The sequence below is a fragment of the Macadamia integrifolia genome, chromosome 7 (genome assembly GCF_013358625.1).
Source record: "Macadamia integrifolia cultivar HAES 741 chromosome 7, SCU_Mint_v3, whole genome shotgun sequence".
Taxonomy (NCBI): Eukaryota; Viridiplantae; Streptophyta; class Magnoliopsida; order Proteales; family Proteaceae; genus Macadamia; species Macadamia integrifolia.
The window spans coordinates 32066739-32137875 of NC_056563.1; the positions used below are offsets into that span (position 1 = coordinate 32066739).

A 71137-nucleotide genomic window follows, 5' to 3' on the forward strand; every position below is an offset into this window, starting at 1 on the left:
GGACATTTGTTCCTTGGTAGCTATTGCTACCTATACATTGTAGTGGGTGAGGCCTCCTAATTGTAAAACAAGAGCAACCCAGTGCACAAGGCTACCACTACTACAAGTTCTGGGCAGGGGCAAGTGTACGCACACTTACCCCCTGGTTCGCAGATAAGGTTGTTTCCAAGTTTTGAACTTGTGACCAACATGTTACAATAGTGCAACTTACCCGTTGTGCCTCCTAATTGTATGGTGGGTAAATCGGGGTTGAAACCCTTGTCTATGTTTGTCACAAACTGAAGGAGGTGTTGTAGGACATAAACTGTAGTTGCAATTAAACCGAGTGTTAATGCTAAGCCCAGTTAGATATTACTCCATGGAGTAGGCACATTGCCAAAGTAGGTTACATCTTGTGTAGTGGGTGCATGTTGTATATTGCATATTGTATTTGGAGTGCATCATTTGCAAGATGGGTGTGCACATCGGGTGGACCTTGCCACAATATTGTATGCCCGTTTGAGGTTGAGAGGCCACATGTGTCGCACATCAGCTTAGCTAAAGGTCAACATACAGTGAGATTGAGTAACTAAATACCAGTAATGTCTAAAATTGTGTCTGTGAGGCTTGAGTGTCAATGACATCAATGAGTTGGAGCAGTGTTTTGGGCTCATTGTTTCAACCCCCTCCCCCTCAATCACCATCTTAGTCCAACATTATATAAGCCCAAACATTAGGGATTTTGATCCTATATGGGGATTAAGTAGTTAGTTTCTATTTTGGTACTTAAAAGTACCTTTTGTTTCTAATTTTATTTCCTTGATGTATAAGGGCACTAGTACTACATGGGCCTATTTTTCGTAGTTTCCTTTAGTACTTTACATTTTGGAGGTAGTAAAATCCTCTTTATATTAAAGGAGCCATAGATCCTCACCCACAATTTGATTAGTTAAATGAGAATTGGCTTTGTGCCTTATTGGTGTGAGAAATAGAGTCGCATGGTGTGAGTCCATTGCAACGCAATGTAATGCCACTAGGGTTAGTGAGACCTAACCTAAGCCATAGGTGAAAGGACTTTTTCGTATCCCTCTTTCTTCCTTCTTTCTCTCTTCTACTTCTTTTTGGTTTCTATTTTCAATACCACTACAAGTGCCTAATGTATGAAGCATCAATTACTCCATACATCAATGTTTTTGCCGCTGTATAACGACTTGAAGAGGTACTCCCATTGATCCAATACCAATAATAGAAACTTGAGAGTGGAGGCTTTATCCTTACCTGCAGCACTATTCTGTTGGGGTTTTCCTGCAGCAAAATTCAGTCATTCCAAATTATAGTTTTAGACGACAGATACATTCCATATTTTTGTAACTCCCTCACTGGGGTCTTCCTTGATGCAGATCCGAGTTCCAAATCTGGAATCGGATCGCTTATGGGCTCATTCAGATATCAAAAGTTCAATTGCAACAAACAATGGAATTCAACTCAATTAAGGAACACTCAAATCACGTACAGTGGGAGAGGGGTAATCTTGGAATGGTGGGGGTAAAGGCATTAACTAATTAAAATAAGGAGAAGAACATGAGTCATCTTCAACCTTGGGAAGGGTTTACAGGCGATGGAACCAGCGGAAGAGAAGATGAGTTCGAGCAACAATACCCCCTCATGCAAGATCGATTCAGGTAAGCCTATCAGTTGCTGTAGGTTTAATATTCAGTAACCAGTTGTTATTTCTGGTTTGGGCTTGTTGATGCAGGCAAGCCTATCGGCTGGGCCAAGGTAGGGCTGTATTTAGCCCAAATATTGGATTTATTTAAGTCCATGGAACCAGCAGGTATCGAACAACCGACCTCCTAGCTCTTCGATACCTGGTTACAATTGCTTATCCTAAAAGCTCAATCTGTTAAGGGACTACAAAAATGTATATAAACACACAACAATGCCCCCCTGGCACGTGGAGGTCCACAGATCACTTCCAGCATAAAGTGATAATTTGATTCATAGGAAGATATTGCAATATCTGCTTCGAATTTGCTATGTTTACATCCCTACTAGGAACAAATTATTCGTTGTATAATACCACAGAAGATATAGAAGGATGTAGATTTGGTGTTTCAAGTCAAGGGAAGAACACTTGGAGATCATCAATCTCAGGATTCTCGAAAAAAGAGAAAAAAAAATTGAAAGAAGACGAATAAGAAAGCAAAAGAAAAGATAGTGTTACCTGTCACCATAGAATGTGCTTTTGTATTTGCCAAGCAGGAGCTGCAATCACCAAAACACCTGCATCTCCATTTTTCTATAATTAATTACAAGGTACAAGAAAAGATATCCCAACCCTTTTTTTCTTTCGTTTTATTTGTCCGTTTGCAATTTTAGAAAGCAACCCAATAGTTGATTCCTTTACGCTGTAATTGGATACCCAGAATCAATCCAAATGACAGTCAAAAACTGCCAGGCAAGGAAAGGTTCCCAGGAAACAAATTGAGTAAACAACTAATAAGATATATCATTTACCTATTAGATTACACTATTACTTCAATTTCAAGCAATGAGTCTCTTTTCGGGAAAAAAAAATAAAAAATAATCACAATGTTTTTCTTTGGTACTTAATTACAACTATGTCAATGCTTGATTACTACAACTGCCAAAGTCATTCATTCAATAGTCGCATCTGATAAACATACACCTTATCTACACTCTTGTAGGCCTTGAAAGAAGCTTGATTAAGCTGCAACAATAAGGTGTCCATGGATGTCTACTAACAGTGCATTTTTTTTTTCTTTTTTATCATTATCATTTTTAGTTTTTTTTTTTTTTTTCGGGTTAAGGGGGAGTGGTTGGGAAATGGTGAACATTCCAGTGTTATATGCCATTGTGTGACAATATAAGCTGTTACCCCCTTGGTTATGTGGTCAAATAAATCATAATTACCAATTCTTTGATCTCTGTTGTCGTCTCTATTATCTGAAAAGTTACATACTTAAATCAGATAAACATAGAACTCCCAATATAAACTCTTGTACACCTTCGCGACAGCAGCGTAGGTGAAGTAAAACACTAAGCACCCATAGGTATCTACTGACTAGTAGCAATATGGACGAGTGGAAAATGTGTCAGGCCTCCATTGAAATTTAGGTCCACACATATAAGAATAGTACACGAAGGGTGTTCGCTTTCACAGCCACCTAAGTGGAAGTTTGAACAGGTAAGACGATTGTAGTTCAGAAAACAAGCGCAGCAAAATCCAAACAAGTGACCTAAAGAAACTCCGCGAGCTCGCCGAGAAGCTGTTTATTTCAGGTTGTCATAGTTTAAACCTACATTGTTCAGAGCTCGAATGCTACCCTAAAACCAAGTAGAACAATCTAGGGCTACATAGCCAAGAACACGAAATCGAAACTTACAAATGCAACAAAAAAGAACAATGACATCATCGTTCGAAAGAAACCCTCAAAAATCCAAACAACAAAAGTCACTCCAAACGGATTGAGTTTTAATCTGTGATCTCCGCCCGAACTCGCGCGAGCAACAGCCAAGAAAAATAAGGGGTGGGGGGAGATCAGAAAGAAAGAAAGAACATCGATTCAGAAGCTCACCTCCGCATTCTGAAGAATCCATCAACATCTAAAGCAGTTCGAATCAAGGAAGAAAAAGATGAAGATAACTCAGATCAGTTCAGACAAGAAGAATCGAATCGGATGAGTTAGAGGAAAACTCCGGAACTGAAATAAAAAATGAATCGGAATGAATAGATTTCCCGCCTTTTAGATCGAAAAACCAGACCAATAGAGCATTTTCTGCTCTTACCTTACCACGGCAAATTATGCATTTATGGTTACTGTTGAAGAAAAAGAATACTACCATTATATATTCTGCTGCTACTATTGTGTTTGTCGATCACACCACCGCCTTTCTGCTCCAGACAATCTTTTACCGTCGAGGCAGCTTTCCCTCCAAGTCTCTGCCGACGTGGCGCAATTTTGTGCGATCGAAATACGAAATCTTGAGGATGGATAAGATGTGTCATCAAAAGCGAAGCACTTTATAGTTAACGTACGGTGATGGTGATATTCGAGTTATCGATACTGATGCGGGGCCGTCCACTTTGCAGGACAAAACTGGCGAAAACGGTTGTACCGCATACAAGTCACGCGTTCCTCGCCAACATGTCTGAACCTTGGATGCCATGGAGTCGGTAAAGGGCCTCTGGGCTGGGCCAGTGGGCTTGACTCTTGTCTGAATTAGTTCAAAATGGGCTCAACAAATGGTGGGCTGAGATGGAAGGGGCAGGTTGCACAACTTGCTCCTACGGCAATTATTATTATTAATTCAATTCTTTTTTATAAGACGATGACTGTTTTGTTGATACATTGATATGTTTTATGATCATCATATGGGATTAAGTGTTTTGCTATCATACTTTGTTTATTTCGATCAAGAGGCTGCCTTTTGATGAATTTGTATTTTAAAAGTTAGGGTAAACATCACTTCCCTCTCCTAAACTAAGTCGAAATATCAACTTGATCCATCACCTTTCTGAAAATATCACTCCCCTCCCGTATAAGAAAAAAATTATATCTAATAGTCCCAACCGTTAGATTTGGCTATTAAGTCAACTTCAATTTTTTTATAATCCCTAAAATACCCCCTTCCCTCTTTCTCCCTTTCCCCCTTTATCTAAAAAATGTTCCAAAACCATATGAGCTTTAACTGCCGGCATCACCACCCCTCCTCAATCCTCATCTATCGACATCTATGACATCTATGTGTAAGAAAGTATAAATTCCATAATTCCAATTCACAGATCACAAATAAAAAAAAAATCCACTGGTAAAACAGATGATGAATCCAATCAAGTAGTGTACATAAATTAATTAAAAGAACTTCAATATTTCAATCGTCTAAGAAAAAAGAAAGCAAAAAATTGTTTGATCAAGTCTTATATTATATACAACACCATCGTTATCACTTTTAAAGAAAACCCTAAAATGCAAAAACCGTCGACGATGGAGAAATCACAGTGACAACGCAAACACTACCAATCGAAGCGATTCGGAAAGTCTGAAGTGAGTCAAGATGTGATCGCCGAGTGGTACATGTTACCGTAGAAGGTTTCGGTCTCCATGGTCATCAATCGTAGCTGTCTCGCCTTTTCCTCTATGAATCAACCTGGAGTGAATCGTGATTCAAAGCGCACCTCTATTCTCTCGGTCTTAGACTAAGATTCCCCAGGAAGATCGTTGCTTTTGCCATTGTTGTTGTTGTTGTTGTTGCTATTGCTTTTGCCATCAATGTAGTCAAGTTTGGAGCCCCAGGCGAGGAGAGGGGTCCACCAGTTGGCGGAAGAGGCTTTCATGCTATTGTTTCCATTTTTTCCCTAACCAGAAGAAGTTGATGCTCGGATTCTAGTTGGTCGAAAATAAAGGAGAGTGGTTGCGATTGGAATACCCGATGAACTCTGCCCAAATGCTGATTTGTTGTAGCTTTGACGAATACTTACTGTCGATAGGTGAGGACTGAGGAGGGGTGGTGATGCCGGTAGTTAAAGCTCCTTAGGGTTCGGATAATTTTTCAGAAAAAGGGAAAAAGAGGGAAATGGGGTATTTTGGGGATTATATAAAAAAATAACTTGACTTAACAACTAATCTAACGGTTGGGACTGTTAGATAACATCTTTTTCTTGTCGGGGAGGGGAGTTCATGAAGGTGGTGGTCAAGTCAATATTTCGCCTTAGTTCAGGTGAGGGGAGTGATGTTTACCCTACAAGTTATTATTTTGGTTCTTGAATGATTTATATGTCCGTTGCTTATTAATATAATGCATGTATTTTTGTTTCCAGGATTTTAAATAGAAACTATATAAAACATGTATTAAACACATATCGTATTATTACCATATTCATCTTTTTATATTATATTTATGTGTATTATTAAATCCCATGATCGTTTAATACCCACACATTTACTCATTTATGTCATACTCGAACTAACTATGGGCTGGACCCATCCCCTTTACCCCTAAAATCTCAAGTTTCATTCATTTATAAAAAGAGTTAAAGTTTGACACACGGTAGGTCATATAATTGACATATAACTAAATACTTGATAAGTGAATAATTATTTAATATTCAGTTCATGATGGTAAGTCAAATAGTTGACATGTGATTAAATATGGTAATTCATATAGTTGACATATGATTTAATACCTGACAAGTGGATGATTTATTCAACATTCATTTCGAGGAAACCAGCCACTCACATGGGTCAAAACCCAGCCTGAATTTTACTTCGGGCCTCAAATTCTCAGCTGGGTGAGCAAAAATATGAGCTGGATTTGATATGTTTGGCCATCCCAGCTAGTTGGATAGATACAATCAAGTAAACCTAGTAATTCAGCCCAAACCCATAAGAAACCTAATAATTCAGCCCAAGCCTACAAACCAACTCCCTTGATGCTCTAGAGCATCTCATTCCCATATATGCGTGGCCAATAAGCTATTAGATAAATAAAATTTATTTGCCTACCGCCCTATTTTCATGGGATTCCACATGCCAAAATATCAGCACTGTTTGGTAATGTTTCGTTTCTGTCATTTCTGTATTTTATTGTTCTTAGAAACGGAGAAACAACCTAAAAAGCATTTGATAAAGTTGTTTCGTTTCACCCGTTTCTAGAAACATAAATCAAAATTTATGCATATTTATAATTTTAGAAATGACTTTGACGAAACAAATCAGATTTGTTTCATCGTCTTTATAAACAAATTTGAGAGAGAAAAAAAGCTGCTGTGCCCGATAAATCTCTCAATTATTTAAACTTAAAAAGAAGCAACATAACCCTCTCTCCCTTTTGGGCATCCAATGATACTATTGGTTTTTTTAGTGGCATTATGTTTGAAAAAAACGTTTTGGGAAACAGATTTATCAAACATAAAAAAAATCCTTTTTTTTTTTTTTTTTAAATATGAAAAGTCATTTTTGTTGTTTCTAGATACAGAAACAACAAAAAAGTTATAAAACCATTCACTCGAAACTCATCTGCATCCATTTATACTTTTCGTAAGCAGGCCTGGGCTTTTTCCAGCTGTTCAATGGCCCCTTCAAGTAGTAATCAAGAAAATGAAACCAAAAATAGAAAATTGCAATGATATCAGTGTGTAGATTCCTATGAATGTCCTCTTACATCTCACCCACGGGCCCATGACAAATTATGACTCCAGCAGATGACTAAGTTGGATTTCAAATCCAGTATTTTAAACTTTTTTCATTATACGCCAATATCGTTGTTGCCCAATTATAGCCCAAGAGATGCCTAGGGGGCTTGCTTGGACTGGGCTTTCGTCTAAGAAGTATGGTCAAGAAGTATATCTATGTCATACATTTGAAATCTCAACGAAACGAAGACAAATTTTACATTGAAAGGAACGAATGGCTCTCTACTTTATGGTTAGAAATTATAAGTAAGGGGGACGAGAAAACTTATTTGTCTGGAGCACGACGGCAAACATAAACACCATACACAGCATCACAAACCCGAAATACCTTATGAAAATATCGTCATGTCATCTGACGTTGTCCTTTAAATCAGTCATCCTCTAGGATATAATCTCGAAAGATTATGATTGAGCTTCTAAGATAAAAACAATCATATGTCATTTGCTAATAGTTGTACACTCTTCTATTCGGCGTTTCAAATACTATAGAATTGTACTCAATTAAAATACAATAAGACAATAAATAAAGAGAGGCGGAGAGAAAATAGAAGTTGAATTTAAAACAAAAATAATTGAAATAAACTGGTTGAATTTCTTATCTTAGAAAAAGAGACACTACCAAAGGTTATCTCAAAAAACATGCCTCCCAAACACCATGTCTTTTTTCCACCAGACCATTCAGATATATTTTTCAATAATCATACCTATTAGTCAATTATGTGTCTATATATAAGGGACATAATTAATCTCCACCACGCTCTTAAAAATAAAAAGTGAAACAATATTTTTTTGTCTATGCCCTCGAACAACTGTGTCCGTCTCTCTCCTCCCCGTGTAATGAGCTCCTTAATTACCCACTTTAATTATACAAGGTTTTGTGAGTGGGTGTTTCCTATCGACATAATATACGCTCTCGAATAGGAAACACTCTCCTAAACAAAATAAAGAGTTTTCCACAAATTCAATGTCGAGAAATCTCCCACGGGGCAACAATGGGAATTTAGAGAATAGTATCATCCATATAAGACCCACATGGTCAAAATTATGAGAGAAAAAAAAAAAAAAAAAAAAAAAAAACACATGTGGGAGGATGATAATACATTGTTGTTGTGGAAAACTTTTTTTTTTTCTGATAAAATAATATTTTAAACTATCAATTTTAAAATCATTTAATATTTCAATAAAACAATATTTTTAAAATTCATCAACTTTAAAACCACTTAAAATTCCAATAATAGTGAAATGACCACCATCCATGTGCAAAGAGATATTAAGCAGACTTTATGTCAAAATCATAAGCTTTCTTAGACAAAAGGATTTTCTTCTTGCTCTTGAGCATTAATTATAACCACATAAGCCTAGACAAACTAAGTCCTAGAGTTGATTAGGATATTTTATGTACACTAAAAATTGTAAACAAACAAAACAATATTGAAAATCGAGGGTACCATATGCTCTTTCTAATTGACTACCTCTATCATCAACTAAAAAGAGGCTCTTAATTATGTCCATTGTAGGTCATTATCCACGTCCATCCTATATTAAGACTCTTAATTAATATTTGGTTTCTCCCTATTTATCGTATGAAGCAAGAAAGCATTTAAAGAAAATTTTAAATTCCACATCTATTTGCTTCACCCATTATTAGAAATATCTTCAATCTTTTTCTCTCCGTGTGTCTGTGATAGACAGAAAAGATATTAGTTAAAGAGATGGACAAATTAAAAGTAATCAAGGAGAGAACGTGTGAACGAAAATGTTAATACTGATACTGATATTGATATGAATAATTAAGCTATTTTGTCATATATCCTATCTAGTTGCCCAATGAGACTTTAACCACATAAGAGTGGAAAGAAAGAGAGAGAGTGCCTTATAATGCACGGTGAAGACTAGAGGAAAGAAAGAGTGCTTTATAGCACAAGGTGAAAATTAGATAATCGAACCATGACCTTTTGGGAGCCTGCACTCAATTGGCATGGCGCAGCCAATTGTGGGAGTGGCTGTCTTCATGTACAGCACATTTACGGATGCACTTAAACATGCATGATTGAGAGTCCTACATAAAACATGATTCTTATGAGACTTTTGAATTTATGATAGCATGATCAATGGAAGATGAAAAATCTTGTGTGTGTCATGAGTACGAAGAGTCTAATAGGACACGTGATTCTTATAAGAGCAGTGCTAGTTGTAGGTACAATGGGCCTCACTCTATAGGAGAGTGAGGTCCATTATTGTACCCACACTAGTATGAGTGACTGACGAACCAGATGAAATTGCCATCATTTCAGTTGCACAAATGCTTCCTAAAAGGTTGGTGCACAAAGAAAGACTCAAAATCCTCACCAAGTATTAACTCTCCATATGCGCTCCAATGTTCATGGTATCTGTGCTAATGTCATCAATTGTCGTTGATATGTTTCTTTTCGTAAATAAGGAGGAAAGTAGATAATAGTCAAGAGACTCGAATTTGCACACTATAACTCACCAATTGCGTTAAGTAGTTGTTGTTTATCATCAATAATATAATTTATAAAAGAAAAATTACATTATCGATGATAAACAACTGCCTATGTTACATTAAAAAGAAAAATTACATTATAAAGACTGATAAGTCAATTTTGTCCTCTTGAATGATGCAACTAAGATTATTGTTATGGCAGTACTCAAATGGATTGGTCATATTGTTTGGATTGGATGATTCTCACACCCCTCCACCCCCCCCAAAAAAAAAAGGTTTGATATGATTTTTTACTATGGTTGAGTTAGGTAGTCATTTAGTTTCAGAAACAATGTTTTGTGATAAAAATAAAAACTTCAGTTTATGTGTCAAAATTGCTGTTTTAAAACAAAAAATGGTGTTTGAATCTGTTTCAGGAACGATTACTTTATTTGTTCACTTTTTTTTTGAACGAAACCGAAATGATGGAACAAAGTTTCGTCGTTTCATAATTTTACATTTCTGGTTGTCAAAGCAAATGTAATTTTTTTTAAAACAAAAAATGGTGTTTGTGATAAACATTTTTTTTTTTTTTTTTTTTAATTACTACCAAAGCAACCTATATTGCTGTCCCTGGTTTTTATGCCATTGACACCTGGTAATCTGGTAGTGGTATGATCCGATCAATTCCAATAACTAATTTAAGGTCCTAACATTATGATGAATTTTTTTTTTATTAGTCACCTTTGCAAGGAAAAAAGAAAAGTTAAAAAGTTTCTTGTCTCCTGACAGAACATATGGTATAGTAAAACCGTATACGTGAAGAGAAATTACTTTCCATGTATGGAAAAAAGATTCAAAATCATCAAGAAACATGTTGGGCCAGGGTATGAGATATGGAAAAACATTGAACCTCAACCAATTAAGTTAGATCATCGACCTTTGTGATGAAAATGATGTAGCCAAGAAAGAGAGAGAGAGAGAGAGAGAGAGAGAGAGAGAGAGAGAGAGACGTGCAGGAGTAGGGATTAGGGAAGGAGCTTAAGGGGACAAAAGGAGAAAGTGAAAGGAAGAGAATGGTGACAAAGGTTGGTGATGAGAAATTTCTACCATAATCGTGTTTCTTGTCTTAAAAATTTCTCTCTTTCCGAGTGGTTTCCATTGGTTGCTAAGTCACTCAAGTCCACGAGATGAATTGGCATTTGGGACACGTGAAAGTAATTGACGGTAAAAGTGCAGGGAAAGCCAAATTGGAAAATGCGAAGCATCCAATATTCCCATTCTCTTATTATTAGTCTTTAAGGAGTCAAAAGGTCAAACCAAATCAAGTCGCTTTCTCGCGTGCTTTTTCAACAAAATTCCAAAAGGAGACCCAGTCTCGGTATGACTATCGTGCGCACCATGGTTTCCGGTCAATTGTCATGTTCGTTTTTGAGTGGCGACCTCGGTTTTCTACTCTATAATAATAATTTTCTACCGTGTGCGTGCTGTCATTGTTGCTCATGTTGGTAGTTGGCGGTCCAAAGTTTACGGGCATTTTGGTTAAGGGTATAAGAGACGTTCTATATTTCTATTCCTCTCCTTTCCTTCCGGGTGTCACTCTTTATCCCCTTCTGGATTGGATGTTTCAGAGAAGTTTCCCTGGATCTCAAGACTCAAGTTTCTAGTTTACCATTTAATCTGCATTAGAAGGAGGAAGGGCTTGGACAGTGGGTCATTCAAGTCTTTACTGATTTGATGATTTTTCTTTTGAAGTTTGTAAACAATCAAAGAGAATATAATTAGCTTCACAAATATGTGATCACCTCTCTATGTTCATTAGTTCTTGTTCCACTTCTACCAGGATTTGGAAAACAGGAAGCAATATCTAGATTGAGTTTCTTATTCAGCTGTATACATTTGTTAGTGTCTTTTAAAAGAAAGGACATATATATATATATATATATCATTTCAGAGGAGGAGAGATTTCGAGAAGGAAGAGCAGTAGATGCTCCTAGAGTAGTGGTACTGGGGTGGTCAACTTGCGGTTTGGTCATGAGTCATGACCACTTTTCTACTTTGTTCAGGCAGAAAAGACTAGTCGGAGTCTATAACATACATAAGAGAAGCGCTAGAGATAGACACAAAGAAGCACTAGTGTAAAATTTACTATTAGGTGGGCTAGCATAGTCAAATATTTGTTTCCAAAACTGGTTTAGTGGTGTTGACTATAAATGGAGTAAGCAGAAATAATCCAATATTATTGGTAAGTGATCTCTATGGAGATATTGGAATCTATTAGCACACCTTAATGGTATGAAATATTTATTATGTGTGGACCTAAGGTATTATTTCCTTAATGGGGAGGAAACCCTAATTTTATTGCAGGGTTGGTCCCTACCATCACCCCTATATATAGTTATCACTGATCCATTAAATGATGCTAACTACCAAAAGCCAAAGGGAAAGAGGGTAGACCAGACCAACATTGATCGTGTTGTACAAGGAGCATACAAGAAGACATTGAGGAGTTCTTATTCTTCAGTCATGGATTCAGGTATGCCTAAAACTTGTTTTTGTAGTGTTTGTCGTACATGCTTATCGATCTTCATAAATTGTTCCGTATTTATTTTCTTTCAACTAGTTCATGCTATGCAGCTTGAAAATGTTCTTTCTCCCATGGATGAATAATGAAAAGAAAAAAAAAAAATCTTAAAAGACAGTTTGGTCCTACATGCAAACATAAAGATTGTGAAATGACTCCCCGGCCTCCTCATGAATAGTGAAAATTCCATCCATTTTAATGCTTTCACATGCGCAGGGTCACGCTACCTTTAAGGGAACCCTCTCTCATATATAAATAAATGGTGGAGGTTGGTATGCCACTAGCTTTCTTAGAGCTAGCGACTCCAACCAATGGCATCGTGCGTCAAATATGGGCATGGACATCTTTTCCTTGACTGGGAAAAAGAATGCCACAGTGTAGAGTGTGGACAGCCCGACGGTGTGCACAGACTTGTCGCATAGATAAATAAGAATATAACCTTAGATCTCTTATCGTATCCTATTTTATTTTGTGAGCTAAGATCTCACGAATCGATCGGCCACTTGCTCCACAGCTTCACCGACTGGTTCAGGTGTTTACCTTGGTCCTAAGCGTAATTTGAGAGAGAGGAATCTCTGTCATCCTTGGGTCACTCTGGTACCCTGGTCGCGATGAAATGTTTAACCAAGACAATCGATCAGCTAAAGTGGGGTCCCTTCCTCATAAATCAATGTCCAAACATTATTCTTGTCTGTTAGTTTTATCTGATATTCTTCCTCAACAAAACTACTTGTACTGAACTAGTTACATCAGTATCCAACTTTCTTTCTTCTCAGGGGATGAAAACACATAATAAGTGTTCCACCTAATATAGACGATGGGGTAGTGGTCCATGTTGGCTTTAATCTAGCACTCTACAAATGAGTCTATTAATATTAGCGACCATCATATTCTCTACTGAAACCAAACTGGGACAACAACTTCTGAACTACTATGCTGAGCCACAGGATTTCTGTACACAACATAATAAAATATGAGAGAGAGGGTTGGGCACTTGGCCATGCTGCCTGCTCCCGCTCCTCCTCCTCCTCCAGATGAACTTGCAGGTGACAAAGATAGTGGGTGTGGGTGTGACGAGAACGATAGGTTGGGGGTCTTTTCACTAGGATGCGGTAGAGAGGTTGACACATGTTGGGCAATCATGCGGTGTGCTCAGTCTTTTCTCATAAAGTATAAATGTAACTATCAAAATTTTAGGCTATATTTAGTAGCCAAGAGAAGAAAAGAAATTTTGTACTTTTTTCTTGGTTTAAGAATTTCTCTTTGTACTTGGCATCTCGATCTAGGAGAAGATTCAGATTTTGAAATTCAAAATTTCTCTTAGGAATTGTGAAGTTTTCTTTTTTTAAAAAAAAAAAAAATACACACACGCACAAGAAAACATGGAAAAATACAAAAAAAAAACTTTTCTTTTCTTTTCTCCTCTTCTAATGGTAACCAAAAGTATATATATTTTTATATTTTCTCACAATTTCATTTATTTTCTTCTATTTTCTTTTTATTTCTTGTCTAGATTCTTTTTTCTTTTCTTTTTTCTCTTGGTAACCAAACACAACCTTAAGTTTAATTCTTTAAGGAGAAAGATTCAGCCATGCGGTGTGCCCAGCCTTTTCCCATAAAATATAAATATAATTGCCAAAATTTTAAGGTTAATCCTCTAAGGAGAAAGGTTCAGCCATCATTTAAGGGTTCTTAAACATCCTCCTCTATTTATGTGATACCGTCTCCCACCTATACCCCTATTGCATGATGCCCTCTCCCATCTATCTGAAAACTGCAGCCAAGGGATTTCCCTTCATCATGGCTTAAGGAAAACATAGTTCATTCTTTATAATGGTCATTTACATATGGGGTTCGTGTTAAGGATCTAACTTAGATTGGAGTTGGGACTTTGTCCCAACAAGATACTCCGAGTCCTCACGCAACTGGGTTGATTCAATATTTCAACTTTTTCTGGTGGCTAAGAAAATATTTATTCAACCCCATCACAAAGGAACACCAATAGACTTCCCATGATGGGTGGGAGAATAAACACGTACGACTACTTCCTCAATGAGAGTTCCTAACCACAGACAAAACATGGAATAGGTCCTAGGGAGGCTCCAAGAGTCAACAATATGTCTATTCGGCTATCCCTTGAGGAGTCTAGGCAGGAGTTAGGTTGAATATCAAGCTTGCCTTTAACATCAAAGAAGATATATGGTATCCCAAATTCGTTGAACTGTTCTTGATTTCATAAACCATTTCTCAAGTTTCTTTTCAATCGTGTATGACAGATATCACAAAACACAAGATTACCGATCATACATGATTTTCCATTGAACTATCAAAATCAAGAAGCATAAAATTTCATCTTTCTCTTAGAAAACTATAGCTTCCTCTTTAGTCTTCATTGTTCAGATTTGACTAGTAAACTTGGAAGGGATAGAGCTTGAAGAAATGGGCTGAATCTGGACCCATCCGGTCCATTTTCAACCCAAAATGTCAAAGGAGGCAAAGAGGCGGATCCTTCGGATGAGAGGTTAACGTGGGTTCATATTAAGCACTGTTGAGTGTACGACTATATTGTCCTACTGTCTCCATTTCTTAATGCATGGATCCTTGTTTCTATCTCTACTACACACCAAAACCCTAAGCATGAGGAACTATGCTCGATTCTCTTCTAGACTTCCATTATATTATATATATATATATATATATATATATGTGTGTGTGTGTATATATGTATATATATATAGAGAGAGAGAGGGTAGGTGGACTGTGGACCACGTTTAATTTTATTCTTATTTAACCAAGTCAATTTTGGTGAGACATAAATAAAGCTAACCTAGTCTAATGCTTGACATATTCAAAGAGTAATTAACTCTATAACATAGTTTATAATAAGATGAGGCTCCATCTATCTCAGTTTTTTGTTAATATCTATGAGCACTACTCAAAGAAAGGGTCATGAATTTTCTTCATCTCTCCTTTATTTGGGTAGTAGTCGTTGAGAAGTCAAGGTCTTCAATATCAGTTTCCATGGAAACCTAACCATTAGGTCCCAGAAGGAAAAAAAATTGATTAAAAAAAATGGAAGAAGGGAACATATTGCCTTTCCCTTTCAAGCCAAGCTGTCCAACTCCCATTGGTTAAACCCTAAATAGATTATGGAAAAATAAAGAAAAGGGGGGGGGGGGGTGGCTAAGAATCTTGAGGAATGATAATACAAAAAAATCTAGATGGCAAACAAGATCTTTGTCATACTAGCAACCAATCATGGCTTGGAGGTATGTTCAAGCCCTCACTGTTTTATCACTTCATAGTCTGTATAGTTCCTTCCCATTTATAAACTCTTGGGATGAGATCATACTCAACTCCTCTACAAGATTTAATTAGGATTAAGTTTTTCTTAAGTCAGGGTGGAGGACAAATTTCTTCACTGATGGTCATCATTGCATTAGAATGGCTATCTGAGAAAGTGAACAGAGTTCTAGATTTTCAACAAGTAGTGAGAAATAATAGCCGACTATAAATTTGTGAGTGAAGAAAATATTTCCTCCAAGATTTATGTTACAATAACCATTATAGATGTCAATATAAAATGCATTAAAGGTCTAGCTGCATAACATCATTTTTTCATTTTTTTTTTCTTTAAAGGGGAGGCTTTAGTTAAATCTATCTTCTTCTCCTACTAACTGTATGATGTCCCGTCCCACACCTCCATTAATGTTGCCTGATTCCCTTTAATACACACGACACATGGCCTTCGTGCCTATCCCTCTTTCTATATATTCTACTTATACAAAAGGATTTCATATGTAGACATCACAACTGACATTAGAAGCTCAGCCTATCTATATTAGTAAATCTCTCTAGAGTAGTTTATTAGCCAGCCTAACTTATCCGAAATTCTAAATCTCTCTGGAGTATTTTATTAGCCATCCTAACTTATCCGAAATTCTCCCCAAGCAGCTCCTCAACAGATGAGGGGAAAGAAAAGTTGAATTGGGAATCAATGATTGATCCAAATTTTTTATTTTACTCATTAAAAACATGTAAGCATGACATCACAATGTCAGGAAAGATTTAATAATACATGTAATAGAGTTAAAATATTGGCCATTGATAGCACCGTTATTGCTTGGTGCTGCAGCTAGGGTCATGCCTAGGTAAGTCCCATTGACGTCTCTGTCGCCCCAAAATTCAATATTCCCTCCCCTCCCAGCCAAGCCCAATAATGCACCAATACTAAATGTATATATAAAGTAATTTTTCCCTCCTCCCCCACCCCCATTTCAATAGAGGGAGGGATCTATATGCTGCCTGTGTGTATTAACATATATTTCCATTAACTCAATGAAGACATGGAGGTGAGTGCCTATGATTCTTGTATATGAGCCCTATATAGATAGGAGGAGGTAACAATTATCTTCTAAACAAAAAAGAATTAATTGATGGTCCAACGTTCTCGATAAAGAAGATTTGTCCAAGTCACTTATCTTTTTATCGCATGATTCCTAGATGTTGAGAGGGAGAGAGATGTACTACTAATAATGTTTACATTATTTTCTCATTTTAATATTACTTCCTATTTTATTTTCTTAGAGAAAGAGGATTTTTTTGAGCAAGCGCATGGACTGCACCAATGAGATGCCATAAAATATATTGTATATTGGAGGGTAGCGAGGTCATTCCATGTGAGGAGAGAGATAGACACAAAGATAATAGTGTACCCTGCCTTGGTAGCTCAAAGATCCTTTTCCCTGTCTCTAATTACATTGCGATAGAATGTGCCTAGTAGGGATGCTACATCATGTATCATACTTTTTTTGAAGGAAAAACTAGTCTCAGACAGCCCATTCTCCAAGGTTTCATAAATAATCCACCATATTGAGCTGCATGTATTGCATGTATAGATACATGATGGGACACGGTTTAGATGAGTCAAGTGTCAAATTGCAAATTCAAATTCAATCAAATGTACACTCTCTTGTATTGTAATGCATCTTCGTGTATATTTAAACACACCTACAATATACTCCTGCCACATCCTTGCAATTTTTTGTGGGCTTAAATTTTTCGAGTCCGGTGAATCTTCATGTACTTGAATGTATGTGAACTTGGCCGTGGATATGGCATCTATTTTCTCTCTCCTCATTTAATAGATGCCATATCCACGGATCAGGGATGTTCATATACATTCACTTACGTAAAGATTCGCTGCTCTCGAATCTTTCTTCTATTTTACTAATTGGCAAACTCTTATTTGGTTGAAACTTGAAATTTTCCATGGAGAAAGTATTAATTAAATTCAAATACCGATGCCATTGTACAAAGTATTTCATTGGAACATTAATAAAAAGAGGAAACTATAAGGAAAGTATTGAATTATTCACTTTCTATTTTAATAAATTTCTTAATGACTCAGAAATTTGTTTTAAATATATTTATACGAGTGAAAAATAAATAAGTATAAACTGAAAATTATTTATAAAAAAAAAAAAAACGTAAAAAAAATTTTTTTTTTGGTAGAACAATGTTGTTCTTGCATATAAGAAGATTCAGAAATTTTTTTGTAGAATAATGTCTTTACATTTCAAAATTACAACACAACCAAACAGGTAGAAGAGTTGGAATTTGAAATTGATAAAGCTAATACCATTGGTGTCTTTACGACCTTATAATAGTTGCCTAATGATTAATATGATAAATATCATTATGTGGATATATAATACATTTTTGTTACAATATATATATAATACGTTTTGGTATCTAATTTCTATTACTTTACTCAATGTTACAAATCAACTAGAAGTGAGAGCCTTTTGAAATGTTCATGCATTTTCTTTTCTTTTTTGGTTAATATACATGCATTTTCTATTGGTGCATAGAATGCATAACTATAAAGTTAAACATGTTTAAAAAAAAAAGATTTAAAATTGTTCAAATAAATCACACTTAAATGATTTTTAGGATGACATAGCAATATAAAGACTTGAACTGACGGGCTTGTACTATTGCCTAATATGGGTATTGGATTTTGGAACACCTACTTATATGTGTATATTACACACAATTACTTGATGACATTTATCTTACTTCTTGTCTTTAAGAGTGTGTGAAAGAGCACTTATTGAAGCAAAAAGTATAGATGTCCACTAATTTTATTAAAATAATTGAAAAAGATATTGAAAACTTTATCTAGGAGGTGTGTACTTACTCATGTAAGAATTGATTTTTTTCTTTGTTTGTTATCAATGATTTGAAAATACACAAATAGATACTATCAAATGAACTGAAAATTGGAAAGAAATAGTACGACGTCTGTGTCATACTAATAATCAAAAGCTACCAAGCGGATAAGAATTAGAGTGATGATTGCATGATAGTATTAAAAGTCGAGGGTAGATTCCCCACAATGCCAATGTAGGAGATTTTGCATTTAGATGAATTATTGTTGTCACAAAAATTTGTTTTTTTTTTCTTTAAATTGTAAAGCATTTGTTATGCCATATGGATAAATGTTATGTCTATTCCAATCATTGGATAAGAAGGACATGATTTAGATTAGTGATATGTCAAATTTAGAAATCTCTAATTCAATCAAATCCCCTTTTGTATTGACAAATGTCCTATATATGTCTATGCATTTGCCACTACTCTGAACATTATTGATAGACTCTTAGGACCTTTTGCGTATATGATTTAAGGTAATTGATAAGTTCTTAAAAAAAAAAAAAAAGAAGAAGAAGAAATAAAGAAAGAAAGAAAGAAAAGGTTATTGAGTGGTTAAATAAAAAAATATCAACAATTGTAATTAAGGCTTAAAGAAAAAAAAGATAGAAAGAACGGAAAGTATTAAACCAATGCAACCCGGGTCGAGCTGGCCATAAATCCGGTTCCATAATCTTTGTTTTCCTTTAAAAACGAGTTGAAATCACTATAATATTTTATAATTTTTCTTTTGTCATTCTCTTTCATATCAATCTGTTATATATAGTTTGTTTTTTAATGAGTTATTTTATATAATTTTTTATTTAATTCTACTCTAGAGAAAGATTTCAATTCTATTTAAAATAATTGAATAACCTCCAGTAGAGGCTGCGAAGGCCTAAACACATAACCTCCAGATAGTTTTCTATATCGTATAGGTTTTCTTAGGCTATTAGACTAAGGGGAGGGTTTAGGTATCTGTCTTATGTGCCAAGTCAGCAAATCCTGCCTGGGCCGTAAGGAGGCCATCGTTATCGGGGACCAACAACTTGACCAGAAAAAGTCTCGTGGCTTCTCTGACGCGTAGGAAAGAACAAACATCCAACCTGGATCATCCTTACGTGGCAGGAATGTGGCCCCACATGCCGTTCCATAGCTAGACAACGGTGATGTGTGGTGGGCCACCCGTTGTCCCCTCTTCACCCTACGTGTCTGGCTGTCAAAAATAAGTTATATTTCCGTCAGGGGTCAGACCTTCCTTTTGTCCTTCCGTGTTGTGGTCCCACTCTGACGTGTAAATTGACGTGGCAATGAGACACGAGAGCCACTACAGTTTGGCCTTTCTCAAAGCTTGGCCTATAAATTTTCTCTCGCTCTAGCCCTTCAGCCATCATCACTCTTCTCAGTCTCCTTCCGCTTCTCCGGTTCCTTCTCTTCTCTTCTGTTCTGTTCTCTTCTCTTCTGTGCTTATCCATTTTGCTCACTCACTCTGTCTGCTTCAACAATGACGGCTTTCTCTTCGCTTTCCACCCCACTTGGCACTGCGGCCTGCGAGAAGCACGCAAAGGCCCTTCGCTTCATCGAAGAGATGACCAAAAACGCCGACGCCGTTCAAGAGAAGGTTTTGGGTGAGATCTTGACCCGAAATGCCGAGACGGAGTATCTCAGACGATTTAAACTTAATGGCGCGACCGATCGAGAGACCTTCAAATCGAAGGTACCCATAATCACTTACGAGGATCTTCAACCTGAGATCCAACGCATTGCTAATGGCGATCGTTCCGCCATACTCTCGGGTCACCCCATATCTGAATTCCTCACCAGGTTAGCATCGTCTCTCTCTCTCTTTCTTCTTTTTTCCCTTTACCAGCAAAATGCTCTGGCTGCGAGGAATTTGGCGGCGGTGGTTTGAATTTGGGACTTTGGGGTCTTTGATGCTTAATTAGTTTAATTTTTCTTTTCAGCTCTGGAACATCAGCCGGTGAGAGGAAGCTCATGCCTACAATTCAAGAGGAGCTGGATCGCCGTCAATTTCTGTACAATCTTCTCATGCCCGTGATGAATCTGTGAGTACTGTAGTATATTCCTTTTCGTTTTCTGCAATTTCTCAAGTGTTTTGGTGGGAGCTTTTTATTGATTAAGTTTTCTTATCTGTTGTTGCAGTTACGTACCAGGCCTGGACACAGGAAAGGGGCTCTACTTCTTGTTCGTGAAATCGGAGACCAAGACACCTGGGGGGCTACTGGCACGCCCTGTGCTCACAAGCTACTACAAGAGCGATCACTTCAAGACGAGGCCCTACGACCCTTACAATGTTTACACCAGCCCCAATGAAGCCATCCTCTGCTCCGATTCCTTCCAGAGCATGTATACCCAGATGCTATGCGGCCTCTACCAACAGAAGGAAGTCCTCCGAGTTGGCGCCGTCTTCGCCTCCGGCCTACTCAGAGCGATCCGATTCTTCCAACTTCACTGGCGTCAACTCGCACATGACATTGCCACCGGAACTCTAAACCCTAAAATCTCCGATCCATCTATCCGTGAATGCATGTCGAGTGTCCTCAGAACCAACCCTGAACTGGCTGAGTTCATCACCAAAGAGTGCTCTGGGGAGAACTGGGAAGGAATCATAAGCAGAATCTGGCCCAACACCAAGTACCTCGACGTGATAGTCACAGGCGCCATGGCCCAATACATCCCAACCCTCAACTATTACAGCGGCGGCTTACCACTGGCATGCACCATGTACGCTTCTTCGGAGTGCTACTTCGGCCTTAACCTTAAACCAATGTGCAAACCCTCGGAGGTGTCCTACACGATCATGCCCAACATGGCCTACTTCGAGTTCCTCCCTCACGAACCCACAGCGTCCGGACTGAGCCGCGACTCACCTCCCCGACTTGTAGACCTCGTCGACGTAGAAGTCGGGAAGGAGTACGAACTGGTGATCACTACGTACGCGGGGCTGTACCGGTACCGAGTCGGGGACATACTCCGAGTCACCAGGTTCTATAACTCGGCGCCACAGTTCCATTTCGTGAGGAGGAAGAACGTACTGTTGAGTATCGACTCGGACAAGACCGACGAGGCGGAGTTGCAGAAAGCGGTGGAGAACGCGTCGGAGCTTCTGCGTGAGTACAACACGAGCGTGGTGGAGTACACGAGCTTCGCCGACACGAAGAGCATTCCTGGGCACTATGTGATTTACTGGGAGTTGTTGGTGAAGGACCCGGAGAACGCGCCGACGGAGGAGGTGATGGATCAGTGCTGCTTGGCCATGGAAGAGTCTTTGAACTCGGTTTACAGACAGGGCCGAGTGGCTGACAACTCGATCGGACCTCTGGAGATAAGGGTAGTGAAAAGTGGTACATTTGAGGAACTTATGGACTATGCCATCTCAAGGGGAGCCTCCATTAACCAATACAAGGTGCCGAGGTGTGTTAACTTCACACCCATCATGGAGCTTCTCGACTCCAGGGTCCTCTCTGCTCATTTTAGCCCTGCTTGCCCTCATTGGACCCCTGAACGACGACGGTGACGAGACGGCAAAGGAAAAGGAAAGAAAACAGGAAATTCATTCAAAGAAGTTTCACAATCTCCCCATGAACCTATTTTCCATTTTTTTAATTCTGATTTCGGTTAGGATTTTCTTGTTTCTCTCTCTCTCTCTCTCTCTCTCTCTCTCTCTCTCTCTCAGCTGGATAGGGTCTGTTAGCTTTTGAAAGTGTCTTTAGGTAGATGGGTGTCTAGATGCGGATAACCTGGCGTCTGCGTAATGAAAGCATGAAACGGTTGTAACGCATATGTCTGTTTGTAAAAAGAAACAAATCTTTAATTTCATTCCTATCTTTCTTTCCATTCATCATCTTGAATTGTCTCTCTCTTTCTGTGTCTCCTTTAACTCTGTCTTTCTTCCAGGCTAAACTGTGGTGGTGGTGGTGGTGGCATGAATTTGTAAATTGGAGGAAAAGAGTGAGGTAATGTGGTCCATGGAAGAGTCAGGCGTGGTTTCTTCAGATGAAGTTTAGTACGCGTGGATAGTAGTATATTCCAGAGAGCATAAGGGGAAAGAAACGCATGGGGCATGCATGCATTAAGATAGAGCAACGCAAAATGAGATTAAGACACACTTTGTTTGTTTCTTTTCCACGTTTTTCTTCTTTTGTTTGGAATGAACCTCTCTGCAAGGAAACGTTAAAAGTGGCCTCATGGGCTCTCCGGCCATTTAGATACTGCACGCATGTTTGTTAGGCCGTTTATTTATTTTTTTTTTTTCAATTATTGGAAGAGGGATAGGTACACTGCTAGCATGTGTGACAGTAATGAACAACACTAATCACCAATGGGGATGCAAGATGAGTCATTACATCAGTGGCATACTTGTCATTTCAAAAGAGGATGAGAATGCCATTATATAGGTGTGGACCATGGGAGTAGGTTCATTTCAAATGAGAAAGAGAGAGATTAACACAGTGGTACCTTTTCTCTTCCTTTTTGGAAAGACCCTCTTGTCTTTCTATGTCTTTTCTTATAATTGATATATATCGATAGCTTACCAAAAACTTATGATATACTCAACTTTCATCCTTATTATTTAAAAAAACAAAGGTATCTGCATAACCCCTACACTCTCACACAAGAATATGCACGAATTTATCAAAGTTCTCCGGTGATTGCAAGAAAAATTGATGGGAAGTAAAAAATTTAAACATAATTTTTGATAATTTTAATAATCTTTATTCAAAAGGGTGATTATAACCAAATGAAATAAAATTTTGATAATGGAATTTGACACTTAGAAGTCAGAACTCTTAACTGTGGTCTCTTGGAGACTTAGACACTAGTTTACTTACAGCACTCCAGTTCTTGAAAACGTGGCTGACCATCCAATCATAGTGGGTTTTAACTTTTAACGCGTATTTTATTTTTTAATTTTAACGCGTATTACTCTTTCTCGAAACAGGAAGTGCGTTTGTCAGCTTTTACTCAAAGCACGTGTTAATTTACCAAACACAGGTCACTCTCTCTCTCTCTCTCATCGATTTAGTTGTCGGTATCGTATTGGAGCCGGTCTCTGTTGATATTGATTTGATCCGGATCAGTATCGGAGGGGATCAATGGTAGGGGAGTCCATACTAGGCCAGCATTGGTAGGTCCGATCGATCTCGACACATTTATAGTTAGACCTAGACCGGCCTGATTGAGCCTACCACGTTTATAAACATGTAGTACACGATGCAGCAGTCTAGCCCGATGGGCGCCCGACTGGCCCAACACATTTACAAGCCTGACTTAAACCGACTCGTTTAAGCTTGACTTATCCCGACCCTTTTAATATTACTTGTATTTTTTTAATACCATTTGTATTTAGTGCTTGATATGTACAGTTGAGATGGTGGTGATTGTTACCTAAGCATTCATCTTTTTCAAACATAGTTTAATTGATTTAAACTTGCTCAACTTGGGTTGTGTAGGCATAGTTTAATTGATTTGAGTTCCGTTCGGTTAAAGACCGAGTATCTTAGTAACTTAACCGCTTCCATCTTTGGCTTAATCTATTTTAACCATGGGATATTTCTTTGTTATGCCCATCTTTGTCTCATTTTATTGGTATTCATTGCAAACACATTTAAAAGACCAATTTTAAATAGGACCCGTTTAAAGCCCGTTTAAAGTTAAATAGGTCTATAACCCGGTTATGACACAATTAAGGCCCGTTTATAGCAGCCCGATTAAAGCCCGAGACCGACTGACCCAATTATCAACCATACCATACCCGGTCTAGCTAAGCCCATTTAGCTAAACGGGGGTTCACGGTGTAGCCCTAGAAATTGGCCGAGCCTGATTGGGCCCAACGGAGACTGGCCTGGCTCGACCCTAATTGGTGGGTGTCTGTCAATTTTGAAGAAATTTATTTATTTTTAATTGTTTTACCCCTGAAATGATATGAGTAATCGATCTAGATCGATCAAGGATGAAGATCGATCTCAGTCAATATCAATACAATATGACCGATACAACTGAGATATGATACCGATAACTGAAACCATGCTCTCTCTCCTTTGGCAGCCGCCTGTGTCGCTTGATACTCTGAGTAGGTAGGTTTTGGTGGGTCTTCCTACTTTTGCCATTCTAATTAAAATTGAGATATCCTACTACCTAGAAATAATGCTTCCCGCCAGTGTGCCTCGATGGTGAAGGGTCCATGTAGCAGCCTGGCAGCAAATCCTCCCCAGCTTAATATACTCAAAAATCGTGGTAGGGGAAGGAACTCGTGCATATCTATAGAGTGGTACCATTAAAGAGTAGGTACTTGCTAACCTATCTTAGACAAATCAATTATTACTAAATTGAGTTTAAATTGTCTAGTAAGCGGTGATGTGCAGTAAGTATCGAGCAGTTAGGAGGGTTTCGCCATGCACCTCAACCATTAGATATTTATTGCAACTCATCGCCTCATCGTAGACGATTTTGACACTGCTAAACTAGGTCCCAACTAAAAAAAAGTCTTTAGTATAAAACAAAATTAAGTTTTCCTTCATCCATAAGGAAGAAAGGAATCTCTTCACCAATTCTCAATGTTGATTTCCCTCTAGGAATGGACTTCTCGAATAGTAAATATCATTATTAAATCTCACCCCCGATTATAGGCTTTGGGTAAAAATACTTTTTCCCGATTGAGATCCCATGGGAAAGGAAAAGATGAGTCCTATAAAATATATTTTTAAAATAGAAGTAGAACTCTTGTAAGAAAAACTTATATAGGTCACACATGCAAAACTGATAATGCCCTCTATGAGCTTCCATTAGAGAGCCATTTTGCCATCAGTATATACATACAAACAAGCACTATAGAAACGAAATAGAAACCAAAAAGCTATAATCTCTAACCAACATCTCACAATTAAGAGGTCATGAGTTCAATTATCTTTTATGCTATTTATCAAAAAAGGAAAAAAAAATTCTTGTGACTTGATCAACAAAAGGAGGGATTGAGGACTGAGATGGCCGAGTGGAGGATTCTAATCTCTCTTTCTGCACTCTCAACCAATTCATTTCATGTTATGGATCGCAATATATCAAATCAAATTACAATGGGATACCTTTATTCTAACATTTAGGTCTTTATTTCATATAGATGTTCTATGCAACGGAAAGGGTGGACAATAAATAGCCTTTCATTCACATTATACTGATACCTTTCCATTATGAATCTAGTCAAGAAGAATAATGCATAAAATGACTATAGTAAAGAATATATGAGAGTGGGTACATGATTTAATGAGTTCCATTCAAGTGAGTTAGCTAAAAACCATATCAGCAAACCAAAACTGTTTTGGACACCCAACACATCATTTAATCATGCAAGCAAAGCAGTTGTAAAAAGCCATTGTGAGACACATCACATGGTGGGTCTTATAGGCACCAGCATACCAAATATGGAAGTACATAAGAAATGCAATCCACACCAAAGCAACTGATGCACTCATTTGTAGATGCAGAGTGAGTATAACTTAAAAGAGATGGTTGGCCAAATATCTACATAACTTTCACATGTTTAGTTATTTGAAGAAGGGGAAGATACAACATTTAAATGGGCCATATGAAGGGAACTAGTTATCACAAAGCTTACAATGCCAATAAGGCAAAAGTATGTCTACCATTATTACTATCTTCTTTTGGTTTTAAACACATTGTGAAGGATGATGGTCACGGAAACCGCGGTGATCGGTCCGAAAAACAATTTTATTGGATCCATTGTATGGTACTAGCCTGTCTAGTGCAATTAAGTTTTGGATGGGCTCATGGGCCAATAGGCCTTGCACAAATTCACTCATATTCGGCAGTGACAATTGAACCTGGATAACCTACCCGTATGTGTAGGCTTAATATATAACTAGGTGATGACATGTGTCTTTTTAATTTCATAAATACCCTTCCATTCACAAGTATAAACATGTTGGGTGATCCAAACTCGTCACAACCAATTTATTAGCCAATACCGATATGGATGTATTGACTGTATCAACTGATACGATCCCGATACCTAAAACCATGGTACTAGGCTTAAATGGCATGAGAAACCCATGTTACCAGGCTTAAAGAGGGGTACATATATAAATCAATCAAACTAAAACATATGCAAAACTATCCAACACTTAAAATTTCTAATTAACACCAAGAGATAGAAGGTAAATGGGATATAACCCTTGTTACTGTTTTGTTCTTCAACTCATCATCATGCCTGGAAGTTGCCTTTCCCTGCCAAAACACAACGTTTTTTTTTTTCCAATAGTCATTGACTGTTTCCATATGATAAGAGGATTGATGCAAAAATAAGAGTAAAACTACACCAGTTCACAGTTTTCATCATGGGCCTATAACTTATTGAGATGGAACTAATTTCATGGTAGAAATTTGTGGTATACTTATATCAGCGGCATACCTAACATTTTCCCTTAATAATATAATAGTATTTTCTATGCCACATAGGTGCCTAGGTGGTATATTGGCCAAGGAGATTGAAATCAATATGGCTTGGTGGTTCTAAGGTAAATGGCAAACCGTTTTCATTCATATGTAGTTAATTTTTTTACAGTGATTTCAAATGTAAGAGATCCTAATCTGATCCCTTCCACTGCGCGATTGGGTTTCAGGACTTGGATCCTTAGTGGCGCAATATGGCGTTTGGCGTGCATCCAACACCCATAAATGTCTTGGACTACATGTGGCCGCCTTGGGCTTCGTGCTTGAGCTTTTCTAGCCATTGGATGCACACCGGACACCCTATTGAGCCAAAGATGAATTCAATCCTTGAGTTTCAGCCAACACTTGTACTTTATCATGCATGTAATCTAATGGGCATTGCAAGCATTCTTTATTCTTTACTTCTAACAGTTTCTTTTCAATAGAAAATGCATTCTCCTAGGGCGACCTTCAGGTTAACATTTAAGATTGCAAATGAATATATATGCATAGCTGATACCACCAGAAATGGTTTTGGATATGATGGTAGAGGCAAGTTTCTAAATACTTAACGTACCAGTTGCATGATATTCAACCCAGCCAGGCATGGTGATATGTCCTTGTCCAGCCTCTTGATGGCTCGCCCCACCACCACCCTCAGACCCAATACTTGGGTTCACTTGATTCGCAAATTGGCCATAATTCCCATAAAAAAGTGCAGAGGGTGGTGCACAGAATGTAGATGATGCCTGTGGCGTCTGATCCCTATTCATGTTTCACAACATAACAAAAAGGTTTCATGATTCAAGTATAGAAAGAAAGAACGAAATGAGTTTTGATGTGGCTTTCTTGATTTCTTTTCTTATGTGTTTTAGATAGGTAGTATCATAGTAATCACCTCAAGGGAGGATTGAAGATCTGAAGCTGTGGGTCTGTTGGGGGAAATGACCAATTCAGGACATGGTTTCGATTCTCAGGAGCCATTACTACCTTCTCATTCACATCATGTGCCTGCACATAAACTTGTCCACTTGGCTGAACACCAGGCGAGGTATACTGCCCTTGCAAAACAAACTTGTAGATCACAAACAAGAGTTTCAGATTAGGGTTAATAAGGTTAGGTTTGATGGCATTAGAGATAGGGGGGAGGGTGAACTTGCAAATAATTGTAGATATTAGTGCCCTATAAGTTTACCTGGCGAGCTCTAACCCGGTTCAGGGCTGCTTGTAATATCTGCTCATGGTAATCAACCTCATGCAAGGAATTGATTCGATCACGATCAACTTCATACATACTGCAACAGAAGAAGAAGAAGAAGGACTAGCCGTTAAGGATAGGATCGATACCCAAATCCTTATATGCCTTCACATCCGGCTATTAAGATCTGATGTGAAATTAATGAGTGTGGATGAGGTTCTTGTATGTATAATTGATCCACACAAATGGAATTCATCGTAGAGTTGATTGTTGGGTGGATTCCATATGTACGGATCCGCCTTGTATGAAAATGATTCTCGTACCAGGAGTTGATCCGCTCTCGAAATTAATTACTTTCACGTGGAACCCAACACTCCTTGGGCCTCTTGATTCATTTAAGAGTATAACTCTCTCTCTCTCTCTCTCTCTCTCTCTCTCTCTCTCTCTCTCTCTTTTCAGTCTAGGGTTCCATGCATGTTAGGTTGATGGCTATAAGAGAAGTAGCTACCTCAGTTTTGTCTTTGCAATCTCCAATAGAACTTTCACTTTATGGATTTCACGCTCAAAATCCTGCAGGCCAGTTAGAATTATATGCTTTGAAGCAAAGAAACCCATAATCGATTTTCTTTGTAACTCTAGAAGAAGTTTGCATGCAATAGAAAATACCTTTACTCGAGGAGCTAGATCATTTTCATGATCCATCATATGTTCAAGGGTTTTCTGGAGATGCTGTGGAAAAATGAAATCCAACGAAGATAAACATCAAGAAGTAGATGAGAAGGAAGAATAGAACATATCTAGGTGGTATTTACCACGTGATGGCCTCCTGTCTCGTGCTCTGGGAGACTGAGATACCTCAATAGAACTTCTTCAACCCTAAGCTCAAAGCAGACATGAAAACCTCAAGTAAGGGAAGAAGAGATATAATGAAGTGAACTGTGAATTGAAAGAGAAGGGAAGCGATAAAATTAAAGGGAGTACCTTTTGTTCCCGGCGAAGATGGTGGCCTTCCCTGAGGTGGAGAACGCGATGAAAGCAACATCAACGTCGCAGAGAATAGAAAGTTCATAAGCTTTCTTGAGGATTCCATTCCTTCTTTTGGGAAAAGGGATCTGCCTTTTGGTTGTGTTCTCTATCTTTTTTATCTGCGGTTTTGCTCTTCCCATTTTTCACTCCCTCGATCTTCTCTCCTGAAGAAGAAGAAGAAAAAGAAAAGAAAAAGGGCTAGTGGCAGTGGGCTTTGTCCTTACCAGGAAATTTCACTGCCTATGACGAGGCGCGTGAGAGAGAAAAGGAGAGAGATAAAGATGGCGGAAGATGGTTAGGGCTGATCAGGTCGAGCGCGCTCTCTCTCTCCTGCAAAAGTAAGTTGATGAGTTTTTCTGATTTCCAGCATTAATGTGTAATCTTCTGGTGGATTGGTATTAGTAGAAAGTATCTGCTGGAGATATTTTAGCAAGAATGGCCTCAAAGAGCAAGACCTGGATGAAGACACGTACTCATCTCCAAGAAATGAACGTTATCCAGAGTTTTATTACTAGGGGAAATTTGTATCACTCTTCTACACTTTAGTTTATATTTATGAAAATTCCTTTGCCTTTTACTTTTTTTTTTTTGTGATACTTCTCTGTTTTTTAGATTTTACGTCTATTTCTCCCCTCCTCTTGTTATATGCCCATATTACCCTTCATTTTCTCTTGTAATCTATTAAATTTTTTTCAATTATTTTGGTTCAAAACACACTTTTACTAATCTAAGAAAACAACCAATTGGATTTGTCATTTTATTATTACTTGGTTTAAATATTGCTTTGTTGGCTGAAACTCAAACTCCTCCTTGGCTTCCGTATCATTATTTTTCCATTTCTGATTTTTTTTTAAATGCATTAGTATTGAGTCACTTAAAGATATTATTTATTTATTTATTATTATTATTATTATTTTTGTCTCATCCATCATCACGAGTTTAGTAATCTATTTTTTTTTTTTTTTTTTATTGATATTGGATTGGTATTGGTCTCAATCGACACTAATTCGGATTGGTATTGAATTTAATATTACATTCTCTGTTAGGATTGCGACATATAGTTTTAGAGATTAAAAAAATTATAAAAAAAAATTGATAAAAGTATTTAATCTATATCGTTCTCAACCAATATCGATATGGACCACTTAATCCTTCCACAGTGAAAAGAGATTTAAATTTATGGAATTCCCCACCTTCTAATGTAGGAATGGGACCCATGTAAATTGTTGATTTTCATTCCTAATCAATTTGAACCAATCAAATTTTGAACTAATCAATTTGAACAAAGTTTAATAGGTTAAAAGTGAAAAGAAGGGATAATCTAGGTATTTTAAAAGAGCATGGGAGAAAGAGATGTAAAAGTCTAAAAGCAGGGAGTATTAGAAAAAAAGTAAAAGGTCGGGGAGTTTTAGTAATCATAGGCCAAGTGTGAGTTAGTGATAGTGAATTCCCCTATTACTAAAAGTGAAAGGGGATTTTTATTTTTTATTTTTTAAGGACCGGAATGGCAAAAGGGGCAAGGGAGGGCCGGAGAGAAGAGGTGGGGAGTTGATCATTTGTATTTTTGAAACTTGGGTATGTGTTATGATGAGATTCATGGTGAGTTTAAGAAGGTCCTTTTGTGGTGAATGAGTCTCACATTTTGATTTAGTAGCATAGTTAGTAAGTTCAGGGACGACAATAATGCGGGAACGGATACGTACGACAACTAAATCGGCCATATGGCAATAATAATTTTTAAATAATTCGACGCAATAAAACCCGTCCAGCAATGATATGATACGTGTTTAATACGATTGCCCTATAATAATCCGTGAGCAAAAATACGGGTTTATTTTGGTATTAAGAAGGTTCTAAAATTGATTGTTTACAATTAAATTCTAAACTCACATGCTTCCATGAACATTTAAATCCAATATAGCTTTTCAATTTGGAATCATTTCTACATCTATCATAGCATATAATATATATTTGCCCAAGAAATAATATTAAAAGTATGTGAATAATCATTTAACATGCAAGCAGTAGAACTTTCCCCAGATTTAGTTTTCTTGTTATCCTTAATGCTCGAAGTACCTCAGCATGCACATCATCAGGCACATTGCTACATATTGTAATATCATTACCTTTCTTATTAAATGGTATTTCATTATTGAAATACCACCGGGAAACTCTTTATCACAAAACTTGCATTTAAAACGTCCATTTAAATCATCCACGTATTTTCATAGTTATTCATTTTGTCTATTCTTTCTTAGTGTCCTGATAAACAAACAAATAAAAAATAAAATAAACTTTCTATAATACCAAGTAATCAATAGCAAACAAGATCTAATAGATGGTAACATACAAGCTAAATCATTACTTGTTCAATATGTTTAATAAAAATTGTCATAACAATTCAATTGATCAGTACTTGTTCAATGTGATCAATAAAAACTGTCAATAACAATTTTAATTTATTCATTATAGTCATCTCTAAAGACTATGTTGGAGAAAACCACGACCCTAAAGTATAACTTATTGTTGGAAACGACAATTATTGGGGGAAAGAAGGACACTCCTACTGTGAAGGAAATTAAGAAATCAATTCTTTTTAAGCATATTATATAATTAATTACATTCTCTTGGATGAACATTGGGTAGCAAAGGTTTCAGATTTTGGGCTTTCCAAAACTGGTCCAAATCTGAATCAAACACATGTTAGTACAGTGGTGAAAGGTAGTACTTCCAGCGATTGCAATTGACAGAAATCTGATGTGTACTCATTTTGGGGTTGTTCTGTTTGAGGGCAGCCCACATTCCTACGACCCTTGCTAAGGAACAAGTAAGTCTTGCAGATTGAGCTTTACACTGCCAGAAAAAGGGAATTCTGGAAGACATAATCGATCCTCATCTCAAGGGAAAGATCAACCTAGAATGCTTAAAGAAATTTGCAGATGCAGCAGAGAAATAAAAAAGAATGAAACCCGACTGCATCGATTCACAGAGAGAGAGAGAGAGAGAGGATTTCACTCACAGCGAATGGAGATCGTCGCCGTCACTGTCGCCGCTGCCGCCGTTGAACTAGCCCTTGCTGTCACAACCGCTACCGTTTCTCAGCCGCTGCAAGCTTTGGTTTTCAGTTGCAGACAAAAGGAATGAGTTCCAGACAAAAGGAATGGGTTGCGTTGGGGATTTTGTGAATAAAAACTAAACGTAGCAATTGGGTTGAACGATTTAAACACGTATGATTCGTGTATAATACGGAGGCATATAAAAGCTGCGTATTATATGGATTTTTCATATAGGTTCAGCAAACACTACGTTATTGAATTAAAAGTTCGGGGTAAGCGTATTATACGCAAACTCACTATGTTTAGTAGGTTTTGAAGAAACTCTTGAATTATGTGATCATTGTTGACTTTCGGATTTTTTTGGGGGATGAAGTCTTCATTTTCTATCTTATTAATATATATATTTTTTAAGTGCATCAATTTTATATAAATGCTGCTACCAAAAAATAAAAAAATTTATATAAATGCAAGTTAAGATACTTGTAGCAAGCAAATCTAGAAAGTCGATTGAAAAAAACACACACTTAGACAATGAAAAACATAGCGAAACAATTGAATCACCACTCCATACACGGCTTTAAGCTCCAAGACAAGTTCTTGAAAAGTGATTGAAAATGATATAGTCATAATAATGAGCATTTAGTGCCCACTTCATTTTCTCGTTCTTAAGAGTGGATCAGCTTCGCATATGAGAATATTTTTGTACATCCTTGGTCAATTGATATAGAATCTATTTTCTCTCTCTTCATTTAATAGATTCTATATTCACATACCAGGGACATACGAGAATGTTCTCATACGTGAACCTGATCCCTTTCCCTTGTTCGTCTCTTACAATGACTTTTTGAAGCAAATTTTTTTTTAGATGCACGCTTTTCAAGAAGTTTCCAGCGGCTATGTTTTAGTGGCTTTTTTATAGCAGCTTCAAGGACCCTTTTCATCTCTTTTATAAATATTTCTTTATTTTAAATAGATAAGAGTTGATAATTTGTATTTTTAGAATTTATAAGTATTTAGAGTAATTGTGATGACAAACGATAAGGTGTGGAAATTAATGATAAATCCAAAATTCAATCATAGGGCCACTTCTCTTCCTTCTCTAAGGTTGAATGAAAACTTGGTCGATGATTTTATGTGTGGACGACCTAGCCAAGGATGATTCCGTTGATTTTCTATCCTTACTTGTCAGGTTAGTTGGCACTTGATGCCATTAACACAGTTCACATAACATTTTAGTCTTTTCGTAAATTATAGTGTGTATCAAATTCACCAAAATAAAATTAGAAAGAGGGTTCCCTACAATGCTTATGTGGGAAACTATCCCATATCACACTAATGGTGGCAAAAAAAATGGTACCATTCACATAGAGAAACTAATCTGATGCTCGTATTTTGTTAAAAAGTTGAACAACTGATAGTGCAACAAGAAAGGCCAATAAATGTCTGAGACGAGTGATATTCATAAGGGGTGAATTTGGGCTGCCAGGGAGAAGGTCACACACCAGCTCAAGCCCAGGCCCAGACTTGACACTAGGGAAACATATCAGGGTTGAAAAGCCTATCTGGCTAGGTGGGCTTGGGTCAACTGTCCAAGTGGCCTCTCAGTTACAAGGTATTACGACGAGTGTGTGTTTTGGTACGTAAGTTCCAACCCCAATTCCCTTGACCCGTTGACCAATTAATGGAAGCCAAAAAAGAGAGTCTTTTCTTATCTCTGAAGATTCCAGTTCAGAATCTCCAGAATTCCTGATGTCCAAACATTCCAAACTGGAAGAGGTTGGTGACGTAGGACGTAGGTCCCGTGCTTCTAGGTTCTAGCCACAGTAGGTATCTGTATCGGTACCCAAATCTTTTTTTTTTGCGTTAATATCAGTACCCGAATCAATATTTATCTATATCTATATCGATATCGATATCGTTAACGATTGATTGTATCCAGTTGGATCGAACAATTTTACCCGCTCACCAATACCTTTTTTTTTTTTTTTATCATTTTACCCTCCCCTTACCAAGAACGCACTATGGTATCGGTCAGTAGCGATATCGATATTGATAGCTGTCATAGCCGATCCAGTACCAAGATACCTTAAACCGGGAACTACAGAGAGGATGATATTTCGTCTTCCTTTGGGTCCCACTAGCACCATTCATAACTGCTATTACCGACCAACTACCAACTACCATTCAGATACTCTTCATCCTCACCCGCCAGACTTCGACAGAGCAGGTAGTTGAGACTTACAGAGCAAAGAAATTCAAATTTTGAACTTGAAAATCCTTCTCATCCACTAGTCTTCTCAACCCTTCTTGTTTCCCTCCCGTCGGTAGACTAGTAGCTCTCTTTCTCTCTCTAGATATTTTCTACAAACATCCACTCTTCAAGCAGGCTATAGACACATACAGTTGCAGATTCTCAGCAGAGAATGTACAGACCAGTTTATGCATCTCCAAGCCATTCAAACAGTTGGCAAGAAAGCTGTGCTCGATTACTTACCCCATTAACTCTATGGTTATGTGGCATGTAATTCTGTGCTATATTTTTTCTTCTCATTTCAATTTCTGTACCTTAATAAATTCTGATACTAGTTGTCTTCTCTTCTTTCTTCAGTGTCACTGATTTTGCAATATGGGTATTTTGGGAACTGTCGAATGGTACTCGGACCGAGCTCATCACGTTTGTTGAAGACAAATTCGATCTTTATAGAAGGGATTCAGGTAATAGATAGTGCCAGGAAAGGTGCTATTCTTCATGGATTCAAGGAGAAGCCAGAACTGAGCTTGGAAACAAACTGGAATGTGTCCAAATATCTGGTGGTTGGATCTTACCGCAAACAGGCAATATGCGAAAAAGCTCTGTTTTCTTAATTTATCTATTTTTGTTTATATTGATGAAAGGAAGAGTTTAATTGTGAGGTTTAACTTGTCCACCTTTAGGGTTTCCCTTTGTGGTTGAACAAGGGCTCTAGGATCCATGTGAGATGGGAAGTTTCAAGTAGAAATTTCAGTGGCCTCCTAGTAGTGTTAACCAAAGGTATTGCCATTCCCCCCTGCCCCCAACCCAAATCCATCTGTGATATGGTTTTGATTGCTTGAGTTTATTTGTCTGTGGATCTTCCAACAGGAAAGCAGAAGTTAAAGACAACATTGTTGATTCCCTCCAATTTACTTGCTCTTAGCAATCCAACACATGGTAACAGAATCTTTTATTCAGGATTTTTTGTCTTCTTAAAAAGTGATGAGGTAATTCTAGTGAGGGTTCATTTTAGTCATTGGAGTTGAAATTCCTATAATTTTAGGATAGGTGCTTAAAGTTCATCAGTCGTTTTGGCTTTAGTTGGTGAATCAGAGTCTACATGAGAAGTATTCCTTAACTTAATTGAAGTCCACTCATTTACATAGACACTTGGGTTGTTGGACCATGGAGATAAACAAGGTAATTATCATTTCCACCTGATCCAAATTAAATCAGGAACTTCCTTGTAATTTAGACTCTCAAATGAAGGGAGATGTTATTATTATCTTTTATTAATCTTGAAATCTTGGATTAGTTACGGGATTATGGGTTTTTATATGCACTTGAATAATAATTTAAGTTCTTGAAATGAATGCAACAAGAAGAGCTTTAAAGAGACAGAGAGTTCAATTTTAGTTTGCATTTTAATCTGAAAATCTTTGTTCAGGTAATGGGCAAGCTGAATATATCATTGAGGAAGATGACAGTTACCACATCCACTTAGTGAATGAGAACCCTAAAAGCATCATAATGATGTTGAATCTCAATGTTTCATCAAAGATGTATGACATCACCAAAGCAGCGAGCAAGTGTTCATCGATAAACGGCTTGTGTCGTTTACAGATTCTCTTCCCGCATACGAAATTTGTTGTCTTAACCACTCCAAACAATGTAATACTCTGCCTCTATATCAGTCAATGAGAATGAACCCTATTTCATTCATCAAGATTAAACTTCTCAACATTTAGTGCCTAATAAATTACAGGGGGACCTCAGTGGATGGTACATCGAGCTTTCATTCATGGCTCGCTTGCTTACTTATTTTGCAATTTTGGGTATGCCACACACAAGCTTTATCAATATTTTGCTTTCTACAATTTGATAGACACCCTTGGCCTCAGTGATTTGATGAACCAAAATTTCTTTCCCTTTAGTATTCGCTGCAATCTTTCTTTGGTTGATCTTGAAGTACCTTGGAGTCTGTACGGGTGAGAGGGAAAGGACGGTAGAGGAAGTAGTACCAGCGACAGAAACCATTCCATTACTGCAAGAGAAGAGAATTCAAATTTATTATGGGACAAGTGAAGAAGATCCAGATTCAAAAATGTGTAGCTCCTCTGAGGACTTATATGATGGAAAGATTTGTGCAATCTGCTATGACAAACAACGCAACTGCTTCTTTGTTCCATGTGGCCATTGTGCCACATGTTATGCTTGTGCTCAGAGGTATACATTGTTTGATTTTCATATGTTTATGTATCAGTTTCAAGGATCTTAGAAGGATTTATTTGCAGGATTGTTGAAGGGGAAAACAAGGTATGTCCAATATGTCGAAGAATCATTCACAAGGTAAGAAGACTGCTCAATCCTTAAAAGTGCTTGATCACGAATACGTGTTGTCCCCTAAGGAAAAAACTTATATCCTGGAGTGACAATTAGTATGTTTTCTCTGTTAATCAATTTACTTCAGTAAGAAATGTATGAGCTGTAATGGACTTAAGAAGTTAGATCCACTGGTGTCCACACATAATGCTAAGAGAAAACACATTGACTAGCTTATCAAGTATTGACTAGGAGATGAGAGTTACAATTCGGCATCAGGTCTTGCATTGTGCAAACCCCTTTTGGCTTCTGCACAAATATCATATATACTGCTTACAGATTGGGTAGCTTATCAAGTAATGATTAGGACATTAGGTACAACTTTTGTATTCTGTATTCAATAAACAAGCTGGGCTCTTCAATTGTGTAGCCTCCTTTGCATAGGGATCATATCTGTTGCTTAAGCAGCGGTAGGGAGTCTAGGGACAGAGTGATATGTCCCTATTGCCTGCTTTAATCACAAGGGTTGTTTTGTGAATACCAAATGTAGTGGAGGATATTGGATGGTAACTACTCATTCAGTTAATATGGTGGATAATTTGTTTTCACTAGAACCAGGTCAATGACCATATGCTGGAGCAATTAAGCTGCTGTGGGTGCCTAGATAGATTGAAAATGAAAGAAATAAAACATGTCATAGAAGCTTAAATGTGGAGATTACAGGAAGTTGGGGGGGGGGGGGGGAGGAGAGATAAGTGCTAAGTGCTAGACCTCACTCAGTTTGATATAGTGCACTGAATCAATTTCAAGGATTGCAGAAATCTTGTACATCTTGAACATTATGGGGGCAAAGAAGAGAAGCTCCAATACCAAATCAGTAGGGATGTCAAACCGAAACCAAACCAAAACCAAACCATTGAGCCAAAGTTTGTTTTGGTCCAATTCAGTTTTTTAAAGGGTTGAGGTGAGCATCAAAGAATTACAATGTTCTGTTCAGGGCATCAAACGAACAGATAACTTGCATCCCACACACCAAGAGAGAGAGAGAGAGAGAGGTTCATCTTATCTCTGTAAGTGGAGTAGAAGATGAATCAACAAGGAAGGCCATTGAAAGTGAAAGGTGTTGTCCTTTGCCATTGAAAAATTGGACTTAAAACAAAGTGTAACAAAAGCAAAAGAAGTGATATTTCCGTATTCTTTTGGAACCGATTCTCCTTCTCTCTTTTAACTTATGAGTCTTAAGGTGCGTGCTTGGCAGACCACTGGGTTCTCATCTAAATCCCAGTTCCAATTCCAAGTTCCGACTTTGTTTTCTTTATTGCTGTTCACTGTTGCCGAGGATTTTACGTTTGGACAAACCAAAATAATTATAAATAAAAACAAAAGCCCAAACCAAACCTTGCAAGAGCGAAAGCGCAAAACCAATGATTTAATTAGTAGATGTACCAATCAAGCTGAAGCGATTAGGGAGCGTCTGCCGGCGTGATCATAAATATCGGTATCGGATCTGTATTGGTCTCTCTCTGCGGATATTGATTCCTATATGTATTGGGCCTTGTTGAATGAGTTTACCCTTGTTCCCAATTTTTTTTTACCGATTTGTCTATCATAAGAACCGTTTCATAGATTCAGGATCGGGCACATATTGGGATCGGTTGATACGCCCAATCCGATTCCAATATTTATAATCATGATTCATGACTCCCGGCCCTTTTAATTTGACCCCTTCTCGGTGTCAAAAAATTGAGAAGAATATTTATCAAATAAAATATAAAAATTTGAGACGGATCAGTTGAAACGACCCAATCATGTCCTTATCGGATTTTTTTTTTTTTTTTTGGGAAAAACGACCAAACCAACCAACATATATTTAAAAAAAAAAAATTGATAAAAGGAAAAAAACAAGTAAAATTCAAGATTTATTTTAAGGGAAGTGTTTCTTGTGGGGGATTGTGGCTCATTCTTGTACACGTGCACAGGGTTCAATGGGAATGCATGATAAAGAATCCATAGGGACATCATTTTGCATTTCAGAGAGGGGGGGTTGGTCATTTAGCATCCATGTGTCGTGTCGGGTGAGCCACACTCCCTTTATTTTATGATCAAGAGATCATTATCTAGTTGTGTAGCCTTTACACCAGCATGGCTCCAATGAGAGCTTGCGTAAAGGCATAAACATTAATGGGATTTTTATTTCATGTGAATAGGTGGTAATTTTTATTTGGACATAGGGCCACGCGACCAAGCAATGTTCCCTTTGTTTATGAAGTTGACTCTGTGAAGTTAGCAGTTGACTCTGTGAACTTAGCATGGGAGGGCTTGGATGGAAGTGGCATGGGGTAAGGGATTTTTCAAAGTGAAAAATGGACCAGAATAAAACCAAACAAACAGTTGGATACTTCATCCTCGGTGCTCCCTCTACCCCAGGCCCAAAGCTCCACAAGCATGAAATGGAGATGACAACATCATGAATGGGATGGCTTGGGCATCTTTTCAATTATTCTTTTCTATTAGTGAACCTCAACAAATAGACTAAGAGGTTTAGATGAACACATTATGTGTAAGAATATTCTGGTCTGAAATCTTGATACCTAGAGGTGGTCCAAATCCTACCTCATCCCAACATTAAAGCTCCCAATCAATAATAACTTTGTTTATTTTATGATGGTAGCTAGGGACAATATTTCAATTCTACTGTGTTGCTTATCCAACTATTAATTAGTTCAATAGGCTTCTTATACACTATAGTCCATTCAACAAATCTTATAAGGGGAAATCCTCCTTTAAAAAAATGATAAAATTTTCTATAGGGGGAAACTTGGAGTTCGGATAACTCACATGTATGGTTCAAGATTAGATCACTTGCTACCACTTATAGAGTGAAGAGGAACATTTAAGAAAGCAAGAGAAATTTTTTTTTTTTTTTGGGTGGGGGTGTGGGGGGAGTTGTTTAAAGCGACAGGTGTATAATTGATCTAATCTCAAAATATTGAAAGCGAATCTAACAGACAGGGATGTAACCTTGTCAAATTGAAATTGAATAATTACAAAGAATTTTGCTAGTTTTTGGAATTCAATTTTTTTTAATATGGATCTTAGTCGGATATGAACACGAAACGAATACAGATTTTGGACTATCCATTTACATCCTTAGTAGAGGCTAGAGAGTGAGGTCATGAGTTAGAGAGAGCGACGTGATTTTTTTTATTTTTTTGGGTAAGAGAGCAACATGATTTCACTCTATGTGTTGAACAATAGAAAATTAGAGAATACAAGAAAGTGAAGGGCTGAATCTTTCCACTACCCCACAACAGTCGATGTTGAAATGTCACATTTGAAATTACATAGATGTCATATTTTTTTTTCATTAAATTTCTTATTTAATTACTTTTATATACTGTGAATTAATAAGGGTATTTTAGCATTATAAAATATTGTTTAATCATATTTTTGTAATTGAACTTAAACGAATTGGATAAATATCTAGTCTGAAACTGAAATATCCATATCCACATTCGATAATCTTTCCAATTGATTCAAACAATTTCTGAAAATTGATATTTTTTTTAATGTGAATTCTCCTTAATAGATATGAATGTAAATTAAATATAAATTAATAGATTTTTCAACTATCCATTTAAATCCTACTAACAGGTATATATATGATATTTGACAATGATCTGACCTACTCTTAATTGGTTTATAAGCCCCATACGCCAGATAGGATCACAAGGCTACGCGTTGGTTTACCCCAACTAATTAAATTGAAACCCCTAATTATTTGGGGGAAAAGGCTCTACAAGCAATCTTTCTTTTCTTGACATTCTCTTTTTGTTGACATGTAGAAATGCATAGTACCTTCCTGTGCCTTCATTGGTTTGGCATGACAAATGCCAGTCTACACCGCTAGCGTGTTGCTTCTTTGATGTTTGTTTTCTTTTCTTAGAAGTTGATTAAGATTCTCTCCACGACTAATGGAGTATTGCTGACATTACATATGCGTTATTTTAAATGGATTTAACTAGTTAGTACATTGATAATTTTAAGAGAAGATTTATAATATTTAAATACTAATAAAACAGACAAAAGTGCAAATGCACGTATGAGCATTTGTCAGGTGGCAGAGAAATTAAATCTCCACAACAATCTAAATTCATTCTAAAATCATCCTTCATAAATTTACTGATCCAAATTTTTGTGAGGCTCAATCTATTTCAATCTAAATTGGAAAGAAAAGAAAAATCATTCAAACAAGGGTTTAAGATACAAAGGATTAGAGGAAGATAAAAAAAATAAAGCAAAACAAAAACAAAGCAGATTATGAAGAAATATTGATTTGATTTGAACACAAACCTTGTAAAGTTAGATTACAACCTCAAATACAACTTCTCCAATTGATTTATTTGAGTGCAGGTTCAAATTAAAGAACCTCAACAGAAGCAAAATCAAACACAAAAAAATAAGAAATAACCATTTCCTCCTCAGCTCATTGTGTTTTACTATGACAGTAATAAATGAGAGAAAAATATTATAAAAATTGAAGAAAAATAGATAGTATGATAGAAGAAGAAAGTGAGTTAGAGGAACACAAAACCCCATACTTGTAATGAAGACAACAATCATTAATTTGAGGTTGTTTGACTAGAAATGTTACCACGAATTTTGATGATGGATAGATAGAGTAGCACAAAATTCGTGGTAACATTTCCAGTCAAACAACCTTAAATTAAAATGAGGGTGATCAAAGAAAGATAAAGAATTATTTTATATTCATTGAAATTAAAATGAATATAGATAAGGGACTTGATGGATTCGAACCACCATTTTCTTGAGGTATGGAATAATTTTGTACACCTCAAGTACTCTGCCAATTGAGCTAAAGACCAATATTTAATTTATAAAAGTCGTGACCAAAGAAAGATAAAGAATACAAAATTGAAATATAATATTTCATAGCTAATAAAATACATGCTTTAAGGAATAAATACCTTCTAGTGTCAAATTAACATCAACAATAGAACATAATACAAAAGTTCCAATGACTAAATTCATGGATGCATCACTTAGTGGAAATGCCTCACTAACCTGCATAAAAGAATCAGTCCCAAACACTACTATATCAAAATCTTAGATTAATAGATTTATACCTTTTCTGGAAGAAAAAAAAAAAGGTTAAGATATAATAATTCAAAATTTAAAATTTTGAAGCCAATAGAACTGGGGGAGAAAAAAAAATGCTTGTTAGCTTGCCTCCAAGAGGTAAGCCCCACATATACAAGTATGAGTTCAGCTCTTCAGAAGGCAAAGCTATCTGAAAATGCATTACCTTCTCAATATATGTTGTCATGCCAATGAGTTAAGCCTCCCTAAGCTTGATACTCAACTATATCATAAAATAAAATATTTTCATATCCTCTCATAGCTACAGAGATTAATGAATTTCAATGTTCACTCAGTAATGCTACAAAAAACCACAAGATATCAAGTCAATCAAGTAAGAGCACATAAAAAAAAACTATACCAAACATTTATAACTATCATCCAAATTGGAAAATAAATGAATTTACCCCCGACTTTTCTTTTATTAACTATAAGAGGTATCTTGTAGCCAAGCTTAAGTATTTACTTTATATTCTATAAGAAATATTTATTTAAATACTTCAGAGGTTATATTTAAATCTTTTTGTTTTCAGCACTTTAGGTATTGTAATACCCATCATAAGACCATTCAGCCTAGACTCCTTTAGTACGCTTGATACTGTTAGTAACAAAAGCTCAACCATGAAAACAAAGTTACTAAAACAAATTCTCCGATCATTCGGGTTTCCCACCTCCTCTGGTTGAAGACTTTTCTCATTTGTAAAACTCTCTTCTTTTTTATTTGGGTTTTACACCTCCTTCGGATCACATTTTCCTTCAGAACTCTTAAACTTTAAAAATAATAAGATAAAATAAGAGAACATGTTCTATGACAACAAAATAATTTCTAAAGAACAGAACATGCTTTCAAAGATCATAATCTAGCAAAATCAGTATGGTTGAAAATTGTAAGAGTGGTGAAAAAAGGGACATGAATAATTATATAAATTTAGAAGCAGCGCATGTCAGCCATGACATTCTTAAGTCTTTAAAATGAACCAATTTCTTATCAACAGAACAAAATTCGGTGGATGAATGAATGTAAATGTACAATACTACATGCCAAGATACAATTATAGCAATTGGCCCTTCACTAATGGAAAATACCTATGGCATCAAGAACAATTCCATATTAAGTCAAAAGTGGCTTGAATGTGATCCATGTTGTCTGAGTTTAAAATGGTTCGGGTAACCAAATCTATTAAGATACCAAAACTGTCCTAAAAAAATGTTCCTTAGAAGACAATTAAGGCAAATAAGGGTAGGGGAAAAAGTCCATTTCACTAAAAGAATCAGGACCAAACTGCCAATCAAACTGTTGCACATTTGTAGAGATTTCATCTCTTTTCTGATAAAATTTTAGATGCACTATTCAGTCACACGATTGTGGTAGGGAATTCAAATTCATGGAATGATGCTTCTCAAAATCAGTATATAGTTGGCCGTGTCAAACGTTTGGCATGGATGGCAGCAAGAGGGAGCAGAGGCTCCAAAACAGGAATAAGACAAAGGCTAGTACAAAGGTTTTATTCTTCCAGTGAATCAATCAAATAAGAGCAATATATGTAGAATGACAATCATGAATAGTAGAGGAGCTTTTATATGCTTATTACATCGATATAATATGATTCTAACAGAATTTGGCATCCTCAAAAAACATATCCTACCAATATGTATAGATATTTTTTCTTACTATAATCTCATATCCTATTTAAAACACATAAAGACCGATTGTAGTTGCTTCAACATGGGATAATTGGTCAATGATTAGTTATTACCTTAAGCCTAGAAAACTTGCTGTTATATTCATGACTATTTCAACAATGTCATTGAAAAAAAAAAAATGAAACCACTTGAAGAGTGAAGATTGATAATTCTTTGTAGGGCTGAGTTGGACATAGAACTTATAGCATGACCAAGTGGTTTATAAAACTCATTAGTCTAAAATCAGATATTGAAAGAGACTAACCACAAAAAACTGAGATAGAAATGCAATAACCTTGACCTTGTAAAATAAGAACGGTCCAAAGAAGTCAATTTTTCAATTGAGACTTGAGACACGGAAGTCTAATAGGGTAAGAGAAAATTTATAGTTTATATTTTAGTAGATGAGAGAGATATAGAGGATTGGGGGGAGGGGTAATTTAGTTTCCTATGAGAGGATTGGCGAACTCCACAAGAGGAGTCCTGCACAGAACCTAGATAAGAAAATAACCAGGCAGTTAGTCAACTTTACAATAACAATAATATAAATTATAAACAGAAATGCAAAGTCAATGAAGATACATATACATACTTCAATAGGAGTTAATAGCTTTCTTTACATATTTTGTTATATTTTTGCTCCTTTGTGGCATCTTTTGACCCTACTGTAGAAGGCTACAAATAAACATATATTGGTCGGTACAATTGGAACACATATCCATCACATCCAAACCATCAAAGTTGATACTATAAAAAATAGAGATATATAGTAATCAAAGGTTAAAGGGAACACCCCATACACAGGTGGATAAGTAAATTTTATAAAATGATCTTGTTCAACAATTTTTAGGTCAGAATTAAAAAACCTACCTTCATCAGAAAAATACAATAGAACATGATGAACATACTCCAAATCATCTCGTCGGCTTTATTCTGGACAGAACACAAAATTAGGAATCATACATTTAACTTGAATCCGACATTGTACCACCTCTCTATGAATTTCCTCTTGTAGGACAGTGTTTCCTCAATGGATCTACCAAACCAGAGTTAAAATGCTAAGTTTACCAACCCGTTGGTAGACTAATGTGATGCTCCTCCCAAATCGTTCATCTGTTTTGATACGGTGATATCACAAGTTTGCAACACAGATTAAACGCATCAAGTGACAACTATGATTCCAAAGATTCTATAACAATGGAAAGAGTATAAATATTCAGTCTCCTCAGTCTGTAACTTAGGCCAAATGAACTTTATGGCTGAGTAAAGCTTTATAAAAGGATTGTAAAGTCATAGAAATCAATGATCCAAGATACAATTGAACAATCCCAATATGTAATTGGCCATATTGTTGGTTTGGAAAACCAAAACTAAAATGTGGCCAGTCATAGTAACAAAATGTAAACACTTATAAATGAAGTATCGAATTTAATATAAGTAATAGACTAAATATTTTTTTTAAAAGTGTACCTTAAAATTGGGATTGAAGAAGCTGGCTTCTTTAGCCTTTGGGTCTCAATTATGTTATTCATTTTGCTACTTTTGTTTCTTCTTCATATGGTTCTCTTAAAAGACCACATCAAGTATTTCCTGCCATAAACGAACATTTTTATCCACGGTGGATGACATCAGATACTGCAAAATTGAGTAGAAGAAAAAAATGAGTAGATAAAGAAAAATACAGGGAAATATTTGCAAAGTAGCAAACAAATAAGAATCATGGTTTTCTGAAACAGAGATGCCACATCAGAGTTGTAGATTATGATCCTGAGATCAGAGAATCGAATAGGAACCAGGGCACTTTCTTTACACAGGAAATCGTTAAAATATGAATTTGATTACTCCTCTTTTAGATGGATTATCTAGACAACAGATTCTATCCTAACCTTGTAAAATTTTCAAATAAAATCAAGAGTTTCCCAATAGAATACCAACTTGAGAATTGAGATGGCTAACACCTTATTTACTTTTTCCATGTAGGCTGCACCTTCGCTACTTTAAGGGGAAAAAAAATCTAAGATCAACCTAATGATAACATGAAGAATCTTCCATTGGGGAATCCATAAACCAATAGATGTTAGTATGAATTCAGTGAACAAAATTTGACATAAACTAATCGCAACCCAATCATATCCTACCTGGAAAAATTCAGAATTAGAGTTTGAATAAATAAAGGAAAGGTAAGGGAGAAACAATTGACCATCCCTTTTTGGAAGGTCTGCAATTCAACAAATCCAAATTATAATCACATCAGAAATAAAAAAAAATCCATCAGTGAAGATTAATATCGAGCAAGAATTACCTTATGTTAACTGCAGAGGCCCTGCGATTTTTTTTAACAGCCCAGGAGGTGAAGTAGAAGAGGCCATCAGACAAAGCTTGACTATGTCTGAGAGAAACAATTGATCATCCCTGTTCTAAAGGTCTACAATTATATAAACCCAAACTACAATCACATTACAAATCAACAATCAGATTGTAAAATCTGATAAAATCCATCAGTGAAGATAAATATCGAGCATCAATTACCTTAGGTCATCTGCAGAGGCCCTGCGGTTTTTTAAATATCCTGGGAGGTGAAGTAGAAGAGGCCATTGAACAAAGCTCTACCATATCTGAGAGAAACCTAGTTCAGAAAAGGAATTTCTAGGTATATATCGCCCTCCTTTACAGGTCCAAATCAACCATTGATTCTTGCTCATCAAAGAAAACCCTAAATAGTCACAAGACCACAACCATTACTATTTTTTATCCATCCCCAATCCTCAAAACCCATAAATATTAAAGGTTCCAGGCTCGAGTGTCAACCATGAATTTTGAAAATCAAAATTGAGTATTTAAAGAAAGATCATGAAGAGTGGATCATCCCCTTCTCAGTAACTACAGACTCACAACGGGGCTGAAGATCAGGAAGAGGAACGGAGAGGTTATAGTAAAGAAGAACAACCCGTTCAAAAGAAAGAGATGTTACCTGGGAATCAATAGATTTTGATGGAGGATTTGTGGCCTTGCATATCTATTGTGAGGGTTTTGACGATGAGAACAACATCTCTTGAGGACAGTTCCCTTAACCACTTAATGGAGAGATAGAGAGGGAGAGAGACAGAGCTCCCATTGTATATGTTGATTGGTTTTCATTGAGAAAGAGGGTTCTGGCCTTGCAGATAGGCCTCCAGGGCTTTGTCGATGAAAATAATGTCGCCTCTTAAGTCAGTTTCTTCTTCCGATGAGAACCAAGGCTTCCATCGATTGAACACAATGGAGAAAGAGGGTATCAAATTAAAATATGACATATACATATACATATCCATATACATATACATATATATATATATTATGGGAAAAATACAGATATGCTAACAGATCACCTAGAAATTAAATATACTAGCATTTATTGATCATGAAACATAATTGATCTCATCCGTTTGTATCTGTTATCCTACCTAAGTTGCCCACCACTGCCGCTCTATAGTTACTCTTCTTCTCCCTCTCCGGCGGTTCTATGTGAATCTCTCCCTCTCCCTCTCCCTCTCCCTCTCCCTCTCCCTCTCCTGAATTAATATTATCAACTCCGACTCCCACAAATCCGTTCTATCTGAATCCCTCAGGACTCCGACGATTGTTGAATCTATCTGAAACCCTCTCTCTCCGTCTCCGACTCCAACTCCTAGAAGAGAAAGGGTGCTGGCTAGTGGAGAAACCATAATATTATGCGAGTCTAGAGTCCTCTCTCATTTTACATTAACCTTTATCTTTTTTTTGCCAATAAAATTTATGCTTACTGTATTGGATTTTTGGGGATGAGATTGGAGAAGCACCTTAAGAACTTCAGGTTTAAGAAGAAATTGAAGCTGCATTATGGGTTCTGTTTGTTGCTGTTTGCAAGGTGAGGATTTCGAAGTGTATGTAAATCCTAACAGTTCAGTTTACATAAATTGTATGTGTCTCAGATGCTTTGTTCAGAACTTCTTAAACGCTGTATGTCTGGGACTTCTAGTTCTCCATTCATTTGTCTTTCTATTTATCTTTTGAACTCATTTTAGTCAATTATCCAACTTTAGCACATCTACTATTTAATTCTTTCACTTTGCTAGTTATTCTTTGTGGGAGTCCAGAGGATCTGAACGTTTCCAGAGAGTGTGATCGATCTGGTTAATTATCCAGATCTGAGAGAGGTCGACTGTGCTCTGTTGGATCGGGATCCTCCGTAGCCTACAGATGATAAATAAAATTGTATAAATCAACCCCATCCCCCTTAGTTTTATCCTAATGTGAATTAGGTCAAAGTAAGCAAAATTAGCAATGGAATTGGCCTCTATGAATTTCGATTATGATTCAATCAGAGTTTATAGGAATAACCGAAAATCAGCCTGAACCCTAAAAATTACACATTTTTTGAATTTAAGAATCGACATGAATTGGGAATTGGATTAGGGATTTCGATCTGATTTGATCAAATCGACATTCCGATTCTTCAAATCATGATCTATACATTCCATAATTTACTCCGACTGGCTGGTTTTGATTTCTACTTTGAAAAATCTACTACTCACAAAAGCTTGAGATAGAATGCCGCACATAATTTCTAAGGCTCGAGAAAGTGCATCAATGAAAATGCAACGGACTGATTTCGTAGATAGAAAGATAATAAGGTAATTTCATGTATGTGAGAGAGAACACCCTAGATAATCCAATCCTAACCTAAAAGCAAAAATAGAAATTCTATAAAAAGGAATAAACAACTAAGGGCATGTTTGATAACGTTTCAAGAAACGCGTTTCTGTCGTTTCTATTTCCAGAAACAGTAAAAACGGAGCAAAAAACGTTTGATAAAACTGTTCTGTTTCACTTATTTTTAGAAATTGAAATATAAATTTTTACTTATTTATGATTCAAGAAATGACCCAGGCGAAACAAGTTGAACTTGTTTCGTCGTTTCTGGAAACGACTTGTGGTAATTCTTTCACTGGTTATCATCGACTTCTAAAAACATGACTTATCAAACACCTTCAATTTTATTTCTGTTTCTACCGTTTCTTGAAACAGAAACGACAGAAACGTTATCAAATGGGTCCTAAGAACAGTTTTAGATGCCCAAAAAACAGCTTACACAATTCGACTTTGCTACAAGGTCTCTCAACTCTCAAATTGTGTTGCACTAAAATGCAGAATGTCCTTATCAGTATCATATTATGACAAGACCAAAAGCCAAATCACCCTGAGCCAAACAAGCATATTGTAATGCCTTTCTTTATCTCTATCCATACAGTATACACCCTCGTCAGAATCAACTTGCCCCGTCCCACTCTCGCATTGTTCCGCGCGCAACAACGACAAAACTCATTAAACTAAATCGGTGAGTGAGCCACGAAGTGATCTCTCTCTCTCTCTCTCTCTCTCTCTCTCTCTCTCTCTCTCTCCCCAACTTCCAACCCAACGTGAGCATTCTCCTTTTGCGAATGAGTTGAGGTAATCAGTTTTTTTAAAAAACAAAAGTAAAGGTAAAAGCTGCTTTGTTATGGTGGAGATATACCTTTATCTTTTCTTACCAAAAAAATAAACAATACTTTAATCGTGAAACCCCCCCACCCTCAAGCAGTCAAAGACCCATACTCCTCCGAAAAGGAGACAAAAGCCCGAGCACTCCACGCGCTATCCACGACGGCGACACAAGCCCAACAAGCAACCCCCGTGCCCCACGCCCTGTGCCCACACCCGCTTCAACTCCAACCCGAGCTTTCTTAGTTGCGCTACATGACTGTTGGGAGAGTGAAAATTTTATCCTTTGATCATTCTTATTTTAAGTTTTCATTATGGAAAAAGATTCTCGAACCCACTGGGATGATACGTTTAAGTGGATACATTATCTCTTGCCACTATAAATTATTCCAAATACTCCCAATTTGACAGGTTTCGCATAATACTCCTTCCAGTGCTTAAAACTGCACATGGGCATATAGAAAATCTTTTCCAATATGTAAAATACAAGATTTTCAATACTAAGAAGATAAGGAGGGAAATAGATACTTAATTTCAAATAAATAAACATTATTTCATACTCGATCTTATAGATATCATAGGTTTGGAGGGATGATTTATGAGAGAAAAACAAAATTTTTTCCTCCTTGAAGAGAGAGAATCATTAATCTTTACACGTATATCCTACAAAGTCCAACATCTCGCCCCCCTTAAAGTCTCATCCAACCATAAAAGATAGTAATGGATGAAAAAACACCTAATCCAAGAAAAAGACAAAAGAGTTCTTAATAGTGATACTATTGTGATATAAGGTATTCTCGGCCATTAAATATCTACAACATGGAACTTTTGTTTGTCCTTAAATTTTTTTTTCATTAGAAAATTTTAGTAAAATTAATTATAATTTAATATTAGAAAATTATCTGAAGATTAAAATTTAGGAATCATGAGACAATTTCAATAGTGGATGTGGGAGTGAAATATTGAGACATTGTTTTCCAATTACTATGCTAGCTTCTTATCCAGTGATTGGTATGACCATGTAAACGAAACAACCATGGACTTATCTTTACTGTCAAGATATGCTTATGCTGATAAAGACTATGAATTAAAAGGCAATTGCAAGCATTGTTGTTTGAAAAGTTAAAGGAAAATTTTATCAATATTTTTCACATGATAGATTTTTCGTTCTCCCACCGGTCACAGTGTATTATGTACGCCTCTTGCTAACCAGTCTGTGTCGCTACTCCGCGCCGCAACTCCACGAGGTCATGCCACGTTTCCGTATGTCGCGCCGCAACTCCACGAGGTCATGCCACGTTTCCGTATGTCCCCACTTCAATGTCACATTTCCAGCTTACAAGAGAAGATCTGGACCGTCCATGCCTCATCCTCCAATTAAGGCACAAAAACACACACCTACAATTTAGAGTTGTAGACTTTTTGGAAAGTCCCCACTCCCTATAGTCCCACAGGGACTCCCTCAGTCCCTCCTCCTTATAAAAAGGGTGACCAATCGTTCATCTAAAAGAAAAGAAAGGTTCTGTTCCATCTTCTTCATCCTTCTCTCCATAGCTTATTCCTTCCAAAAATCCAAGTTTTAATCAACTGAAAATGCCTGCTAAATATTCACAACAACTGAGAGAAGAGGAAGAAGCGACGGGAAGCTTATTACCCACTCGATCTCCGGATTCTGAAGAAGAAAAAGATGACACAGAGACAGCTTTCGAGTCCAGTGAGAAGGTTGTGGTAGTGGGTGTCGACGAGGGTGAGAGCATCCAAAACAAGGATTTTTCTACAGTTCCACCCTTTTCATGGAAGAAATTATGGTTGTTTACGGGGCCAGGTTTCCTCATGAGTATTGCTTTCCTCGATCCTGGAAACCTTGAAGGAGATCTCCAGTCGGGAGCTATCGCGGGTTATTCTTTGTTGTGGCTATTGATGTGGGCTACCATCATGGGACTTTTGATTCAGATGTTGTCGGCTAGGCTTGGTGTCGCCACGGGCCGGCACTTAGCGGAGCTCTGTAGGGAGGAGTACCCGTCATGGGCGGGCTACCTTTTGTGGATTATGACGGAGCTGGCCTTGATTGGGGCTGATATTCAGGAGGTTATTGGCAGCGCTATTGCCATCAAGATTCTCAGCAATGGAATTCTTCCGCTCTGGGCTGGGGTTGTCATTACAGCTTCTGATTGGTAATTCACCTTTTCTCTTCTGTTAATTTTCTCATTCTGCTTTTTCCGTTTCTAATTTGGGCTATGAGTTTGATTTTTTCCTTCACCCACCCCCTCCCTTTTTGTGTTCTATCTGTTTGCTATTATTTGATTATGTGGAGTTCAAATATTTTGAAATTTCTTACGATGATAGTTCTTGGTTTTTCTTTCATTTTTTCCCCGATTGAATTTATAATATAAATTAGGGTTGTTGAAATATAAAAGTTTACTTCAAATTATCTCCTTCCAAATCCATATGTTCTCTTCTGACAGATTCCAGTCTTCTCAAGGTTTCTCTTGTCATGAATTGAATTCCTGATTGTTTTTTGAGGGGACAGAGGATGCACCCAAGTCATAGGTCTTATCTGATTAGAAGAAACCAGTCAGTCACTTTGTTAAGAGATAGTCATGGCTCGATATGTGAACTTGTCTGCTTTTTTCTGCTGTTAACAGTTTCATCTTTTTATTCCTTGAGAACTATGGAGTGAGGAAGCTGGAAGCCGTTTTTGCAGTTCTCATCGGAACAATGGCAATTTCATTTGCCTGGATGTTTGGCGAGACCAAACCCAGTGGAAAGGAACTTCTAATAGGTGAGACAGCTGCCTTTGTGCCTTGTGTTGCCTTCCCCCCATAGTATTATTGTACTTGCACGACTAAAAGTACCCAATCGGTCAATTCCTTTTTGTAGGTGTTGTGGTTCCAAAATTGAGCTCGAGGACAATACGCCAAGCCGTTGGTGTTGTAGGTTGTGTAATCATGCCTCACAATGTGTACTTGCATTCTGCTCTTGTACAATCAAGGAAGGTTGAGACCCACAAGAGAGGCCGGGTCCAAGAGGCCCTTAATTACTATACCATTGAGTCCACTGCTGCCTTAGCCATCTCCTTCATGATCAACCTCTTTGTTACAACTGTTTTTGCAAAGGGATTTTATGGTACAGATAAAGCTGATAGCATAGGCCTAGTAAATGCGGGACAGTATCTCCAAGAGAAGTATGGACGAGGAAAATTCCCAATTCTCTACATCTGGGGTATTGGGTTATTGGCGGCTGGGCAGAGTAGTACCATCACAGGGACTTATGCAGGTCAGTTTATCATGGGAGGTTTCCTCAATCTCCGTTTGAAGAAATGGTTGCGGTCCTTGATCACAAGAAGCTTCGCTATCGTCCCGACTATAATTGTTGCCCTTGTGTTTGACTCATCTGAATCTACATTGGATGTTCTTAATGAATGGCTTAATGTCCTTCAATCGGTTCAGATTCCTTTTGCCCTTATTCCCCTGCTTTGCTTGGTCTCCAAGGAAGAGCTAATGGGATCCTTTAAGATTGGTCGTACTCTCAAGGTGAGATGCTAGCCTATTATTTGGTACTATCTTTGTTTTTTTGATAAGCTATTCCATTCTATGATGTCAATCCATGACTTGGATCGCTGTTACTTTGGGTAAACATTAATTGTATTTCTAGAGATCTTGTCACTTTGATTGACATGGTTGACATTGATCCTAAATCCTAGCAGTATTTGGATCATGTGCATTCAATTGCTTCAGTAGAAATTGTATCTATATTTGCACTTTTTGTTTGTGAATTCAAGGATTAAAGTATCGGTATCGGTCGCCGTATCGGTCGGTCAAAATTAAGATATGTATCGGAGGGTATCGTATCGTATCGGAGATACGCTAAGATACGCTAAAGATACGCACATAAATGGATAGGGAACACATTTTTATACACTTTTGCATAAAAAAACAGTTAAAAAAAGCTATATATAACATGTAGAATGCATAAATACTTAAGTAGAGGGTATCGTATTGATAGACAAATATATTGAGTTGAAAATGTTCAAAATGATGAGGTTTGAGTTTCTTACAGTTTTTTCTTTCCTCATTGCCATTGCCACTGTGATGAGTGCCGTGAAGAGTGTCGTGGTGGTTCAAATCCTTGGCTAGGACCTTCTTCTTCAATAGGAGCAACTACGATGATATTCTGCACTTGTCGAATATAGGCACAATATTTACCCCAGTCGAAATATTTATGGTAGTGGGTCTCCCATTCATTGTAGAAAAATTAAATTTTTTTTTATAGAAGTTGTAGATTAAATGTTTTTAAAGAACATATAAAAAATCAACAAAGTGTGGATCAATATATTTGAGTAGATCTGAGAAATAAAAAATAATAATTTGAAACCCTCACTTTTTTGGGGAAAAAATGTGGGTTTCATTTGAAATCATGTATTTAGTAATTATAAGTTATGACATTATTTTTAAGAGTTGAATGAACTAAATTTTCTAAAAAAAAATAAAAAAATTGGGGATTTTTCAATTTTTTTTTAAATTAATTTCGGAATAAAAAAAATATATTTTTTTGAGAAAAATAAAAAATTTCCATGGAAGTTGTAGAACACTTGTTTTTACATAACATATAAAAAATCTAAACATTTTGAACCATTGAGCATGAGTAGATCTAAGAAATTTGAAAAAAATTGAAACTCTCATTTTCTTTTGAAAAAAGTTTGTAAATCCAATGATTTTATGTAATAATGATGCACAAAATGAGATTATAAGTATGATGAACCTTAGATTTATAAAAAAACTTGAAAATCTAAGGTTAAAGTTGAAAAAAGTGAGTAAAGATTCAAGAACTTACTATTCAAATGTTTTAACTTTCAAGTTCAAGCCTTCAAGGTTCTTCTTAGACTATGTTTCTCTCCTTCTTTGAACCATTCACTTCCACAATGTTTCTTTCAATCTACCATTTGAGTCTCCAAAAAGGTGTGTGAATCAAAGGGGAAGAAAGAAACAAAATATAGAAAACTGTTGGTGAGAGTGTGAAGTGTTTGTTTCAAACAACAAAAAATTCACATTTAAGTAGCCGTATCGTACCGATACGGTACAATACTGCACAATACGATACTACCGATACGGTGATATACGATACGTATCGATACTCTCGGGAATTTTCAGATTTTCAAAAGTTCGTATCGTATGTATCGGTACCGTACGGCACGATACGATACGTACGATACGCCGATACACAAAAAGAGGCCCAAAATTCTCCGTAGCGTATTCGGTATGTATCGTGCCGATCTACCGATACGGAAATACGTATTGGCGATATGGAACGATAGCACCGATACTTAAAACCATTTTGGATACTACTCCATGGGCATCAATATTACCAGTGACATCATTGACCTTTCTTTTCTTCACATTGGTTACTCCTTTCTTATTAAAATAGTTGTACCCACATTCTTATGTCCATGCTGTTTATTTTTTTTTGGATCTCTTGCATGGTGTAGACTTATCAATTGTGTACATTGCTCCAGTTTTTAGTATAACAGTAAATTATTTTTGTATTGTGTTCCTGTGGCAATCACTTTCCTGTTCAAGATCCATTTGGGTGGACTCATCTCTGCATTTAGCATATCTTAAGTTTTTGAGACTTCCCAGCTGTTACCAAAAAAAAAAAAAAAAAGTAGAGGACCTCCAGTCACTATTCTTTGAATTCTTTCTTGATACTATACTATCTTTTGTTTTTGCCTTCACGGTGATAATGATGCACTAAATAGAAATGAACCAGCTTCAGTGCAAATATTACTTGCTCTAGGCCTAATACAGCTACAGTGATGCATATTTTTTTTTGGGGTGGTAAATGGTGATGCATTCACAATCAACTGTTTAGAGAAAAAAGTGACAATGTTGCAGCCAAAATTAAGGTAGAAATTCTGGAATTTTGGTCTGTGGATCCAATATGCAGATCGATTCTGCAGTCTTTCTATATGGTCTTTTGTAGAGTCCAAGTAGTTGATTATTAACATAATCAGTCTTGAAAGAAATTAAAATCTCCCACACTATAGTGTTGCAGTTTTTTTTTTTTTGGTAATTGGTTACAAAGGCTTATTTCTATAGCTGTATAAGCTTTGTGTGTTCTCTGTGTGATTTAACTAACTAGTTTGTTAGATTTGGCCAGATAGACTAGATAAGCCATTTAATGAGTGGGAATTAGGTTTCAAAACCACATAGACATGCTTAAGGGTTTGCTTTCTGCAATTTATAATGGAATTACAGAGTTCTGTTCGGGGCATGGGCTAATGTGCGCAGAAATATTTGCTCTGTGTGATCGCAAGTAAAAGGAAGGGAAGGGAAGTGAAATTGGTTTAAACAGAGAAAGGAAACTGTTGTGATCATGATTGTATAACCTTCTTAAAACTTTAACCATATTTGGTAATTGTACTTATCGTATGTAATATTTTATTTTCCTTTCAAATCCAAGGGATTTGATTGCAAAGTAAAGTGAAATTTAATAACCAGATCTGGAATGTTTTGGAATTAGTTATGCAATCATTACTGGTATTGATTACAAAACTTTCCATTTTAGTTTTGTGTTAGCATCATTTCCCCTTATAGGTCTCTAGCTCCCTACACAATTTCCTCCTTTATTGAGCCATGAAAACACATCCAGGTCCATAGCTTATTTGAAGACATCCCAAAAGGCTTGGTGAGGAACCAAGAAAATACTATCTTTGGTACCTTGATCTAACTAATCATCTATAAACCCTAGAAGAGTGGCAGAACCCCGGGGGTTGGGGTGCCCACCCAAAGTTTTGAAAAAACTCATGTGATTATCTGTGTCTTATGGAAAAATAATAAATTATATTTATTCAAATATAGGTCCCTCTCAAGAAGAAAACAGTTTTCAGGTCTTTTTACAGATACACCTCTTCGTATGTGTAGGTGGCCCCACACCCAAATATGGTTACTAAACCCCAAGCCAAGAGATGTGTTGTTTCTCCAAATGATCTTCTTTCTATTGAAATAAGAAAAATTTTGAGGCAGATCCCCACACATCCCCTAGCTATTATCTACAACGTATCAGGTTGGTTAATGCTGAAACTAATCAGACTTATTTTATGTCACCATCTAGTTAGTTTCTACTTTTTAGTCATACCACATGTCAATATAATGCTTTGGAAAGTGTACGAAAGTTGATTCTATTGAAGAACTTGGATGTTTGCAAAAAACCCGGGGAAGACATCGTTCTACATGGTGGGCCATACAATTACAATGGTCCAATAAATTTAACATGTGGCCTATCTAAAGATTTCCCCACCTATGAAATTGTCATAATGACCATATCATCACCCTCCATATCATAGTTGTCATGGCAGCAAGGCGAGCCTAAGCGGTGGCCAGGTGCTTGTTGCCTTGGTGGTCAAATTGTTATAAAACGGGGGTTGTTTGTGTAAAACACTTATCTCATATTAGTTTTTATTTTACAGGGGTACTTAAGTGTGAAAAATGAATTCTTCCCCTTTTACTTATAAATATGAGAGGTCTTCTTCTTCTTGACGGTGGATGGTGGTGATGGTTGCTGTCGTTGCAACCTTTTTGGCGGTTGTGGCAGTTGCTACTGCTTCTTCTCCCCATTTTTCTTCTTATTTTTCCAGTCTCTCTCTGGTTTTTCTCCTTATTTCCCCTCATCTTTCCTGTTTCCCCATTAACTCATTTTTTTCCTTTCTTTTACCCCCCTATATTTTGTCTTGGCCCTAGAAATCATGCCAATACCATGGATCTGGAATCTCTGTTCTATTTTCAATATTGCAAGTTCTGTCTGATAGTGTTTTTCCTTAAACTTTGCCCTTCAGGTTAGGATCTCATTTTAACATTGATAAATTTGGTGTGTGTAATATGCCAAATAAAATTATATAAAACTTGCATGTTTTGCAGGGTTTGGGTAAATTAAACTTGAACAATATTTCTACAAAAGCAAGTAAACCCCCTCCCTTCCCCGGGGGTAAAAAATTGTCAAGCAAGCTTTTAAAAATCAGGGTATTCTAGAGGTGTATAAGGTTGCAAGATAGAGCCATTGGGGGTTCTTATTTTTTAGCAGTTCATATTGTATACATCAAATCCTTGTTAACCTTGAACACTGGAAATTTCTTCTATGAAAACTGAATGATTAGTTCCTGTGTTAGTGAAATTGACTATAAAAGAATATTGCTTTTATATGTTCTAATAAAGATTTTATATCTATGATGCAGACTTCAGCGTGGCTTGTGGCTGCCTTGGTAATACTTATCAATGGGTATCTTCTATTGGATTTCTTCTCACTTGAAGTAAATGGAGTATTATTTGGCTCTTTTGTTTGTGCTGCTACAGCAGCATATGTGGCATTCATCGTTTACCTTATTTCACGAGGCAGCATCGTTTCCACTTGGTTCAGTCATATATGCCCCAAGAGTTTAATGGCCAGTGGGAACTGAGCGTTAATTTTCCACCTTGGGTTCATGTTATACAGTAGCAGCATTTCAAGCTTTGCTGGTATGTAACTTTTACACATACTTCCAGCGAGTAGTTGTATTGCCCACTATCTTATTCATGCTTCTGTGCCAATGAAGCAAATCTATGGTGATATTCCATTGTAACTGCTGGACTTTATAGTTGTACACTGTAGTTGAGTTGCAATGTTTGAAGATTAGACTTTGAAATAATTGAAATGAAATGAAATTAATTTACGGATGGATCTGGACGATCCTCCTCTCCTGACCTCGGACTTCTTTCCATCATATTCTTAATTACCTTCCGGTGGTGAATGGTGATTGTTCAGGTAAGAAGCACTTTGTTCCGACTTCGAAAACTTGTACTCAGTCATGTTTTGATTAGACCAAATGAGTGAAATTTCAGTTGAAACAGTGCCTTCTGTGCCACCATGTTTCAGTTGGCCCTTTCGAGGGACAAATGGTCATATTAAGCTATGATACTTCAAGGGAAAATCTTATTTTAGCTTACACACGAAGTGGTGGTTTGGATTCGCACTCTTGATTGGCAGTATGTACCGAACTTTATTGTATACCTCGTTTAATGTTTGCTTATTCTACACATCGGTGTAATAAAAGCAGACAAAAAGGCAAATAAAACAAGTAAATTATGCACCATAAAAGAAGAAACATAATATTGCTTATGGGAAAAAGGTTAAGACACACTGCTAATGTACCCTAAGCTAAAGCCAGTTTTGTGTATCTCTCTTCCCCCTTTGAAATGACCCGTGGCTTCTCTTGTATGATGCTTCATCCCATGCCCTTATTGGTACTACGTGCTACTTTATCGTGCTCGGGCAGTGTGCCGATCCCTTTCACATTGATTAATTATTTATAAAATAATACAATTAAGTACATGTAATATCACATTGATTAATTATTTATAAAATAATACAATTAAGTACATGTAATATAGACATCCAAGTCCCAATAACTCTAATACCATATTTTTTGCAATTACACCAATACAGAGTACAAACAATAAAGTGCATTGAAATTTCAACCGAACTTGTGCTGACCCCTTAATTCGCCTCATGTTTTTCTTGGCCTTGTGGAAATAAGTTAAATTTCGCTGAGAATTGGGTGAGTTTTTGAAGTATAGTTCTAACCTTGAGCATCCTAAGAAAATAATTTCTACTCGTATGGGTGAGATTTCCTTAGACTTAACCTAGAGCCCAACCTGAAAGAAAGTATCCGCAGAAGGGATTCGGATCGTCCTATCGGTAGAGTCGATCATTCAACAAATAATTAATAACAGAGTTTTGATCGCTACCTGAAACTTCACAAGTGCAAAGCCTCCACGCGATCTTAGCCTTTTCGCAGTGAGTCCTTCTCACACATACAACTTTGCGTTTCCTTGGATCTCAGCTCCTCTACAATAGTCAGGGTTTTCATAAAACCTTAATCATCATACTCGATCACTCCAAAAGGAAGAGAGAGATGGGAGAGGCGTTTTCTAGAGGAGGGTGAGAACCATGAGAACTGTTCTCTCGTATCACTTTGTTTTAGTTAAGTCAATCTAATATATTCTTGGTCAATCAGAATCTCCTATTAGTTAGTGTTCTAGTAACATCCAACTAAGTAATAGATTTCCTATTTAGAGCCAACAACTAAACCAAACCCAATCTTATCATATAAGATAAGATCAAAATTATTAAGAAAATAAATAATATAAAATTCTTTTCCTATCAATAGGAAAATAAATAATATAAAATTCTTTTTCCTAGCAATCTCCTCCATCCTAATATGAGATCTCATTTCTTATGAGGATTCAAAATCTTAGACTACAAAAAGAATTCATGACCATTAAAATGTTATACATATAGGTTAGGATCCCATTAGGATTCCATCTAGCATGATATGCATCTTAACAATACTGTATTCATAATATATGGTTAATCAACACATGTGATGCCTGGTAGATGTAACAATCATTACCTAATTTAAGTAGATTATTACGCATCAGTCCCTCTACAATACAATATCACATTATAGACTATAGAGCATATGTATAATGTCATATCCCCAGTCTATAAAAAAAGTTTCAAAGATTCTGTAATTCTGATTGGACCAAAGAAAATATTTTTCAAAATTTTTTACGAAAATAAATATTAATAAATAATATTAATTTTAAAAAATTTTGTAAACTATTTACAAAAATGCCATCAGTACCGGATTTATGTCTAATCAAGTACAGTCATTCTCTCTCATTGATATTCTCCCACTAAGGGTAGTGGATTTCTTGTTAGGAATTTCTTTCGAATACGATCAAACAATACGAATTCAGTACACCGATATATAGTCAGGGTGACATCAACCGTTGGTGCACCAAAATTCACAATGTGTGATCGCATCGATAAGAACCCCTTAGGTCAAAGGATCGATCGTACACTACTCACGAGAATTTTGTTTCAAATCAACAGACAGTAACACACACTTTAAATTTTCTCATATGATCTGGTTCAATGTACACATTGTATGTACACTCGTACCTGTGTCCTGGAATCTCCATTCCTAGGTACCCACAATACGACGACTATTTACACAGGATGTCCAGTCCCTTCCCCAGTCGTTAACAGTTTTAGGTTAAAACCTAAGGACTTACCAATGCCCGTTATTAAATCATATAAATTAGTTTATATAATTTTCATATAATTATGGATTGATGATATAACATTTTCAACAAACTCCCACTTGTACATTAAAGCCATCAAGTTGTCTTATATGTTCTCAACATATGCACATCCTACATCAATCCCTTAGTAAAGAGATTTTGAAAAACTATTCCTCTAAGCTAATCTCATCAGCTGCCTGGATTAATCTTTTTACAGGATGCAACTTGAATTTCCTATTCAAGTGTAAAACATTCTTATTATTACATATCTGGACAATAAGTAGTTTGCAAGCTTATAAATAGTCTCTTGTTTAGTCAAGAACTTTTATCAACCAAACAACTTGACTAATTGCCAAACATTCTACTACTATAGTGAAAACCAAGATAAATTACTCTTTGAAACTATTTCAAAATATAGCACCATCACTTAAATGTAAAATCCTAAATATTATGGATTATCTGTCACACTTGTCAAATTTTTAAATAATTAAATATTACTTAAATTGACATATAGTAACATTACGAACTTAGGTCCACTTCTTAGTAATTCTCAATTACTAAAAAGCTTGACAACAATGCAACTATTTTATCCTGAAAAATATTTGTATTCTCACTGATCATTTGATCCATTCAAAAATTGATCCAAACAAACAATTTGTTATTTGATCAAATGTGAATGTTTCAGATAATAGAAACTTTAAAGAGATCTTAATGACATGCACTCTTCTCCTATTAATAGTTGAATCTATGACTATTACAATGTGCATATGTCAACAATGAAACCCTGAGGGTATATCATTTGACAACAATCATATTTTGAATTTTTCTTTCATCTTTATACAGATCCACTTGCATCCAATGGGCATACGCATTCTAGTGGATCTTTAAAAATTCAGACTTGGTAAGAATGAAAAAGATATTATTTCAAAACTCAATTCTCTATTATCTTTTGTATCTACATCCTATACAGCATCAACAAAAGTCTATTTGATTTTGAAGAATACACATATTTGTCGAACTTTTCTACATATTTATCCTCCTTTATATGGAAGGTCTAGTTAATAGGATGTAAAATTATCCTCTTACAATATTGAAACATTTAAGGATATTGCACAAAATATGTGAGTTACAAATATTGATTTAGTTAATACACATAGAACTATTCTATGCCCCCAGAAATAAATCACAATGTAATATAATTCTCTTAAAGAAAAGTTAGCCAAATAGGATCATCAAATCCTATGCTATTTATTGTTGTATTTCATCTCATCTGTCTACCACCTTTGCATTTAAGCGAAATGGTCCATATACCTTAAGAAATTATAGAATAAGCTTTCGCACATTCTATTATTCAAAAGGCTCCTTAGGTACAAATTTAAATGAATACTTATTCAAAATGAATACTGCTATTTTAAAAGTACAATGCTAATAAAACAACTGTCAAACATTGTATTACAATGTCTAATTCAATATTTTTATTACATCATACAATATGATGTCTCAAGGTATCTCAATTATAGATCTTATACTGTTTAAGATAATCCAAATAATATATGATAGATACTCTCACTTGATCTAATTAAGAGTTAACACTCATACCTTTATCAGGTAGAGTATTTACTGGATGATCTATATTAGTATAAATATACTCCAAAATACAAATAGCTCTGCAGTCCTTTTAAAAAAAAACTTGGTCATAACTCATATGTCCTCATAAATAGGACTTATAAGTTGACATATGATTTTTCTTCAGACATTCTGAAAGTTTATCCCTCCCAACTTATAAATTTTATTAACTCTATACAACCTTATAACAAGCACCAAAAGTGTGAAATTAACTAGAGCACACATAAAAACTTTTTTTTTCATTACCATATAATGGTAACTGCTCTAGTCCTGGCTAAAAGATGATTTTTAGTTTCTATAAAACATTCTTGTTATATTTAAACCATACAATTTGTATGCATGCATGAGGAACTGAAGTCCATACATATCATGCGGCTATCAGTCATACGAACCGAAGTTCATACCATACATATCAGGAGGCTAGGTAAAGCAAACAATTCTTTGTATCATTCTTTCTCATATTACTTGACACATGGGTCACACCCACGTATTTCTTCTTTTTGTTTTAACCATTAGGTATTGAACGTGAAAAGAAAACTACAAACGCCATTACTATTGTCCCGACTTTTCATAAGTAAAAGTTTACACCAATTACATTAGATGTAGTCAGTGACATGGTTAAGACATTAAAATTGTTGTTTTATGATTGTCCTTGTTGGCAACCCGACCACGTGGCGGTGATGACATGGCTAGTTTGAGTGAAATGGATGAAAATGATGACATAACAGTGTCTATTGTCACTGATGAGATAACAGAACGACATGGTATGCATGGAGTGGTTTGATACATTCTTAGTAGGTGGTGTGGATTTTTGGGTCAAAACTGGTAAAATTGGCATATTTATGCTCGGGGTTATTTTCGGTAATAAAAATGATATTTTTTGAAGATCATTTCTCATGAAAAAGATAGATTATAATTTACCTAGTCCAGTGCATTTGATTTCGTCATATTCTGATACCGTATGAAGAATCACGGCATTTGTGGCAATTGAGGGCAATTTCAGCATTGAAGAATTTTTTTTAAAGGAAGTGTTCTCCATGTCACGATACGATAAAAATTCAATCTTTTCAATGGTTCTTATTTCATCGTGTTCCGATTTCGTATGAGAAAGATGAGTCATTGAAAAGGTCTAGGGGCATTTTGATCTTTTTACATTACCGAGTCAGATATCGAATCTTCTAAAAAGTCATAGAGCGTCCAGTCACGGTTCCAACGCACTTCGTTTCATCTCGATCGGATATTGTATGAAAAAGTTATAAGTGTTTCTGTGAAAGCCAGTTCGAAAATCCAAATCGAAAATCCATCAGTTGCTCTCCGGGTTGGGTGGATTTTTTGGAATTTATTTTTGAAATTTGAAGGGCTTTTGTGTAATTTTAAGATTTTGAAGTCTGGGTCTTAAGCACTGAAATATATAAAGGCAAGGTCTTGATTGTAATAAAAGAGAGTATAGGGTTGTACAATAGAGGGTTCAGATGAAGCCACGTAGGCCTTATTCTCATCTAATGACTGTTGAACTTAGGCGCTGACAAGATGGTTAAGATTCTTGCGCGAAGATCCTCATTGGTGAAGTGCATCGGACATCATGGTGTGGCGCCTCACCATATTGAGTATTGATTTTGTGTAGCGCATGTGCATAGAATCTATAAAGAGATTCTTCATATCTTAATCTAAGCTAATCATATAAGATCGGCTCCGATCTAACGGTCAAGATCGATGGAGCTTTATTAAAGTTAGCCGATAGCGTATCGTGAAACTCGCTACACCAACCAATCAGTGATCGACAACGCGTCTAACAATGTCAGCGCGTACGTTATGATGATATCATCTTTAACTTTGTAAGATTCAAATCTAATGGTTTAGATCTATTGTCTGTTGGTTTAATCGGACGGCTTAGATTATAAGATCTTTAGATGAGATCTACGGTTATATTTCGTCCCTGTTGCGCACGCTACCAGCGTAGCCTATATCACTTCTACGAAGATTTTATTTCAGGCTATCTAATTGGTCTAACTTCAAATGACCATATCTCCCTCATCTTAACTCCGATTTGGGTGATTCAAGTTGGAGATTCTTCATCTCTTCGAGCTCTACACACCAGAGGGAAGAAATCAGGTAGATAAGTTGATGAGGTGGTCAAAAAAATGAGTTGAAGCTTGTGGAAGGCTAAGGGATTGAATGAAAGACTTCCATCCTTTTGCACTTGATCCATAGCCCCCACTAGAGGCTTAGGAAGCTACTGGAAATTAAGGCAGCAAGGTCCATTGGTTGCTACCAAGATAAAGAAAAAGAAAATGGAAGAGAAGAGAAGAAGAGGGAAATAGAAAATAAGTTTTTCCCTCTCTTTGTCTGTGTCTTTAATGCCTCTCAAGAAAGATTTTATCAAATCCAATTAATGGAGTTTGATAGTTCTTGTTGAGAATACTATTTTTCCATTAAAGCTTTATTTACAAGGAAGACTAGAAGAGGAGAAGTAGAGAGAGAGAGAGAGAGAGAGAGAGAGAGGAGTGTGTGTGTGTGTGAATGTGAATGCAATTGTTGCTCTATGAAAGTAAAGACAAGGAGAAAAGAAAGAAGAAGAAGAAGAAAAACCTAGAATTTGGTTATTGTGAGTTGCTTCAAAAAACCCAAGTGTCAACCGGGGTTGAAGCATTGGCGGCACCAAGACAACGTGGTTGTGGTCCGCATCAAGTGGAGATCGACATTATTGCATCTCCAACGGTTACTCCTTGCCAAGGTAATCTCACTTTTGCCAAATTTCCATTAATATAAATCATTGTAGGCAAGATGTTTGATAAAATGCCTAAGTAATAGTTGTAGTCTATTTGGGGAAAATTTACATGCATGAGTGCTTCACTATAGGGCATTGTTATAAGCCCAACTTTATTTTTTATTGGTGTTTAGTGGGTACTGGACACAGGGGCTAATGTGTTCCTTGGTAGTTACAACTACCTAAACCTATTTGCCGTGGGTGCAGCCTCTCAGATCATTATGAGAAAACTATCATGAAGACCTAGCCATTGTATGTCATTAGTGAAAACTGGGAATGTATTCCCTTGGCTGTGGGTGCAGCCATAATTAATATTGAATAAATGTTAAGCCCAACAGTGAGTATTACTTTGTGCATATAGGCAACTGACCTAAGCACGTATTTCTTATATTGTGGATGTGTATGTTCGTATTTGTATTTTGGATTGGAGTGTTTGGCTATAGAATGGATGTGTACATCTGATAGACCTGACCACTTGGTGGTGCAGTGTGGATATGCATACGACTATGTATGTATGTGACAGTGATTACCCTATGAGGTTTATGAGATAACTTTGGGCAGCAATACAAGTTATGTGAGTAAATTTCGTACAACAGTAAGAATGGTCAGTAGTATACATAGCAGCTCTGGGCAGCATCAGTAGACTGTGCTATTGAAGTACAAATAGTGATTGCCACATCAGGGGTACAGCTGAAAAATAAAAAAATATTTGGCACACTGATTCACCCCCCTCTCAGTGTCAATCAAGACCCAACAAAAATAAGCATCCATAATTAACTTAAAGAATTCCAATCTGATAGAGTGACCTATCATTATTATGATATAGTCAAGAATTGGAGAACCTTAAGTCATCTTGGGTAATATGATAGACCTTAGTTAACGATTAATAAACATCTTTGGTTTACTCATCAAACATCTCCTTAGCATCCTCATCATGTCTATAACCCTTGGCAATTATAAAGAGTATCATAGAGTCAACTAGGGAAAAAATATTATCTCTCAGAATAAACTAATTTACTCAAATATAAGCATGAGTAAATAGTTTTGTCTATTCCAAACAATTAGATTAGACAAAGGGTCAACATCATAATAATTAGTGGGTAAGTGAAGGTAAAATGGGTAATGATGTATAATTAATTTGTAGATACATATCATTGAATACAAGTGGGCTAAACTCAATCAATGGTTTCTTATACCTTAAGCTTCCCTAAGAGCTTTGGGGTGTGAATTAGAATAATTCAACCCTTACATGCACAACTTAGCCTATCAAAGTTCATTGTACACGTGCTGATTGACTGGACTGATTTTGTCCGTCACAAAGACTTCCAATAACTTTGACCACTTGAGTACCATGTCCATTCCTATCGGCTAACACATACTCAGGTCAAGTGCATACCCATCGTCTCAGAGTGAATCATGACATCGTAAGCTAGTGTCTACTATCGCAGTACACCTCTCACTGACCATGTCCTCTACTTATCACATAGGAGATGAGTGTAGACCATTTATTGATCAATCACAAGCATTATCCTATCGGCATTTGTTATAATTGACTTATGAAACCTCTACCCTCATCAACCACGGGAGGCCATGAGAATCCCACGGGTTAGAGTTTTTTATATCACACTTGCTTTATAGTGAGGGGAATAGGAACGCATATACATTAATAATCATATAGACATACATTTAATGCATTGTCATACATTGCATTATATGTATTTAAACTAACTTCACATCACATGTAATAAAACATACATTTATGTTAAACAATTAAAATAAGTATCATATGTAAATTATTAACTATAGTAGTTATGGGATGGCATCTGGAGTCAAATTGACTTTATATCTCATGCAAGTCAGCTTGATTTTAAGATGGGTGAGAGTAACATAGCCTCATTAGCTACTCCCACTCAACCTAAGTTGAGTGATAATGTAAATGCAAGTTATATAAAAATAACTATTACATTAAAAATAATAAAATAAAAACGTTTTATCTTGATCTCGGTCGCTTCCTTCAAGCGATCAACACTTTGGATCAACTCTTGATCAACTTCTCCGATCATCTTACGATCATCGTCATCGATTTACTCTCGATCATCACATGATAAAATAAAATCCTAATTCTATTTTACATTTTTTTTTATTAAAGAAACCTTGAAAAACTAACCCACCAATTGGGCTGCCCAATGGGAGTGCAACAGTTTATAAAAAATAACGGAGGAGAGAGAGAGGGTAAACAGATAATAGGAGACGAATTTCAAAAACATATATACATGTCATCCATATAAAAATTCATCAATATGGTTTATTTTAAATCCCATAACCACTAACGAATGCATGCATTTGATCCTTTCATGTCATTTATGTGAAAAAAAAAATTTACAAAATCACATTTAATTTGTCAACTTTTGACAATTCTATTACATATGTACATCTCATGTACATGAAATTATTACACTTTCAAAACTAAACATTAAATCATATTTAATTATATGGGTTTAGGGGCCCATGAGTCCACTAAGGTTTTAAGAAAACTAAATAATATATAAATGTACAAATTAACTTAATGAGCACTATTTTCTGAAAACAACACTTAACACTTTAACATATTTTTGAAATATGTACAATGTAATATTTTCAGCTCATGGAGCAATCCACTTCACATATGCACACTCTATCTCATTAACATTTAGTAAAATAAACTATTACATCTTATGTAACAAGACATGCAAGTTCATTAAAATGCCAAAATTTTAACTTTCACATAATACCATATTATGTGGATCCCACTTAGTCAAACTAAGGTACAAAATCAAAAGATTAATAATTTCCATAGGCTTGGTACTAGTATTGGACTCTCCATTGAGCTCATCAATTTCGTATACATTAATATCTCTTATATTAATAATTTCATAAATTATTAACTATTAGAGATATTGATCTTATAAAAAATATTACTTATTCGAAGCCAATAAAAAGATTATTGTTTTTAATATTTAAAACCATAAAATTGGGCCCAAAACCTTTTGCAAAGCCAACACTATTTTTACGGTCTAATAGGATTTACTCTAAAAACTAATATTTTCCATAAGCCTACTACCCATACTTTGATTTTTCAATGGACTAACCATATAGGTATACATAAAGGCACCTCAAATTTATAATTTCTCAAATTATTAATCATAGGGCTTATGAAAAATATTAACTATTAGAAGTAAAAAAGACTCAACTATTGAGTTATGATAAGGTGGACCAACAAATAGATTCAATTTAAAACACTTTTTAAGTCAATATTGTATGTACAAGCACATGTGGATTTTAAGTTAAACATTTTTAACTAAAACCACTTAGTTATGTAAGTTTCCAAATAAAATTTATTTTATTTTGAAGAACAATACCTATGTAGAGAATACTAGTTTATTGATAAGAGCCCACAATTTAAGAATAACCCAAATGAGCAACTTAAGCCCATTCGAATTCTTCAATTTAAAAAACATGGATTTCACAAACCAATAACACGCACGACGACCCTTTTTAAAAAGTTTTAATAAGTCTAAAATCATAAAAATCCATTTAAAATAAAGGACTAAATAGTTAAGAGCCCATAATTTTTTTTTAAAATTCACTGTTGAACGTATATGAACAGACCGTACTGTTCATGTTAACAATGTCGTATTGTATGGTGAACAGTGTCACTATTCATGTGAACAGCATCGTACTGTTTACGGTGAACAATGTCAATATTCACGTGAACAGTCTGCACTGCTCATTTCAGAACATGGATTATTAAGTGATTGTATTTTTTTTTTTTAATAAAATTCAAAGATCATATAATGCATGAATACAATTAAAAAATATTGAAGGTCCCCTTCGACAGGGAGGCTTTGATACCACCGAAGGAAAGTATCCACGAAAGTAGTTTTGATCGTTATCTGAAACTCCAGAAGTACAGAGCCTCCACGCGATCTTTGCCCTTTCACAGTGAGTCATTCCCACACTTACAACTTTATGTTTTCTTGGATCTCAACTCCTCTACAATAGTCAGAGTTTTCATAAAACCTTAATCATCATACTCGATCACTCTAAAAGGAAGAGAGAGATGGGAGAGGCGTTTTCTAGAGGATGGTGAGAACCATGAGACCCTATTAGTTAGTGTTTTAATAACATCCAACTAAATAATGGGTTTTCTATTTAAAGTTAACAATTAAACCAAAACCAATCTTATTATATAAAAAAAATCAAAATTATTAAAAACATAAATAATATAAAATTATTTTTCTACCAATAAAAAAATAAATAATATAAAATTCTTTTTCCTAACAATTACCTAACTGCTTGATATTGAATTACAAGTTCATTCCCACACCAACCAGTCTATCCGTACAAGAACCCGAGTAAATATAATACCAAGGCTATGAATCTATCGGATGGCCGCTATACCCCAAAAGCCACAAGGCATGCCAGTCATTTGATTATGTTGCTTGTAACGAAGCTAACCGTTTTTGTTTTCGATCAGATTTGAACGATCCCTCTTTAGAGAAAGGGACTGATGAGCGAAGAAAATGCAAATATTTTAGCCGGTAATTAGTGATGTACGTAAGCTAGCTAGATCATATTAAACGATGAGAGAGAGAGAGAGAGAGAGAGAGAGAGAGAGAGAGAGGGGGGTGGGGGAAGGTTTGGAAAGGAATCTATGCATTTGCAAAGGAATGGTAAGTACATACAACCAGATCCGGATTTCCAGGGAAATATCAAGCAAGAAAATCATTTTGATGGAGCCACATATGGCAGGTTTGCAATCAGTCTGAAAAGCCCTAGAATCGGCCAATCTGAGCACAATTTCACTGATTTCGGGTTTTTTTTTAATCTTTATCGTTCGGAATTGTCACTAATCGTGATCATTGAAAGCTGATTCCGATATGAATCATCTGGATCTTATTTCTGATTCCTTTAAATGGGATTGAAAATTTTTATAAACGCGGATGTCCAATACTTCCAATGTAGAAAGAGTTGGCTCTTTGAAAAAATAAAGAATTGAAAAAGTTTGGACAATTAAAATTTCATTTTTTTGGGTAAAAATTAAAGGATTTTCATTCACAATGACCTTAGGCAAACTCGATCTAAAATTAAATGATCACTACTAATAAATTCACAAAAAATGGTATCTAATGACAACAAATATCACATGTCTATGTCCAATTGAAGCATATCAAATGAGATATGGAACATAAAAATCCACGCAAAAGAGTGATCATAAAAATAGACGAAAGATTTTTTCCGACAAATTAATAGATTGTGATGCTACAAGATTATTCATGAGGTTAACATTTTGCAGTTTACATAGCAACCCTTAAAATTTCATTTTCAACTATTATTTGATAAAAAAAAAAAAAAAAAAAAAAAAAGCTACTCCACCCCCCTCCCCCTCTCTTCCCCCAAAAAAATGCTATATATATATTGGCTACAAAACAAGCCACACACTCTGGATTTACATAACAAATATTTAATTTTATCAAATTTGTTTATTTATTTTTTATTATTATTATTTGTTGGTTTTTCTGGGTTTGTTCCAATGTTTGATTTTTATTGGTCAGTTTTGAATCTTTTAGGCTATGTTTGGTAGCCAATAGAAGAAAAGAAAAGAGAAGAAACGAAAAGAAAAAAGAATCTATAAAATAAAAGAAAAGAGAAGACAAGAAAAGAGAAGAAAAGAAAAGAAATGGTGAGAAAATAAAAAGAGTATGTATGTTTGGTTACCAAGAGAAGAAAATAAAAAAATAAAAAAATAAATTTTTTTTTTGAATTTTAGGAGAGAGACGGAAATCATTGTGTAATCATTCATTTTTTGTCTTATTATGTCTTCAAAATTTCTCATGTTTTCTTGTGTTTTTTGGGAGAGTAAAAGAAAACTTCACAATTGCCAAAATGAATTTTGAATTTGAAAAGTAAAATATTTTCCTGGGTGAAGACATACCAAGTGCAAAGAAAAATTCTTCACCTAAGAAAAAAATACAAAAAGTGTATTTTTTTCCTTTTCTTTTCTTTTCTTTTCTTCTCTTTTCTTGGCTACCAAACACAGCCTTAATGGTTTTTTAAAAAACAAAATCATTAACGAATTAATTGTAGAAAATATCTGGTACCATGTTCGATGGCTTATGCATGGCTGACGACATCCCTTTGGCTACGTATATAAGAGGAGTAGAGGGCGTCATGGGATATTGATATTCCATAAGCTCACACAGAAATGAATGTAGTTAACTAAAGTTCTCTACATGATTGGAGGAATTGGAAACACAAGCTACGCTACAAACTTGCTACTTCAGGCATATATAGTAACAAGGTACATATAACATGGGGAAGTGCGGTATTAATTAAAAAAATAATAAAAAAATTTTAAAAAAAAGGACAAGTGTGCATACACTAGGGTCAATGGGAGTGCACATGAAGGTATTTATAGAGACATCATTTTTCATTTAATACGAGGTGGGCCGATCATTTTGTCTTCCATGTGTTTAGGTGTAAGGGCCACACTCCACCATTGAAATCATTTTCCCATATAATTACTAT

The 71137-nt window shown here is 36.1% G+C and overlaps 5 protein-coding genes and 1 long non-coding RNA gene across 18 annotated transcripts in view; 3 read left to right on the top strand and 3 right to left on the bottom strand.

Moving 5' to 3' along the window:
- The window catches only part of LOC122084049 (homeobox protein HOX1A-like), a gene marked incomplete at its 3' end in the record, with an annotated part of 15888 nt that extends 12064 nt beyond the window's left edge, over positions 1 to 3824 (bottom strand). For all 5 annotated transcript variants that reach the window (XM_042652056.1, XM_042652054.1, XM_042652055.1 and 2 more), the window contains 2 exon segments: positions 2204 to 2262; positions 3579 to 3824.
- Positions 3825 to 19656: 15832 nt separating this feature from the next.
- On the top strand, positions 19657 to 22275 carry LOC122083282 (probable indole-3-acetic acid-amido synthetase GH3.1). The gene is made up of 3 exons (XM_042651034.1): positions 19657 to 20241; positions 20382 to 20483; positions 20581 to 22275. The coding sequence occupies exons 1-3, from the start codon at positions 19922 to 19924 to the stop codon at positions 21953 to 21955; spliced, it is 1797 nt and encodes a 598-aa protein (XP_042506968.1). The 5' UTR covers positions 19657 to 19921; the 3' UTR covers positions 21956 to 22275.
- Positions 22276 to 26331: 4056 nt separating this feature from the next.
- LOC122085023 (agamous-like MADS-box protein AGL66) lies at positions 26332 to 32254 on the bottom strand. 3 transcript variants are annotated; one of them, XM_042653454.1, is made up of 9 exons: positions 32127 to 32254; positions 29063 to 29271; positions 28894 to 28957; positions 28748 to 28810; positions 28590 to 28651; positions 28079 to 28178; positions 27782 to 27957; positions 27461 to 27648; positions 26332 to 26679 (listed from the first exon to the last, which is right to left on the bottom strand). In XM_042653454.1, exons 2-9 carry the CDS (start codon positions 29245 to 29247, stop codon positions 26657 to 26659), a joined length of 861 nt encoding a protein of 286 aa, XP_042509388.1. In that variant the 5' UTR covers positions 29248 to 29271; positions 32127 to 32254; the 3' UTR covers positions 26332 to 26656. The 3 variants fall into 3 exon arrangements, with proteins under 3 accessions (XP_042509388.1, XP_042509389.1, XP_042509387.1); XM_042653455.1 differs by having other exon boundaries at positions 29063 to 29437; positions 32127 to 32143; XM_042653453.1 differs by lacking the exon at positions 32127 to 32254 and having other exon boundaries at positions 29063 to 29662.
- Positions 32255 to 34496: 2242 nt separating this feature from the next.
- LOC122083433 (E3 ubiquitin-protein ligase APD3-like) lies at positions 34497 to 37147 on the top strand. Of its 3 annotated transcripts, none has more exons than XM_042651236.1 (8): positions 34497 to 34680; positions 34772 to 34998; positions 35098 to 35194; positions 35285 to 35353; positions 35844 to 36067; positions 36162 to 36231; positions 36331 to 36622; positions 36691 to 37147. In XM_042651236.1, the coding sequence occupies exons 1-8, from the start codon at positions 34587 to 34589 to the stop codon at positions 36767 to 36769; spliced, it is 1152 nt and encodes a 383-aa protein (XP_042507170.1). In that variant the 5' UTR covers positions 34497 to 34586; the 3' UTR covers positions 36770 to 37147. The 3 variants fall into 3 exon arrangements, with proteins under 3 accessions (XP_042507170.1, XP_042507172.1, XP_042507171.1); XM_042651238.1 differs by having other exon boundaries at positions 34525 to 34672; XM_042651237.1 differs by having other exon boundaries at positions 34530 to 34684.
- Positions 37148 to 41639: 4492 nt separating this feature from the next.
- Positions 41640 to 47035, bottom strand: LOC122084679. Of its 5 annotated transcripts, none has more exons than XR_006141965.1 (4): positions 46533 to 47035; positions 46091 to 46274; positions 45032 to 45986; positions 41640 to 44674 (listed from the first exon to the last, which is right to left on the bottom strand). It is a non-coding gene; the product is annotated as an uncharacterized LOC122084679 (long non-coding RNA). The 5 variants fall into 5 exon arrangements; XR_006141967.1 differs by having other exon boundaries at positions 41640 to 44236; positions 44432 to 45986; positions 46533 to 47033; XR_006141966.1 differs by having other exon boundaries at positions 41640 to 45779; positions 45864 to 45986; positions 46533 to 47032.
- Positions 47036 to 50557: 3522 nt separating this feature from the next.
- On the top strand, positions 50558 to 57792 carry LOC122085157 (metal transporter Nramp3-like). The gene is made up of 4 exons (XM_042653614.1): positions 50558 to 51234; positions 51706 to 51842; positions 51941 to 52593; positions 57288 to 57792. The coding sequence occupies exons 1-4, from the start codon at positions 50654 to 50656 to the stop codon at positions 57507 to 57509; spliced, it is 1593 nt and encodes a 530-aa protein (XP_042509548.1). The 5' UTR covers positions 50558 to 50653; the 3' UTR covers positions 57510 to 57792.
- The last annotated feature ends 13345 nt before the right edge of the window (positions 57793 to 71137 follow it).

What these genes read in the sequence shown, in the direction of transcription:
- LOC122085157 (XM_042653614.1), top strand. Translation starts at nt 50,654, where the DNA reads ATGCCTGCTAAATATTCACAACAACTGAGAGAAGAGGAAGAAGCGACG. An exon ending in TGGAAAGGAACTTCTAATAG is followed by an intron (nt 51,843 to 51,940) that starts GTGAGACAGCTG and finishes TCCTTTTTGTAG; the next exon opens with GTGTTGTGGTTCCAAAATTG. An exon ending in AGATTGGTCGTACTCTCAAG is followed by an intron (nt 52,594 to 57,287) that starts GTGAGATGCTAG and finishes TCTATGATGCAG; the next exon opens with ACTTCAGCGTGGCTTGTGGC.
- LOC122085023 (XM_042653454.1), bottom strand. Translation starts at nt 29,247, where the DNA reads ATGGGAAGAGCAAAACCGCAGATAAAAAAGATAGAGAACACAACCAAA. An exon ending in ATCTTCGCCGGGAACAAAAG is followed by an intron (nt 28,958 to 29,062) that starts GTACTCCCTTTA and finishes CTTTGAGCTTAG; the next exon opens with GGTTGAAGAAGTTCTATTGA. An exon ending in ATTGCAAAGACAAAACTGAG is followed by an intron (nt 28,179 to 28,589) that starts GTAGCTACTTCT and finishes CTTCTGTTGCAG; the next exon opens with TATGTATGAAGTTGATCGTG.
- LOC122083282 (XM_042651034.1), top strand. Translation starts at nt 19,922, where the DNA reads ATGACGGCTTTCTCTTCGCTTTCCACCCCACTTGGCACTGCGGCCTGC. An exon ending in ATATCTGAATTCCTCACCAG is followed by an intron (nt 20,242 to 20,381) that starts GTTAGCATCGTC and finishes TTTTCTTTTCAG; the next exon opens with CTCTGGAACATCAGCCGGTG. An exon ending in CTCATGCCCGTGATGAATCT is followed by an intron (nt 20,484 to 20,580) that starts GTGAGTACTGTA and finishes CTGTTGTTGCAG; the next exon opens with TTACGTACCAGGCCTGGACA.
- LOC122083433 (XM_042651236.1), top strand. Translation starts at nt 34,587, where the DNA reads ATGTACAGACCAGTTTATGCATCTCCAAGCCATTCAAACAGTTGGCAA. An exon ending in TTGGATCTTACCGCAAACAG is followed by an intron (nt 34,999 to 35,097) that starts GCAATATGCGAA and finishes GTCCACCTTTAG; the next exon opens with GGTTTCCCTTTGTGGTTGAA. An exon ending in TGTTATGCTTGTGCTCAGAG is followed by an intron (nt 36,623 to 36,690) that starts GTATACATTGTT and finishes ATTTATTTGCAG; the next exon opens with GATTGTTGAAGGGGAAAACA.